The sequence below is a fragment of the Hippoglossus hippoglossus genome, chromosome 17 (genome assembly GCF_009819705.1).
Source record: "Hippoglossus hippoglossus isolate fHipHip1 chromosome 17, fHipHip1.pri, whole genome shotgun sequence".
NCBI classification, from domain to species: domain Eukaryota; kingdom Metazoa; phylum Chordata; class Actinopteri; order Pleuronectiformes; family Pleuronectidae; genus Hippoglossus; species Hippoglossus hippoglossus.
This window is the reverse complement of record NC_047167.1, coordinates 8,487,259-8,559,347: the sequence shown is the minus strand read 5'-3', so window position 1 is coordinate 8,559,347 and position 72,089 is coordinate 8,487,259. Positions and strand designations below refer to the sequence as shown.

Sequence of the window (72,089 nt, the reverse complement as noted above, 5' to 3'; positions counted from 1 at the left end):
GATCCAGGTGTATCCAGATGTGTTTTAATAGACACGTTAGCCAGAGGATAACAATGATTGTTCATTGTCCATTAAAGTTTTCTTTAGTTATGTGAGAAGCAAGGTCACCTCCGCTGTAGTCCTGAGAACGATAGTAATGCAATTTAAGCTGTTCAATAATAAAAACAACAAAAACAAATAACTTGTAAACTTCAACTGCTCATTTACATTTTAGTAATTTACTGTGTAATTTACAAGCGTTTACTAACAACTAGACTGAAACAGGAGGAGCAGTGGCTGTGTGACTTCAACTGCAGTCATCACAAAGGACAGACCCTGCTGGTGGATATACGCAGATACTGTAAAGACTGGTGTTTCTGTAAGGGTTACTCAAGGGTTACATAGAGTGTGATGCATCTCCGTTTCGACATCCGCGTATAATTTAGCAAGAAGTGTTAGTGGAGTATGATTGTCCACCCGCTGTTTCTCGCTGTTGCACTTTACAAACGCGCAAAAAGTGCATTTCTTCTTTTCCTGTTTTCAATTTTTTCCCCCCTTACGTTTCATAATTGCAGTTCTCCCTGGTGACTCACATTAGTCAGGGGTGATTAGTCGAGCCTCGTGTCAGTGTGCTCTGACATTAAGGCTGAAGTAAAATAAAATAAAGCATACAAGAACAGGACAACTCAACCAACAGAAGGCCACCTGGAATATTTTGTGGACTCTGAGCTCGTTCTGCCTCGGTTTGTACCCGCAGCTGACAGCATGGCAGGAAAGGTGAGGAGTGTTGAGCTCACAGGGACCACGGAACTGTCAGATTGGGTTATGGCTGCTCCTCTACATGAACTTGGAACATCCGGGCGAACATCACGGCCAGCCTACACAGGGCAATAAAAAAAAAATGAGAACATGGCTGTTTAGCTGCAGATCTGCCTCTAATCACCGAAGTCAGGCTGTATTTGACAGTGTCTCCAGATGGCAGTAGGTAGGGGGACGCGGCCACATGACCACATCTTTCTCTGCGGCCCTCACTGCGAGGAAGACGACGGTATGCTCGCTGTCTGTGGTGACAGATTGCGGAATAAAAAGCCTGTCTAAGTAAAGCACAAATGTCTGTAATGAGCTCCATCTTGCATTTGGGATACAAAGAATGTTCTGCTCCTTTTCTGGCTGTGCGATGTTATTTTTCAAGTTTCCCCAATCCCTGCAGGGAACGCCTCGTGTCTGGCAGATTCCTCTTAATATATGTGGTGCATATTCATACCATATAGCATATCAATGAGGTGTAAACCCTGCGCATGCAAGGGGTCTTGAAGGATACTGCCGCTTTCAATCTCCTTGTGTCCTGATATATAATTCCACATGTCTATTCTGCTCTTGAACGGCTAAATTTGATGCACTGCTGATTATTTCCCTGTAATATGAAGAGTTTCTCCAGCACGATCATTATAACAGTGAACTCAGCCATAGAGGCACCTGACTGTGGATGTAGAAAATGAAGCAGGCAGAAGAAATTGCAGGGTCAAAGCGAAGGAGGTAATAGACAGAAAAGGAAAGTACAGGTACAGCGGCAACTGAGCCAAGCCAGTGTTTAAAGGACAGTCTGCAGGAAGCAAGTCCCGGAGGGCTCCAGTGCTCTGCACGCATCGAAAGTGTTTCTTCTTTTATATTAAGATTCGCTTCTGAATGATACTCAGTGTGACTGTTGTTTTATTTTTCTATCACCAAAAACCCACAAGGCTACATGACCCACTGGGTTTATTGCATTCAATCTGCAAGAAAAGCATCTCCTGTTGTAGAAAATAACTACAATCGGTCACGTAATGGCACGCTGTTATGCATTTACATATATTTTTTTATTGGAAAACCAGAGTGCAAAAAAAGATTTTGACCAATTATATCAGACAAGTCAATCATAAAAAGGGGGCACATAAAAAATCTTATTGAAAACAGCGCTGCATGTAATCCATGTGATTACAATAGACAGAAACAACTGAGGAACAGTGATGAGACATCTCCTCTTAATGGAGACGGAGCCATCTGGTGAGACTCGGTCTGGAAAGAGCGCCAAGCAATCAGGACCTTGTTCTCAGCTGCCCCGGCGCACTCCACGTCGAGAATGTACGCGGACGCAGATCAATCCACCAGCCTGGAGGTGAGCATTACACGAGACGCGGGGTGACAAGGCGGAAACTGACATAGAAAGCAGATGCCAATGCGCACGCCAAGACGCGCAGCAGGAGAACATCAATTGTGTCGCCTTGGCTTTCATCAAAGTTTGTCAGGAAGAGAAAATGTGTCTGTGCTTCCTCGCGGCCCCCAGAGATTTATTTGTAAATGTCACACTTGTCAAATCCTCAGCAACTGTGTCTCCAGTGGATGAAACGGAACAGAGAAATCCAGTGGAGGCAAAATTACGAGCTAACCTGCTGATATTGATTTATTTATTTATATATTTATATTTCGGTTTATGGTCAGGCAGGAAATAACATTCAGAACATGCATGCACACACACACACACACACACACACACACACACACACAGTGATGTCTTCATGACTTTAGAGGATGTCACATTTAATCTAAACCTAAAACTAAAACTAAACGTAACATAAATCTAACCCTTACTCTAAAATGTTACCTCACCTTAAAACATATCTTCACATTAAAATGGAAAAGTCCCCATAATGTGACTGTGTCCTCACAACATGAGCAACACCTGCCACACACACACACACACACACCTGCCACACACACACACACACACACACACACACACACACACACACACACACACACACACACACACACACACACACACACACACACACACACACACTCACACACACACAGATGTTCCAAGAACAACCTTTATGCTACACATCAGCAGACAGGCAGTATTCACTTCTCAGCCACATCTTGTCTTGTCTCTCATTAAAAATCTTTGCCTGGGTGACACCATTCTGTCTTTAACCAACTGTGACCGTGTCGTCTGTCCCAGGAATCTGTGAAAAATCTGTGACGGCCCATTGTTTTTTTTTCTTTCTCTTTTCTTAGCCGTGTTCTCACTATCAAGCAAAAATAGTTTTCAAACTATTTGCCAGAACTCCAGAAAACAATGACATCATTCGAAATATTAAACCTGTTTTATCAGACAAAATAACAAATTGCAACTGGGAATTAGACCTAAATCATAATGAGATATCCTGTTTGCCTGATTTATTTTCTGGCCGTCAAAGTTGACAAACAGGAGCTTAAGAGCAAAACATACAACGAATCTTCCACCAAAGCAGGAAAGCGAGCACCCTCAGAGAAAACTGAGCAAACCAGCGACGACAGTGAAAACAACAATTAAAATGTTCCACTTCATTTCAATGCCTAAGAACATTGTAAGAAATCTGTTGTTTTGGTTTCAGAATATAAACGATGACAAAAGATTTAGAATATTATTCCATCCATCCATCCATTCATGGCTGGAGTCTATGCAAGTTGACATTGGGGCGAGAGGTGGGGTGCACCCTGAACATGTCGCCAGCGTGTCACAGGGTCGACACACACAGAGACAAACAACCACACACACCCACATCCACTGCAAAAGTCAATTTAGAGCCTCGATCAACCCCAAACTGCATGTGTTGGAGCTCTGGGAGGAAGCCAGAGAAAAGCCATGCAGACCCGGGGAGAACATGAAAACCCCACACTCGAACCATCCTTCCCTTTGAGGCGACAGTGGTAACCCCCTTGAATTGAAATTGTTTGATTTCACTGCTTAAATCGAAGCACACCAGACACAGGGCAAACATCAGATTTGAACTCTCTACTACTCAGTATTTTCTTAGTGTTTAGGAAGTAAACAGAAAAATGTATACGGTGACAGTATAAAGACCAATGTGATGTTCAAATTAGAGACGACTGTATCTGCTGATAGTCTGTTTTGATCAACCCTGCCTCTGCATTTCATGTTTATTAATTTATTTATGGAACTGTTATATCCAATTATTGTGTTTTGGAAAATGCAACTGCTGGCTGGATTATGTTTCGAGGCAACGTTTTTTTTTTGTATAAATAAATTAGTGGAATCGAGCAGGGGCTGTCTATTTCCACGTTTCCCAGTCTTAAAGCCAAGCTGCGAGTTGAATGTTTACGGGACTGACAGGAACACTGAAGTTGTGTGTTGTTTTACTTGTTGGAAACTATTCAGCACCTAATGTGCACCTTTTCTTCAGTAATAAAAGTGTAATAATAAAACTGAAAAAAATAACAAGAATTACCAGCCTGTGGTTGTATGACTCCTCCAACCAGTGCAGTTTCAGTCAGCACACATTTAGTCTCAGACTCATATGAGGTGACTGTGATCTTTGACCACTGAAATCTAATCAGTTCATCTTTGAGACTTGAGAAAAACATGATTTGTGAGCGGCACAAAGACCCTGAACTATGACCACCCACCCAAGTGAACATTTGTATCACATTTGTATCACACATTAAAATGATTCCCTTGATGCCGTCTTCAGATCACACTTTCACGAGAGGTCACAGGGACTTTGACCTTTGACCTCCAAATTCTAAACATGTCCTCTTAAAGTCCAAGTGAATGTTTATGCCAATTTTTAAAGAACACCCCGGAGGTGAACCTCAGATATCGGGAGCACAGGGCAAAAACGTGTTTTGAAAGGTCACCGTGACCTTTGACCACCAGATCAATCAAATCAGTTCTCCCATGAATCCAAGTAAATTGTTGCACCAAATTTGAAGAAATACCCTTAAGATCTTGTTTGTGTTATCATGTTCAAAACAATAGGACAGATGGACCAAATAAACACTGGCTGACATGGTATAACAAACTAGAGCAAACATTGAATGTAAAATGCATAAAATGAAAACTTCTGACCTTGTATAAAATCTTTATATACACTTGTAAAATCTTTAAATGAAATATTTTGGTTCCACGAGAGTGACAGGGAGCATCCAGACTGATTCAGGATGTGAACGCCTCAGACTTCCTTCCTGACACTTTTAACAGGCCCCTAACTTGTCTGCAGTGGAACAGGCAAACTCAGCGTGTGGGTCATTAATCAAACAGTTCATTGTAGCTGTGACACCATCATGAAATTTTTGCATAATTACTGCCACAGAGGTTCAAGCAGGTGTAAATCACCTTTGCTTGTTAATTGTGCAGTGACAGAGGGTGACCCAGGGTCTTTGCTCGCTTTCTGCCCCACCCCTCCAACACTGATAACGTCTCCACTGCTGCCAGGTTTAACTCTCATTATGTGCTGTTTGTGTCTGTGGGAAAATGTTTTCAATATTTACTAAAAGAAAAATGGGGCAGTGAATTATTGACTCAATGGCCTTATTTTCTGCAAAGAACACACTTTTATTACGTGCACACACTTCAAACCACCAAACCCATTCACAGTACATGTGTGGCGTTCAGGTTCAGTAATCCTGAGGGGGATAAAAGTGTGGGAATTGTGGGCGAAAACAAGTAAACAGGATACAAATGAAGTGTGTGGTCAGTGTATGCCTTAGTAAGTAACACTCATTCACCAGCTTGTTAAACAGTAGCCAGGGGCCTTAAACACAGCTGAAGGCCTCAATCAAGTGAGCAACATGTTTCTCTCTCACCTCACCGTGTGTGTGTGTGTGTGTGTGTGTGTGTGTGTGTGTGTGTGTGTGTTCCTTCAGACTGAAAACAACCCTCTCTAACATTTTATTGGCATTATTACAAAAGGGCCCAAACTTAGTCCCGTCAGCATTCACCACATCCTGACAACTCCTCCATTACACCACCCTCCAACTCTCTTTGTCACACACACACACACACACACACACACACACACACGCACGCACGCACGCACGCACGCACGCACACACACACACACACACACACACACACACACACACACACGCACACATTCTTGTACTTCTATCTTAGTCAGGACACTCATTGGCATAAAGCATTCGCCAGCCCCTTACCCTAACCTTAAAGGGATAGTTGATAGACCGAAATATGAAAATTCACTCATTATTATCTTAACACTATTCCGGTGGAGGGGTGGGTGAAGTGTTTGAGTCCACAAAACACATCTGGAGTTTCAGGAGTAAACTTTGTTGCAGCAGAATCCAATACAATTGAAAGTCAATGGTGAGTCCTTCTTCAGGCGTAATAAAACAACAGAAAAAACCTAACATGTCTCCATACTGCTCCTGTGGTGTGTCCGCAAGCCCCGACATTCATAATCGACTCGAAACGGCGTCATTTACACCGTGTTTTAAGCCAAAGAGTCCACAGGAAGTGGCTAAGCTGGCGGCCATGGCTACACAATGGTGTGTCCGAGGATCCGTGAATGCACCTCATTGGAAGATATCAGCGGACTTATAAGCTTAAAACTCATCCTGAGCAGTGGTGTGATGACGCAGGGCGATGAAGTCTCCTGCTCTGTACATACTCAAAACTTTTCCAGCCGTCAGTAAAATGTTCAGAAGATTTCTGATTGAGTCCATGGGGAGAAAATGTCTGGAGAATTCAAAGCAAGCAAGTGGACGTGTCGGTGACAGACGCAAAAGTGAAGACAAAACAAAGTCTCAGGATGAAAAAAAGAGGTGCCATAGAAGATGGCGACAAAGATTTCAACCTAGAAAGACAATGAGATTTGAGAGCTTTCAGCGATAAGGGCCGACACTACTTCTCCTTGAGCTGCAAACAACGCGCGCCACTCGTCGTCTGAATGTTCTGGACGTTTTTCATGTTGTCGTGAACCCAGATTTCTTCAGCTGGAAAATGTCCATTTCCGCTTTTTCAGACATTTTCTGGACTTCATATCTGAGACTCTTTTCCATATTTCTTATGAAAGTTGTCAGAAAAATTTGGAATAATCAATACAATTATCAGTATCACAGCAATTGACAATTGATCTTTAAATTTAAATATACAAACATGCTGAGCTGCAACTTTGACTCATCCTGACATGCTCATTTTTGGACTTCTTTAATCGTAACACATTAAAACACAATAGTAATCGAATCCACATTGCTGTTCTCACTGCATGAGCTGCTGATTGATATCAGTGTCACACTTGTTCAATTCCCAAGATGAGTGACGACGCTTTCGCCCTTCAACTTCACCGTGTCGTTAGTCATTCGGGAGCGGCTTTACTCGCCGCCGTGTCAACACGAGCACATGCTGTAGCGCTGCGGAGTGTCATTGAGAATACATGGCACCAGACCTTGCTTTTTTAGCCCCAGTCCATCCATCAAAGCTGCTTCAGCGCTGGTCACGTCAGCGGAGCACCTCCCGCGACGACGCCGACTTGCGGTTTTGCTGAAGGCGGCTGACCTTCACCCCGCTTGAACCCGACCACCGACGTGTGATAAATAGTGAAAGTGATGATCCCAACACGCGGACAAATTTCCCCTCGCGGCCCACAAGCTGTGTCAGTTGGATTCCACTTTCCAATCTCTGTACGGTATAAAATACGGCAACATGCGGCATCTGATGAATGAAGGGTTTATGTGGGCAGTGGCCTACTTGAACGTGAAGCCTGAGTGTGTGACTGATGGCTGCATCCATCACTGTAGCATCATTATTCAAAACACATCAAGTAACTATCAGGAAAAGTGGGTCAAAAGTAGCAGAACTTGGTGAGTGGACTCATTTGACATGGGAGGTTTTTTTCGATGGAGCATTTGAAGTTTAGTTTTTGGATCTCCGCCCTGTGACAAATCACAGCAGCAGTGGAGTCAGCGCAGTAGCTACATTAACATTATATGGGCAAAGCCAAGAGCCGGGATGGCAAAGGTGGAATTCACCTCAGGGCCTAGAAAGTTAACACATGATCCTACAGTGGAGGAATACCTGATGAGGACATGTTTATATGTATGAGGGCTGCTGACACTTTATATATCCAAATGAAATGTTGTAGTAGATGGTAATTAAATTCACATGCTGACATGTTAACATGTTGTGTGTGTGTGTGTGTGTGTGTGAGTGTGTGCGTGCGTGCGTGCGTGCGTGCGTGCGTGCGTGCGTGCGTGTATGGGTGTTCATGCATGTTTGACAAGCCCCAACATTGTGAAATCTTTTTATGTCCTACTTTCCTCTTCTTTTTTTCCCCCAGAATATATAGTAATGACCTGAATTATGTTTCCACCTTCTGTGACTAACTTGAAATTATACCCCGGTGGCATGCAGCACCAAAACAACAATACAAACATCTTAGATGTGCAAAGTTAATGACGACATTTATGACTGCACAATAAACCATGTGTTACAGGGAGAAATCACAATGATGCAAGGATTCAGGGAATGCAGTTTCATACCCTGGAATAACCTGGTAACCATAAAATAAAATGCATATTTTTAAACTAAGTTGAATAAATTAGTGAAATATGACTGTGCAGCCTGAAGACCTTCGGCCCGAGAATTTACAGCGACAGCGGAGTGAAGGGACATCGTCTGTAGTGACTGCAGATGACATACTTTATGTTAAGAATATGCAAATGTCTTTACACTTTATAAAAAGGTTTATTACCTCCGCTGAGGACATTATGTTATCTTTGCAGGATCTCACAAAAATACTGAACTGATTTCCATAAAATTTTATGACTATGTTAGAAATGACCCAAAAAAGAAGCCATCAAATTTGGAGTGGATCTGGATGAACGAACCAGATCCAAAATTTGTTTTTTCACTTTCTTCAACGTGTTGTGACAGGAGAATTTAGCCTAGGTGATGTTAGGCGATCTCAGAGTACCTTTTTATCCATCCATCAATCATCGATACCAATTATCCTTCAACGGTTGCGAGGGAACCTGGAGCCAATCCCAGCTCACACTGGGTGAGAGTACACCCACAGTGGACAGGTCGTCAGTTTATCACAGGGCCAACATACAGAGACAAACAATCATTCACACTCACATTTACAGTTAATTTAAAGTCTCCAATTAACCAAACCCCAATCTGCATGTCTTTGGACTGTGGGAGGAAGCTAGACTAGCTGGAGAAAACTGATGCAAACACGGGGAGAACATGCAAAACCCCACACAGAAACACAGAAGGGGGATTTGAGCCAAGAACCTTTTTGCTGTGAGGCAACAGGGCCAACCACTGGACACCTATTGTGTTCGTAAATTAAAGTCGTTAAATACAGTAAAACTGGAAAGGGATCAGGATGCATAGATATATATTTTCAAAAATCCAAACATGGTTCTGTTCCAATTCTCCAATGTGAGGATTTGATGCTTTTCTGATTCAAGACACAGTTTCAATAAAGGATTACACCAGTGAAAACCCTAATACATGAATTCATAACAGAAAAAATAATAATGACAATCGCTTGACTTGCCGATCTCCGCTTGATCCGAACAGCCCCATCCGTCATGCTGCCTCCTGCATTCAGGGGTGAAAAGATGATACTGTGGTTAGAAATAAGAACTTTGGAGCCGCACATTTCTGTGATATTACACTATTGATAAATTATACATTTCCTGAAACCAAGGAGGATTATTACGCTAGGATTATATCAGCTTTTGAATGTTGTGTCTGTGATGCTCCTTGTTGCCACCGTGCCAAAGTAAAATCTATTGCTGTGTGTCAGTGAGATTTTTAAGAGCTCAAGTGAACTGTATAAGTTTGGTTGAATAAAAGCAAAATCGTGCTTTAAAATAAAAACCACATATATTTCAGAAAAACCTTAATAAACCCAAGCCTTCATGTCCCTGTTGCTGAAAGTAGGCAAATTTAAAAAACGATTTAATATCAAATGTTCTTATAGAAAGCAATAAGAAGGAGACGGAAGCCAGAAAGCAGTGAAAGGAAAAAACATCTAATAAGCAAGGAGCAGAGAAGATGGAGGGAGAGGAGGGAACATTTCGTTATTCAATTAGTTTTTATTCAGAAATATTTTATATTCACTTGTATTAAGAAGCAGAACGAGTAAGCGGGGCAGAGGGGAAGGGAACAGGGTGGGTGTGTGCGTGTGTGTGTGTGTGTGTGTAGGCGTACGTGTGTGTGAGCGTTATTCTTTGATTTGACAGCAGCTTCTACAAAGGTCTCCAAATGGGCAATGGAATTTATTGGGTCAGTTCAAGCCTCTGTTGTGTGGATTTTAAGGAGGATCAGAGATGTAAGACGTGTGAAAGAGTCCAAATCTCTGTACACATCATTTGCTTTGGTTCAGAGAAGAGGCTGCATCCTCTTTATGTGAAACACTCTCCCACAGCTCTGTCAAATAAACTCAAGTATCCTTTCATCAACTCACAAATGCGTTCATCTGAGCTGATCTCACACTGCTCTGGAGAAGTTAAGAGCTGATATTGTTATAATAGCATTTTGATACGTTTGAACCCAGTGTTATGGTGGTTTGATGAAGTTTGTAAGTGTAGTGTTACCACATAGACCAGCAGACCCTGGATGTTTCCACCATTTATTCATTACTTTAAGGTTTTCCACCACCTCATACTTAACTGTATCACTGTTCTCTTTATCAAACTATTTCAAGCATTCACTCTTCCTGTTTTACAATCACACTCATTCACGTATAGTCTCTGGGTGACATGTCTGACCGAATATATGGATTTATATTTTCAATACAACCTTAATTTCTTAATTCCACAATCTCTCCACGTAGCGCCCCGCAGACAATGACACAAGTGCACTCTGTGGTGAACCAAGGGGTCAAGTCAATTTTACCTGTGTAGTCCAATATCAAAAGTCACAACTTAACTACGAGGGGCATATAAATCTCTACAGCATGAGGCCCGCACTCTGTCCTCAGACGCTTGAAAATGAGTACACCTGCTGCACAGATGGGATTTACTGCCTCATAGCAGCAACTTCAAACTATTATAATGTTGAAAATTGAAAACTCTGACACCTCGTCCTTGCTGATGAATCAGTTAAATGCATCCAGATGTTCATCAAAGCTGAAGAAGAAACGTCTTCAGACACACACACACACACACACACACACACACACACACACACACACACACACACACGCTCCTGTGAGCTCTGTGTCTCTCTGAGGAAGGGATATGTAACAGCAGGAATAGGGTTCAGCTACTATTTTAAATACCAATATCTTATTGTTTATATTTAATTACTTCATATATTATCAGAAAAATGTGTCTGGAAGACACAACAGGAATCAGGCGAATCATATGACTCCAAAATAAACTACCTTTATTTCCAGGGTGGACTGTACCTATCATGACAGCTACGATGACAGAAACCATCTTTGAGAAGAATTGGACTTTTTAGTTTGGTCCATGTCCCATCCACTTACATTGAGGAGGCAGGATAATGTCCTTTATGACAGCCAGCCACCAGGGGGTGATTGAGAGGATTTGGCTTCACCTTTGGGGAGCTGTCGTGTCGTCCGTCTTTATTTACAGTCTACGGCTCCAACACAAATAATCATAATGATAAATAAACCATCCATCAGTGGCCTCATGTATCTTCTTTTTGTTTTCTCTCTTATCTTTGCAGCACAGAAAGAAACATTCATATGAATAAAAGACAATATCAAGCACAAAAAAACAATAACAGACAAACACGATTGATGTAAACTATTAATTATGCAATAAACTAGCTCAAGTCAGAACTCTAGCTTTAGTAAAAGCTGTTTGATATCTTGTGCTTTTAGGTTCTTAAAATGTATACAGGCATTTTTTTGTGAGATGCAAAACTCTATGGTCTGATTAAGGGAACAGACAGAGCAACGCTAATGCTTGTGATCGCAATTTATTCTGTGCCCCTGACTAAAAACCACCCGGAGAACTGTTTTTTTACTCTATTTACCACAATCATACTTATAATGCGACACACACACACACAGACACAAAGACTCACAAACAGATTTGACTAGGATACATTAATTGATTGACACACAGAATATACAATCAGCGTTTGATTCAGATGTTTAGTATATTTATGTTTTGAATGAGCCGGACAGAACATGGTACACATCTATGTAATCTATGCTGAAAAAGTGTTGATCCTAATCATTAGTTTAATTATGATGAACCAGAGCTCGACGGTTTGGTAAATTATTATTAACTAGTAATTGTTCGATAAGGGCAGGTCTTCAGAATTTAAAAACAACATACAATACATACAATAGCCTGCTGGCTCTCGAGGACCCTCACCCACCCTCTCTGCTCATGTGTGACCATTCCTGACTTTGATTATATTTGATGGTAGATTTTTGAATTATGTATTTTATCCACTGCCGTTGACTGAATCCGAGGCACTCATCATTATCCACTTAGTACTTATATCTTTCTCTTCTATATATATATATATAAATTTATCATCTTTGTTTATTTCTTTGTGCTGTTTAAAATTGTTTTCGCCATGCTGAAGAATCATGAGATGGAGGAAGACAAAAAGAGACGACAATGTTTTCTCAAAGATCAAGACTTTGTAGACGCACGAGAGGAAGAAAATCGATTGAAAAGACATGAGAGAGTAAATTTTGCATTATCCGTCCTATTTGATACCAAACGCTCAATTTACATTATAAAGATAATACAACTTTTTCTACTCACGTCTTTTAACGTAGCTGCTAACCTTTTCCAAATGAAACTGTGGTGTTTAAGAAGTTTGTTTTTCTCATTTCCATTTCATTTTTCCAGGTGGCCATTGTTGTCAGATATTATCATTGTGTGGCAGTCGATTTATAAATGCAAGCCAGAGATTACGCTCACTATAACACATTATCTATCAAACCAAAACACTATGTTATCCTTTGGGAGATTGTCTGCAGTATAATGTGTAAACTATTGAGAGAAGTAATACATCGCCCCTCTCCTTTATATCTCTCCCTGGGACATAATAATCTATCTCAGTAAACAAGAAGCCTTAAATTATTCTTCAAGGCTTGTTTTATTTATTGGTGTATTGAGCGTTCTCATACATCACACTGCAGCATGCTTTTATGTCAATCAGCAGCAGCCACAGTTTGAACTGAACACAAAATTGACATGAAAAACAGGAAGCTTTGGTGCTACAGCAAATATATTTATATTACGTATCAAAAAACTGACTGCAACCGATCTCCATTAAATTCTGTGAAAGGATGAGACATGACCACGAAGAAGAACCCAATAGATGTCGGAGCAGACCCAGATGAATGGGTGGATCAAGGTTTTCTTTAACATGTAACATCATTTCAGTTTTGAATTTGTGCTCCACAATTTCACATTTTTGCTTCACTTCCATTGTGTTAATAGAATTGTGTTCTGCCACAGCAGGCAGAAGCTTTCAGCGAGCGGGACGAAAACATCCCCAAAAGTCCGTATTATAATTCACCCCTTATCACCACTATGCCGATGGAGGAGTGGGTGAAGTGTTTGAGTCCACAAAACACTTTAGGAGCCTCAGCCAAAGTGACTTCTTCAGATGTAATAAAACAACAGAAAAAAAACGTAACATGCCTCCACACTGTTCGTGGGGTGTCATCCAAGAGTCCACAAGCCTGGACATTCATATTCGACTCGACACAGCGTCATTTACACCATGTTTTAAGTCTGAAAGTCCACTACCGGAAGTGGCGATGCTAGTGGATGTAGCCACACGAGCGCGCACCCCGCACATGCCCCTGGGTAAAAGTGTGTAGGGTGTTCCGAGTGCCTGAGGGGACGTAACGCACCTCAAAGGAGGCTATCAGAGGACATTTAGGCTAAAGACAAGGTGTAAATGAAGCCATTTCTAATCTAATATGAATGTCGCGGCCTGCGTACACCACAGGAGCAGTATGGAGGCATGTTGTGTTTCTTTTTGCTGTTGGTTTTTTTACGTCTGAAGAAGGGGTAGCGTTCACTCTAATTGTATTGGATTTGGCTGCAACTCGATTTACCCTTGAGAAGTCCCCCACCCCTCCATCAGCATAGTGGTAAGTAGATAATGAGTGGATTTTCATTTTGTAGGTGAACTATCCCTTTAAGTACTTGACTACCTGAGGAACTTATAGCGTATCATCCAACATCTAAATATTTTACTCCAGAGCTGGTGGAGACCAAAAAAATGCAAAAAAAAGGAGAATGAATTTTAGGCTAACATCAGGTAGAGGAAAACACTATAATCCTGAATGCTAATGTGGCTTCATACTGGCTGGATGAACATGTGACTGTTCGGTGCTGCAGGTTTGAAAGTGAGAGCTGGCTCTAGATCCAAGCTGATGCAGAGCAGCACAAAAATACCAGTGGAATAAAAGGAGCACTGACACGTGTTGTTGTGCAGCAGCAGTCTATTTTCAGTCTGTGAACAGTGACCTTGCACCTTGACAGCTTGACGCCATCGAAGACTCAAACTTGTTAACTGGGGTGTCAGTGACTTTGTGACCTACAGGTAATCACGACAAGAGCCTGTGTCAGAAGAGAAAAATACATTTTCTGGTGACGCTCAAACTGCGACAACCCCTCTGACCATATCAGTGACCTAATCATTCCAGAATAAATTTATAATTTATTAACCAGACATGTTAAACCAAGAAAACTCAAACAAATCGCATTATAATGAAATTTCTTTGCAGCTGTAGCAAGGGGGAAATACTTTTTTTTTAATATGATATGGAAATACCCAAAACTGCAAATATTATAGAAGGAAGTTACATTAAGTCTATTTTCAATTATTAAAGATAATATCCCCTTGTACCCAAAGGCTATGAATTTAAGAAGCTATTTCAAAAAGAAAAGAGATGAAGGCAACGAGGCACAGACGAGGCTACGGGAGGTGGAGGAGTTGTCTCTTGTTGCTGAAGCAGCCGATGAAGCAGGACATTAGAGAGTCACTGCCTCATCTACAAGCTCAGGTCGGTGAAGAAGATGGATCTCAGCTGGTCAGTGTAGCTCAGTGGTTCTCAAGAGATGTTATCACATGAAACACCATTTAAGAAAAGCAGTGCAACCAAACCACACCTTTATTTGGGATTATACCTTTGTAAATCAGCATAGATAAGACCAATACCAAGGAACGCAAGGTGTGCAATGGGAGAGGAGGTCGAACCATGTTGATGGATACAACAGAGAGAGCAACAAGAGAACAGCAGAGGAGAGGATGAGGTTCGATGATGAGAAAGATGTTGTTGGAGCACAGGATACTACAGTGGCTGAGATGTCTCACACAACTGAATTCGCAGAAAACACAAATACAAAAGCCACAACATAGTCACACAATCACAACGGGAGTGAGCGACAACCCGATGACATTAAAACATGCAGTTATCCAACATAATGATAACATGAAGCCGGCTGTGCAGTGATGTTACAATTAACACTGGGTGGTTACATCTAACTTTAGTCAATTGGATGAAATGTAAGTTGTACCGGTGAATGAGACACAGCGATATTAAGGTTGATTTATGGAAAGTCATTATTTACCGCACAAGTTTCTTTTATTCATCGACCAAACAAAACAATTTAAATGCAAACACAAAAAATCTCAAATCTCGATTGAAAAGGAGCAGAAAGAAGAATATTATTATATTATCTGCACCTCTTTCACCAGACACTAATTAACAAAGCAAACAATTCAATAAATATCCCACTGTGTTTTTGTAGTTTGTCAGTGAACGTTAGAATCGGGCTTGAATCAATGGGTGTGTTTCCATTGTGAGGCTTGTGCAGCTGTATTGTCACTTTTGCATTTGCGTCTCCTGTGTTTGTGTGAGACGTCTCGACCACCGCAGCACACGCTTATTGTCGATAGGATTCACAGAATGCGAGAGTCTGTTTGCAGAACACAGTGAACCAAGACAAGACGTAAAAAGAAAAATAATGATTTATTTACAGAAGTAGCGAAAACAGAGCAAAGTGACCAACAGACCAACTAGCAAAGTGTGGGGACAAGTGTTCAAGGCGGGGCCAGTGTCAAGGGAAGCGACAAGAGTGAACAGACCACAGTGTTTGTCCGGTAGAAATCCAGGGGCTAGTGTGTAACAGACAGCACAGGGTGAGCAGCTGATCCTTGAGCGAGGGGAGACACAAGTGGGGAGGCAGAGAAATACAAAATCAAGAGCATACAAACATCTGGAAAGGAGTTGGCCACAATGAAAATACCACAAAGGGAAGTGGACGTTCTGCAGAGAAGTGGTGGTCGGGCTGGTCCTTACATAGAGCAGGTGAGTGTGTTTGGATGAGGATCAGGTGCACGGAGGAGCAGGAACCAGGGGTCAACCAGGGAAAACGCACACAATCTTACCAACAACCAGAATGAGACAAAAAAGACAAACAGTTCACAATCCTGACAGATCACGCTGCAGTAAGTCATGAATAGCAAGAAGGGCCCATCTGTTCCTGCATTGAATTTTAGCCTGTAGCTGTCATTTAATGGCGGCGCTGTGTTGTGTGACAGCTCATATGGAATAATGAACACTGATATCTGCTTAAATCCTATTTGCTGTTGTATAAGCTGATAGTATTAAAATGATTAAATCTATGTATAAAACGATGCTTAAAAGAAAGCTTGGGTGCTTGAATCAATAGCTCTCCTGGACGAGTCCCCCCCCCTGCAGCAGCCGCATGTTTGGATCTGATGTGGCCCTTTCCCTCCATGACTTCCCCCGCTCTCTTTCCCCCTTTAAGACATAAATTCGGTCCTATCAATAAACTCCAGAGAAATATCTTTATAAATAAGATGTTATGATCTACTCATAGCATCGAAAAGGAAAGATAGATGAGTTGGATTTTGTTTGGTACATCCTCCACGTGACTTTCCTTTTTTTTCCGAGCAGGATAGGTGAGATCAGAGGAGGATAGGAGAGATCAGAGGAGGACAGGAGAGATCAGAGGAGAGCAGGTTGAGAGAGCAGACGAGACGAGGAGTGTGGCAGACGGATGTAACGCCAAAAGAGCGAGGGAGCTACTGAAGAGGCGAAGAAGAGTGTCGGACGGACGAGAGCGAGGAGAAACCGTTTGTCATCCTTCAGATTTGTCACAATTCAAACAGAGTCACAGCAGAAGCAGAGGCTGTGAGATCAGGGCTGGTCAACATCCGGAATGGAACAAAGCATTGTAAACATCAACAATCAGGCATGTGACTGCTTCAGCGCTGTGAAGGCTCATATTGTTCTGAGGCTCTTTTACTCCTGCTGCTAAAAACAAATATAACAGTGAAGGTGAATGAGGAGTCAGATTACGCTCAGTTTGTTTATTTTGGATCTAATGCTTTGCAAGACCACCTGTCTCACATCTCTAATATTCACTTTACTCATTTGTTTATATACAAGTTCTTATGAATTATGAATGGTAACAATTGTTCGCACTTCAAAATGAAACAATGCATTGAGAGTTACGGCTACAAAGTGGAAGATTGTAAATAATATAAATAAAGAACTAGAATGGCACTAAGTAGAGTGCATACCTCCGCCAAGGCCCAACAGTCCCGTTAGGAAACCACATTTAAATTCATTAATCAAGATTATTTTGGGATCTGCTCCAAATTGCACCCACTCATAAATATCAGTCCTCTAAACATGACTTTGTTTCTCTAAGATCCATGAATTACTTTCTGAGAAATGCAAATGGGGAAAAATGCCCTATCTCACAATGTTAAAGAAAGTGAAAGGAAGTCTGGATCCCCCCCCGGATGCAGATCCACACCAAAATGTAAAGGGTTCTTTCTTGACCCATAAGGCATCTTTCCACCAAGTTTTTGTAATTCTTGTTGTTGTATAAATGTGCATAGGAATGTATGTATGGAGATGCTATACATAGGTGGTGCATGTAAAACCATTAAACGTTATTATATGAGAGCAGTAGTGTCTGTTATCTGAGATGTGTTCATTCCAGAATATGGATATGTGCCTTATTGCACATCTGGGCAATAAAGTCATCATGAGATCTCAGTGTTGAACATATGGCGCAATAACCTATAGCGCTGCCAAGGAGCTGGAGCTATAAAATCACAACACATTAATTAATGGTGAGACTTTGACATCGATCACATTAAAACTGAGCCTCTCCCTTCCCACAGAACACAAGTCACATGAAGCGCTGACTCCTGCAGTCATTATAATTGTACGGTAGCTGCATTTATGATCTGTTTGTACATTAATGCAAATTGCAAAACTCAGGCGTAATTGTGTGCTTTAACATTCTTTATCTTAATAGTCACTTCTGGACAAAATGCACTTTGTAACCTCGGCGCCGGATGAAAGTGCGTGCTCAACACAAATGCGGTAAAGTTAGTTTCATTTCTCAGAAACGACACCGAGAATATTTCTGACATTGATCTGAGCCGAGGATTGTGCTTTGTTTTTTTTGTTCTTTGTTATAGTTGAGCTCCTTTGTCTCGTCTCTCGCTGCACATGGTTTATAATCACCGCCATCAGGCTTTTCTGTTGTTGCATCGCGGCTTTTGTTGCCAGCAGTGAGCCGGAGCAGAGATGGGATTTTCTTTTTGGTTTAAATGAATTATTTGCAGCTATTTGTGCCTTATCCCTGCAGGCGATTGTTTCATAATGAATTGCAAAGGACAGTCTAGGTGTCTATTCGCTCAACAAATAAACATTAGTAGGAGACACGAAAACAGAGACAAGTTGTTTTTAAAAGTAAAACGGGCTTTTCGGCCTTCGGGCGACCGAGCTATGAACACAATTTTAACAAAGGGTCTTCATGTCTACCACTGTGTTCACCTTTCAGAAGTCTTAATTAATGTGTGAGTAACATTTGTTGCTGTTTAATTTGTAAAAATGCGGCTGAGGCTCAAATATATTCCCTTTGAAAGGGTTCAAGAGGTTTTGAGAAGATGGAGGCTATTTGTGTGAGCTTTAAAATAGTATACGTGTTTTCCTCAAGGCTTTCTTTGTCAATCAGAATTCTTACAAATGGGATTGTTTGTATACGGGATAGCAAACGGATCAGCACCCAACAGGACCAGTGACAAGATCGTCTGATTCAACTCTTTGTGATAATCACCTGCTGGGGACAGTTGGAAATGTCAAGGAACTGACCTGAGTGCAGCAGCATCTGCTTCAAGTGATGGCGACTGATGGAAGGGTTTGTCTGCCTGCCGCACTTATGACACTGGAACACTGATGCTGGCTGCACACGATGTAAATGTCAAACCGAAAGTGTGTGACACTGCGATTCGAACATGACTTTAAGAGACTACAGGAAACAAAGCACGTTTGCATGCAGATCCAGGTCATTCACTGTGACACCTCCAGCAGCTGAGAAGGTCAGAGGCTGAGTCACGGATGCCTGTGGCTTGTCATTCGTCTTCTGGAGGGAGGGAGGGAGAGATTACATCTACATTGACAGTATGATAAATAAAATATCATCACACACATGCACACACAGAGAGATTATTATAGTTAGTTATTGGTGCACATTTAAATGTACTTAAGTACTTGCCACCACTGTTAAAGTACTACAACATGGGTCTGGGTATTTTCCAGAGAAATACAGGATATTTTCTTCTACTCGGACAATGGGTGGCGTCTGGGTAGAGAATGCAGAAAGAAGGACATGACCATGACATGACGTTGTCTTTCCAAGTTGACATTTTCCTCAGCGTCTTTTACATGCGTGGCTCCTCTTTTTCATCCTGAGACGGTTGTGTTGTTTTTATTCTTTTCAGTTTCACATCCGTGTTAGAAAAGGCATCAGCACGCCCCCTGAATATTTAGGACATTTTACTGGGGAAACGTTCTGGAAAATGTCTCTCGCAACTCTCTCGGAGATTTACGTTCTTATCACCGCCCAGTCTGTCACAGCTGTCAAAGCTGCTGTTTCCACATATGTTTCGGTCAGTGGTCTAAATAATTAATGAGATGAGATCTCACAAGATATGAAGCTCAAATGAGCCCACTCCTCTGCTGAATAAATTCTTTTTTACTTTCTTATTGCTTTACACCCCATTTGATATCGATACTGTGAGTCTTCTATGCCGATAGGAAATGTTTCTGATGTTTTTCTTTTTAATCTGCAGACAAAAATGTGAGCGTGAGCTTATGTATGTGTGTGTGCGCAGGGATTGTAATTGTGTGTGTGTGTGGGTATACACAAAACATTTCTTTAATTTAGCTTAGTGAAGCATGGGGACTCACGCCTTGCGCCGGTGCTCATTTCAGACTCCCATTTGTATTGAATGTTTGGAATGCAGATGAGCTTCGCTGCTGGTATTTTAGAACTGGCTGTTTGGCTATGTCCTAATGAGGTATCAGTAAAATGGGTTTCTATTATACCAGATCTGGCGCTTAGAGGCAAGACACAGAGAGACAGGGAAGATAACTATAATGAGCTCAGACTGGAGTTTCCCAATTTAGATATGCAGATAAAAATCTTGTCATTAGTTGTGATAACCTGAAAACTCGTGCATTAAGTGGACGCATGTTGCAGTTGTTCTGCGTTTAAACTGCTGCCTCATAGAACTCACATGTAAAACTCTGTGCTGAGCCGAGCTGCAGACGGTAACATCCCTCTGAACTAATATTTGTTCTGACGCTCCGGCAGGAATTTCACTCTGACTTAAGGCTCTGTAAGTGAGACGGCATCCATCTACTCCTCGTGATACTCACACACACTTACAGTACACATACACCCACACACATCCACGCTCCTCTCAGGTATCCTTTCTCCAGAGCTCCTGGGGATCCTGTTGCGAGGGATCGATGATGGCGTCCTCACCTCTTGACCTGCGCAACGAGCATCTGCCACCTCTCCTCCAGCCTCCGACAAGCCGAGAGGCAAAAAAAAAAGAAGAAAAAGGGAACACACATTGCACAGGAGTACATCTTGAAGAAAAAAACGTTGTTAGAAAAACACAAGGGGAGAAAAAAAACGAGAAAATTGCGCAGGTGATATTTAAAACCCCGGAGACTCATAAAAGCATCCCACTTTAAAACAACAAAAAGACGCCGAAAACAACACTTTGATTCCTTTCTATTCATGTCCTTAAAGTTTGGTCATGTGAGTGATTAAAGCTGTAAAAATGTGAATCCTTTTCATCAGGGAGTTACTGTAAACAGGCTGTTGTGTGTTATTGTAATGATCAGCCTGCTTTTATGTGAAAGCTGCTCTAAAAACATTCAGTGCTTTGTGGCAATTTCATTGAGATTCCAGTGTTTAACTTAAGTCGAGACGTATCACTAATGCACCCACGGCTTCTCATTCCATTTGCACAAGTGCCACATCGGCAGTCTCACACCTGCGGCATCACTGCCTCCGCACCTCTGATCTGTATGCTGGTCACTCTTATTCACGCATTAGCAGTAATAACTGACAACTTGCAGTCAAAGAGACCTTTGCAGAGGCCGACATCACGCTTTGACGCTTTAATATCAAGGCGTAAATAAATTTCATGTCCGTGTGACTGCACTCTTTAGGAAGCATAAAGATGTTGTGGTATTTGCCCCTGGGAAATTTGTGTTCTCAGGTCAGTTATCAACAATACAGAGGCAGAAAAATATCTTTCTCCTTCCTGATAAAAAGTGACAATTGCCACTGAACACCATTTGATGCTGAAACCCACTCATCACCGTGCGACACACTTCACACAGGTATCTAAACTCTCGATTCTTTTGTGTGTTGATGTGGATCGACCTTGTCCTTCGGTGAACCTGTCCACTGCACAGAGGAAACAGCTCAGCTCATGTAGATCCAGACTCGGGTGCTTAGATTCTAATGACTCATTATCCCAGACAGAGCGTGCTGCTCAGATGCCTCAGGGCCACATCGGCCTGGGTCTCACACAAAGCCACTCTGTCAACGGCAAAATACACTAAACACTAATTTCATTTCACACAAACAATTTAGGGTGGGTGGGGGCATGATCTGCTGCCGGGATCATGTTGTTATGGGTTGGTTATTGTCCTAAACCTAACAAATACCAAGATAAACAGCTGAGTCCATAGTTCTGGGGTTGACACCAATGATCAAATAGTATGGCACGTACCACAGAGGTGTAAATGTCATTCCATATCTGAACAGAATCTGTTTGAATCGATCATATTTTACTGGGTAGGAATACTGTTACTCAGGATGTGAACTCTGTGTCCTAAGTTCATTTGTTTCTCAGTGTTTCAGTTCGTTTGAAGATATGGTTTGATACTGTGGTTGGAGTTATTCATATTTACAGCAACCTACAACAGAAAACATTGATTTGTTTTCTCTCTCAGAGCTGCATATCAAAAGTGGAGTAATCCCGGGATTTGCGAAAATAAATCGTCAATTTTATATAAGAGTCATTACACCATGTAAAATTGTATAATTTGACAAAGTAGGAGTGGAGCTGGGAATAACTACCGATGTATGTGAACCTTGTATCAGTAGGTGAAGTTAAGTGTGACTTCTCTTTGGGTCGACTCTTGCCTTGAACCTCTATCCAAAGAAAAAAACTAATTTTAAATTTAAACCCCCTAATCCAAAATCCTAATCCTCAACTATCATCTGAGCCGGTTCAAGCGAGGACTGGCCGAAATGACCTCACTTCCTAAAAATCCAAATCCAAGGCTCAAAATGACAGTCACAAAAAAAACTAGTCCGTTAACTCTCTCTCTCTCTCTCTCTCTCTCTCTCTCTCTCTCTCTCTCTCTCTCTCTCTCTCTCTCTCTCTCTCTCTCCCTCTCCCTCCCTCCCAGATTGGACACACTTCATCCACTGGACATAATCTCACACCCGCTGTCACCAACCTCCTAAAACCTCAGTACATGAAGACACGGGTGCTGTGTGTGCTGTGTGTGGAGCACGACAAACAATCAGTAGTGGTGGAAGAGGTTAATGAGGAAGACCGGGCGCCAGTGACAGTGAGGGGAACATTTCCATATAATGACTAGTGTGCTGCAGACAAGTGGAGCATTGAGTGAAAAGACAACATTGCATCTGTGAATAGATGCCTGCAGATTTTTAACTAAGCCCTGAAAGGGGAAGCAGGAGTGTTTACAGCAGAATTGCTTCCTCCTTTAACAAGTTTCCGACAGGTTGCGAGAGGCTGGGGCACAGATTAACTGATAAGTAGACAGATAGCTATACACAGCGTAGGGGAATGGGAGAAGAGGAGCACATGAAAAGGGCAAACACTTAGAATTCAAGTAAGAGGCTTAGTGTTAGTCAAAAGACTCTTTTTAGTGTCCTTTGGTTCTTTATGAAAGCTGACAGGGCAGATTATCCTGACATCAAGAGGGTCAGAGTGAATGTCATGTCAGTCTGTGAGCACAAAACCCCACAATTCCTCACATCAGTATTGAGGTTCACTGTGGCGTAGCTCACTGCCGAATATTAAATGTTACATGACGTCTTGATCCTGGTGAAAATGTGTCCTACTTTTTGTTCTGAGACGAGCTGTGCGTCGTACAATAGAGAGGCTTAGTTGGAGGGAAACAGAAACATGACTGAGGGTCTACAGCCACGGTAGAGGGACTGAGAGGATGTTCACACACACACATGCAGCAGTACATGGAGCTAAAAACTAACGTCAGCATGATAACACATCCATTGTGACCATATTACCATGCTAAGGATTAGCAGGTACTGTTCGATATCTATAATAAAAGGCCAGTTTAGGAGAATGGCACAAATCCTCATATCTACAATGGTTGGAAAATCCAATGAACGTAATCGATACAAATGCAAAATAGAATGACACTCAGCACATATCTCAGCCAAGGACCGACAGTCTCCTTAATTTCAATCACATAGATATCAGTTTGGTAAGTATGTCTTTTTTCTAATCAAGATCCATGAATTATTCCCTGGGAAACAAACGCATCAACCTATTGCATTGTTAAAGAAGAAAGTGACAAAAACATTCCTGGATCCACCCCTGATGTAGATCTACACCAAAATGTAATGACTTCTTCCCTGACCCTTACGTCATCCCTCCGCCAGGTTTCATGGTAATCCATATTGGTAGTTTTTGCAGAATCCTCCTCGGCGGATCAGGAGGTAAATATCTCAGTGTGTGCATCTCATACTCACTTACAAACTTGTATTTTAATCACCAGGAACTGACATTTGCATGGCTACTCTGTGTTACTGTCCCTTTAAATAGCAGGACTACAACAGTAGACCACATATAAAACAACATCTGCTATTCAACAAATGAGGAGTACTAACAGAAAAATGCTTAACAAGTGTTCCATTGAACAACTGACTGCATGTTATCTCGACATGAATTTAATTAGCCACAGTGCACTGAGTGCTCTACCTGGTCGCCCTATTAGCCTAAATTAATTATAAATAAAGATAAAAGCTTGTAGTTGCAGTGTAATTAAATCATTATGATACCAAAAATATTGAGATGTGTTCACACTCAAAGCCTCAAGTGTTAAACACAAAGTTGACGGAGTGTCCTAACACAGAAGAGTTACTGTTCACAGATGATATGCCATGTTGGATTTTTGAGCCGTGACGTGCAAGATGCTGTTTGCAAAGCTGATCAACTCTTTGATCATCTGTCTTGACAAAACAGTGCAGCCACAAGACATCTTTGAGATGGTGTCACTTAGTTTGACGCCAATACACAGTGAATGTTCAGTAAAGTGTTAGTAAGACACAGGTAAGTTGTGAATGAATATCGAAACCAAAATTAATGTCTAAGCAAAAGTTCTTTCACTTTAAGATGAGAAAAGATCAACCTCATAATGGTGCAAGCAGAAACATCTGGGAATTGACAAATTCATTAGGCGTCATCCTCTGGGGATTGTTAATAACTGTAAAAAAAATTTGCCAATCCATCCAATAGTTGATGAATATTTGTACTAAATGTCAGTCCAATGAATCCTTAAGTTGATAAGACATTTTCTGGAATCAAAAAATGTCCACCTCATTGGTGCTTTAGGAAGACGCTTCAGGGGACCATGAATGTTTGAACTAAATTTGATTTCAGCAGATCATTTCCCAGCCTGAACCAAACAGGTGGACAGACATCTGTAGAATGGTGAAGTTGATGGGTAAAACATACATCGAGCAGTCCGTCCCCACTGTTTAACTACTTCAAAAATGAAAAACAAAGCATCATAGCATATTTACCAAAGTTACGAAATCATTATAGGAGAAAAAAGGATACATCTGTCTCTGACCTTGCAGCTAGAATACATCGTTATATATTCTACTGGTATAATGAGCCTCTGTTTTTTTCCGGCACAGGATTTTTTGGCAACTGAATTTCCCATCTCAAGCAAATTAGTAACACAGCCTAATCTAATGAAAGCTGAAGGTCATGCTTTGTTTCAGAGAAACTGCCACCTCTACAGTTTGAAAAAGTTCCGAGGTGCTCTGGAGAGCCAGCAAATTGTTTTATTTGGAAGCAACAGTGCAACAGGTTTCCGGGTGTGTACACAGCCTTTCCCACAGAGAGGAAGAATAAAGGCTATTATCAGGTGTTTGGATTAGATGTGATGTGATGTATTCAAATGGCAACACCCTGACAAAACGCTCATGATGTTTTCTTCACACGTGTCTATGCGCCACTGGCCGAGGAATAATTACATATTCACCAAAGCTCTGCAAAGCGTTTCCCGTGCTAAGGCTCGCAAAAACTACACCGTGAGCAATTATGATACAAGTCTTGTCAGATCGAACATTCATTCCATTCATTTCATATAATAATGATGACTTTGTTTTTTTCCCATATGACCAAGGTGACTTGAACGGCCCATCAAATAGTCCGACGTCTCCTTGTGTATGTGAGCAGCCGTCTGTCTGACTGAACCACCAGGGGAGATAAGCTTTGTTTCTGAGGCCAACTGTGTCGATCAATGGAGCGGCCCAGCATGAGCAGAGCAACTTCATTAGTTGTTTCACAGCTGCAGTTGAGAAATAAGTTGTCCTTTCAATAGAATTTTAAAACAATTTTGAGTGAAAAAGAAGGGGAAAAAAAACTCCACAATGGAGCTGGCTGGCGTCACACCAGTGTTTTTGCATGTTTAGCTTCATTACAAGTCCCCCATTCCTCAGAGTGTGAGAGTTTCCTTCCTGCTCAGCCACTTGATTATTTTTCACTTTGATGGAAAAGTCAAGTTGCAGAGACTTGAAACTTGCTGGAGATCGATAACCCATCACAGAGAACAGCAGACAGTGTGTGCTTTTGTTTTTGTCAAGGTTAAGTCGTAATGCAATACACATTTTTGAATCCAGCTTACACTTGCGTCACTGAATTATAAAAAGCGCTGATCATGTTTACTGTGATAGATTACTTATCTCAAGTAAGGTCAAGTCTTCATACAATGCAATATAGTTACCCAAAAAGAACACAGGACAATGGACCAAATTTACAATAAGAAATGTGCTGTGTGAAGTACATAATCCAATAATAGATAAAACAATCAGTACATAGTAACTAAGATGTATTCTTATATACATGTAATTACATGTATACATGAGAAAACTTTAGATGAAATTTCTCCTACTACTATACAGTAAAGGTTACCCATTCAGAAAACACTACACAATAATAAAAACACACAGCAGTCAACTTCATAAAATCACCTTGTGATATGTGGTTAAAAAAGGACACAAAAATTGAAGCAGCTATAATATTTATTATATATATATATATATATAAATCACATGACCACTTGTAGGTGAAAGCTGTTGGGTGAAGTGATAAACTCACAAATAACTAGGACCTGCGTATGTAATTGTAGCTTCAGGGCATCTTTCACCTTCTGTTTTGGTTTCCCACCTTGCACCTTTATTAACAATGTAAATGAATTACATAATTGTAGCAACAAAAATATTAATAAATCACTATAATGCATTTAGCAAACTGTTAAGTTAAATATTCCTTGAGAGTAATAATATTTATGATAGAAAATCGGAGAGAAAGGTTTTCATGTATAATGCACATTTGTCTGCTAAATCTGGCAAAAGCCTTTAGGGTGAATGTGTCTGCAGTGAGAGATGACATGGCGACATACTTTATGTCCCTGATCATGAAAGAGGACTTATTATGCAACATAGCTTCTATTATGCACATTTTTTAATTTTCTTTTGTCTCGACTGATACAGAGAAAAATGAGAGATTGAAAGCAGAATTTGTGAAATTATCAACTAGTGCTCTCCTTCAATGTGTTGGTTTCCAATATGAGTGATCTCTGCGTGAGAGGAATTCATGAATGGTTATTTTTTTTCTTTGTGATTCAAGATGTTCAAGAATGTTGTATTTCTTTTTACAAAAAGGAAACAATAAAACAATGAACCTTTATTCGAGTCTAAGTTCATTGTTACTGCTCGACTGCTAATGGGAAAGGAGTTTGAATCGATCTGGTGCCTTTTCAAAGCATTACAAGAATATAATAAAACACGATGGGTCACAAGGATCGGGCTGTTTTGTGTTTAGTGTGTTCTTTTAACTTTTTCTAAGCTCTTTCACCATGAAACATCTTTTTATTACCTAATGTGGCTGAGGGGTAGAGCGGTCGTCCTCCAAACTGAAGGTCGGCAGTTCGATCCCCAGTCTTCCCCATCTGCATGCCAAAGTGTCCTTGGGCAAGATGCTGAACCCCGAATTGCCCCTCATAGAACAACAAAGTGCTGCTAATAGATGCACTGTATGAATGTGTGTGTGAATGGGTGAATGTAAAACTGTACTGTAAAGAGCTTTGAGTGGTCATCAAGACTAGAAAAGCGCTATATAAATACAAAACCATATACTAAAGGGAAAGACAAGGGTAAACGGCGTTATATGATGTTTTTCATTCATCTTTAAATACAGTCAAATTATCAATCAACTTCCCAGTAATGATCACATTAAAAAATGTATTAAAAAGAGCTAAAAGCCCTCCTGTGAACACAAAGGTGAACTCTTTGAACTCTGCTGACTGCATGGAAATGGAGATCTTATTGAGAGACCTTAATTTACATAAATTAAATGTAAGAAATATTGTTTCTTTGTGTTCCCTGCCCAACCTCATGCTCTTACAGTATTTAATTCTTTATTACAGGGGTCAGTAAATGTAACTTGGCCAAAAGTTAATTTAAACTTTCAGCTTTTTCTGTCATTTCAAGCTTCGGCATTAGAAAAAGGCGACCGCTGCATTCATTATTTAAAAGTTAAACCAACGTTCAAAAACAGAGACCTTAAAAAGATAGTAAAGATAACTTAATTTTCTCACCAAGTGATAAAAAGAATTGTTTTACAATTGTATTGTAAATATAAAGCTACAGCCAGCAGATCTTTAGGTTATCTTAATTCAGCTTAATCAAACGGGAAGCATGGCTCAATCCAAAGGTTTGAACAGAGCCAGGTCGGCTGTTTCCCCGTTTCCAGTCTCCGTGCTATGCTAAGCTAACAGCCTGCTAGCCGGAGCTTCATGTTTACTGTACAGACCATAAAGATGGACGACTCGTCTCCTCTTCCTCCCACTATCCAGAAATGAAGCCAAAATATCCTGGTAACAAATGCTACTTCGACATACATCTGTGTAAAAACAACTCCAGTGTGATAAGAATGACCTAAAATGACAGAAAACGTCTTTGAGAAAAAAAAATTTGACATGTACTTTGACCTTTTAGTTGTTACATGTCCCATCCATTGACAAAGAGGAGGCGGGTTTATGACCAATACTGCCGCCAGCAGTCAATCAAGACGCTCTGGCTTCACTTTTGGGGAGCAGTCATGTCGCGCATCGTTATTTAATGTGTGTGGTAAAAAGATTGGAATCAGTTTTCTCACCCACTTCTTGCAAAAGAGAGAAAATAGAATATGTGCACTGGAAAATGCGAAAGTATTTCTTCATAACATTGTAAATTAAAGCTCTCACAACAGAAAAAAGGATACCTGCAAGGACATGCACCAGGCTCAAGTTACCAGAGCAACAGCCTGATTGTTTTCTGTGTCTGAGCTGCTGCAGTGGAAAATATTATAATAATTTAAATTGTTATCATTGTGTCAACATATACTGTCTGCGTAGCCCATAACAAATATGGGTTGGTCCAGCAGGGGGAAAGGAAAGGCCTGTGACCCTGGTCGTGCGACAATGTAACATCCGTACTTGATATTGTTGACATTGTGTGAGGGCTTCAGGTGACTCTTTTGAAGTTAATTTACGACAATCAATATAACAAATGGGATTTCCGACTGATTCCCCACACAAGCTTCTGGATAATGAACACCTTTTCACGTTTTGTATCACATCACACAATATTGCCTTTTGTTATACTGACATTATATAAGGACATATTACAGGAACCAATTTTTTTGCTGGCTCGCTAGCTGGCTAACATATAGGCCGAATATTAAAGAATCCAACGTTGACTCCTCAACAGAGAGAGAAGAGCTGCGGGAGGTTAAGTGCTTTTCCATAGAGAGCTAAACCTAACAGCTCCAGTTCACAGAGCACTGGACAGCCTGGTGATCAAGTATCACACTCCTAACAGCTCCTGTGAAATATGGGGTGATAAGGCCAGAAAATATGTGCAAGAAAACCTATGACTTGTTTTTATTCTGGTATATATTTTACATGCAAAACTAGATACAGCCCACTCCCGTGGACTTCCTGGGCCTCACCATTTGAATCATTGCGTTAAGACACTGTCAGTATCACGTCCATGAAGATTAAACAGGCTACACTGAAGTATTCACTTGTCTTTGAATGAGAGAAGTAAGTTAATGGTTCAGTCCGACGGTCAGACTTGATATGGTTGGAACAGCTGAACCGACAAAGCATATACAAGGTACTCGCTCTTCTATAGCACTTCTAACCTGTCCCACTAATTTTGAACAGTAATTGCTACGGGCAATGCTACACTTAATTCAGATTATAGTAATTCAATTTAAGATGAGGCGCAACCACGAGGCTCCAGACCAAAGAGAGAGGGAGAGCATGCTGAGGATTAGGACACACATCACACAGGTTCATAGCAGGGTGGTAATGACTGATGCCTGCTTCAGTGCAATAATAACATTATGATCTGCATGTTCTGAAATTGTTGCCTCGTGTGAAGCATTTTTGGACCTGGGTTTATAAAAGTGCTCTTTGAATAAAGATCATTATTATTATCTAAAAAAATAATGTAACCAACATGCTAAATAATAAAAGGGGAAAAGGTAATAATACAAGATCATAATTTATTCAATTGCTAAATGGTATTCAGTGAAATATGTAAATAAACATGTCGTCTTTGAAGTGAATTCATTTACATATGCAGGTCACAGTATCTTTGGTTGTTTTTAACTATGTTACAGAGGAAATATATAATGAAATATAACATTAAAGGTTTATGAAAAGTGCCAACACTTAATTAGAGTCCTCATAGGAAATAGATTGAACTGCAGCTCTCAATAATTACCCAGGAAGGCCGTGCAGTGCGTTAATTCACATCTATGTGTAATGTCATTCAGCGGCACCAATCGTCTTAGAGTGCATTCATCAGCATCTCTATCACGAGGCTCTTTAACGGAGAGAAAAGCTGTTTCATTTCCTGAGTGCCGCTGCCGGTGTTTGGTTACCTTCTCCCCGCACAGATGTTTGTGTCCTGTTGTGTGACAGGCTTTCAGTATTCTAGGTCAGCTCTCCCATGCTCCAGTGTGACTCAAGAATGAAAGGGCATGTACAGGGAAAGAGCAAAAATAGCAGCTGGGCCACAGAAGCCAAAGCTTTGACAAAGCCTCGGACATGTGTGTTCCCTGACCTGAATAATCAAAAGAGCAGCAGAGCTCTCAAACAGGTAGACCTCCGGACGTGTTCGAAAATAGCACTATTTTTCTTTCATATCCATCGACACTTTTCATTTTTTATTTGACTTGCTTACAGTAAGAGGGACAACTTAGCTGATGCACCAACAGAGCAAAGGGAGGCCGATCAAACCTAACTCATTCATCAGCTAGACATTTTGCTCATTTTTATTTCATCGTATCGGACTGTCACAGACATTCACACACAGTCGCAGGTGTAAAAAACTTGCAGCTGTGGTGCTTTCTATCGAGCTGAATTGCAGATCTTTTATTTTGAAAAAATGGGAGCTTGTGTCTTGTGTCAATTTCTTAATAGACCTCTGAAATAGTCGATATGTAATGTATGAAAAATAACAGTAGTTAAATAAATTTAAAGATATATATCAGCCACACATGTGAGCATTTATAAAGCAAATTAGATTTCATTGCAGGAAAAACATAAAATCTCCACTGCAGATAAACCAGGTAGGATGAATATGTTTATAAAATGAAAAGCTCTGCACACAATGTCCAGCACACAGACAATAAAAAGTGACAGTATATTGTAGAACTGTTTGAGGAGGACTCGCTAATGACAAGGAATAATTCTGAACACAGGCCAAGAGAACAGAACATTCCCAACAGGCACTGCACTCATTTCAATAAATCTCTGCACTGAGATCATGTTATGTGCTGAAAAGATTGCTAACTTGCCTCAGCCCGCTTAAACTTGTACGAAAGTGCGGTCGCTGTTTCGTTTCCAAGGATCTTTTCTGCAATGCCTTTCCAATTACACACACTGGAGAGGTTTCGGTCCAATTGCTGTCTTCACTCCAGGGTTAAATGGAATTAGCAAAGCCGGGACCTCGTCGTTTTTCTGTTCCATTTTGTCTCGCTCTTTCACGCTCACCACGGGCCAAGTTACATCGCATTTCCATTTTGAAGAGACTTTCAAAGAACAATGTGAAGGCAGCGTGTCATGGCCATGATCTGTTTAACACTCTGCTCATCAGCCACAATTCACTTGTTCACAACAAAAGGTGCAGGGGAAGCAATTACTCAGTAACACGTTCGTCTGAAGCCACAGCCGAACAGTGCAGAACTCTTTGGGAGATGCCAGAGCTCTTGAATAAAAAATTTGCTATTTTTATGTCATTTCAACAGCGATGGTGCCAAGCTTCACAGCCACACACACACACACACACAGCCCTGCTTTATGCCAAAGCCTTCATGTCAAGTTCGGTGATGTTGACCCTTTTCCCCCCGCCTCACCTCCAAATGCGCGAGAGAATCGCAGCGTCATTCTTGACTTGTGATTACTTTGGCACATCGCATGTTACCAGGATAGAAGTATTTGTGTTCAGGCACATTAACACCAGCGCCACGTCAAGCCCCTTCACATCATCTCCTGGACAATTCTGAGAGTTTTATCCGCCCTCTCCTCCACTGCAGGATCCAGCAGGTTGATTCGGCAGATGGTCGGGGGTGCAAATTATCAAAATCGTCTGGTTTCGTCCTGAAGCTCAGCAGGCAGCCGAGGAGGGAAGAGGGAGGGGGAGAGAATGAGTCAAACAAGAGATGACAGAGAATTTAAATGGAGAGGCAAAGAAGAGAGGCTGAAAGGAAGAGAAAGAAAAAGAGCCTGCTGGTTGGGGTGGTGGAAGGGAAGTTGGGGATGTCAGATGGAGAAACTAGGATAGAGAGCGTGAGAGGAAGCCAAAGGAATGTGGAAGGAAGGGAGAGAAACGAGGGGCTGGAACTTTTCAATTACAGCGCACAGACAACAAAGACCCAGATTTCAAGAGACTATAACAGTCTGCAGCCCGGAGGGAAAAGCTCATTTAGCCTCCTTCATTTCTTCTATCCTTTCTCCGCGCAAATTACAAGTTGGAATATTTAATGTGTTCCTTTTGTTGCACAAGCAAACACAGGCTTCCCATCATTACAGATGTCCCGAATGACACGATCAGATACCTGGGGAAGCAAATCCTCCTGTTGGAAGAATACCAGAAACACTGGCTCAATTGTTTTGAATGTGAAAGTGTTTTTCAGCGGATCGAGACAGTCCACAGCACTAATGGTGACTACAGCTATTCAGGCTTTGAAGATGTGACCTCCCCTTATTGAATTGACTCTATTAATTTGTGCTTGAAGAGGAAAAAAACATCCCCTGGCTTCCTGAGGGGCGCTTGCCAAATATCGTTAAAGCAAAAAAAGGGAATCAGAAGAAGCAGACTATTGATTCAACTCCATCATGGATAACAGACACTCTCCTCACACACCATTTAACACAGGGAGGCGTTTGTCAATCAGGGTTTCAAGCATAATGAAAAGATACCTTGAAGGAGCGGGACAAAAGACTCTCCCAACAATATATAAAGTGTTATAGCTCCGACTTTACGCAACGTTTTTCTTGAGAATTCAACTTATCACCTGCACCGAGGAGGTTATGTTTCCACCCCCTGTCCATTTGCTTTGTTTGTGAGCAAGACATTTCGCAGAAACTACTGGATGCATTACCACGAAAATCTGGTGGAAAGATATGGCATCAGGGAAGAACCCATTACATTTTTGGTGCGGATGCAGATATCAACTTTTTCATTGATTTGTTTCTTTCTAAGCAAAATTGAACAAAAACAACAGAACACATTTCCACGAAACTTGGTGGAAGGAGGCAGTAGGGGTCAGGGACGCACCCGTAAAGTTTGGGTACGGATCACTTTGTTTAGCATTGCGAGAGTGTTAAGTGTTTTTCAACAGTTCTGAGAGAAATTCATTTATCTTGGTGTTAAAGAATCCTGCATGTTTAGAGGACATATCTATGAGTGCCGATGAGATGTCTATGAGTGGGTGCAATTTGATGCAACTTGATTTCAACGAAAGGGGACTGTTGGGCCTTGGCAGAGGTCTGTGCTATGGTGGGTTATTCTTGCAGTTGTCCCTGAAGAGCAGAAACAAGTTTAATTAGCGATTTGCTGCTGTACCTGTCGACCCCCGTCTCCAAACACACACACACACACACACACACACACACACACACACACACACACACACACACACACACACACACACACACACACACACACTGATCTATGTCCCTGCCATCTTCTCCACCATAATTTGAAGGATCGTGGCAGCCAACGTTCCTCTATAACATCATCCAGCTTTCATACGTCTGAAAGATTTGTCGACTGTGCGTCAAGTGGTTGTGATGTTGCTTCAAAAAAGGAGGGTGAGTGTGTGTGTGTGGGGGGGGGGGGGGGGGGGGGGGTGAATCAAATCAGCATCTGTTCCTACACCTGCTCCTCGCCCATCACAGAGTTCACACTAAAATGTCGAGCGTTCAAAGTTTATCATTACCTTAAGTTACAGCTCCAACATTACTTTTGCAAGCATCCTTTTTTTAAGTGCAAAAACCTAACTGTTATTCTTTTGCATGTGCAAATGGCTTCGAGATGGCAAACTAAGTGCGCTGCCGAACTTGAATCACATCACCCAAGAAACCTGTTCTCAGATAATGGCCTGTAATTATTCACACTGGTAAATCCAGCAATGTGAATGTCATCATAGGAGGGGTCGATGTGGGCCATTTAGCAGTGCAAGCTGCAGAGCTTTAAAGCTGCTGCTGCACAAGACGATAAAAAAGAGGAGGAAACACTGGGGAGATACACGGAGAGATAATTAGACTATTATCAAGCCCCTTTTAACACTTTCAATGTGCCACTTTCACAGAGAGAGGGGTATGCAGGGATAATGAGGATGAATCGTGTGTAGGTAATGGTTAATGATCAACATCCCTGATGCACAGTGCTAAAATCTTGCGCTCCGGCTGCATGTGGGGTATACATCACTCCTCCTCATCATCATGCACTTGCTCGCCCTCTTGCTTTCCCACTTGGAAAAAAAAACCAGGGGGGAGAAAAGCTCTCTGTGTTGCAGCGGGCGCTCATTCATCCACCAGCTCAGCGGAGAGGAGAGGAGAGGGGGGAGCACGACAGCTCACATGCAACATTTATCCTTATTGTTATTTTAAGCAGCCACTTTAAGGAGCGCGCGCAAAGGGGATTCCACACATGGGGATGGGGGGATCAACCTTGCGCGTCCAACCTCTGGAAATACCATTGAGCGCACGGACACAGTCAGTGTGAACTCCTCTTTGTCCGCGCCTCCTCAGCCGCTGCAACTTACTTCTCCACGCCGCCGGGGGGGGGGGAGCGCATGGATGCGCGGACGCAGGAGCAAGGATTGTCTCCCGGAACAAAGTTGAGCAAGGGGCGGACGTGAAGTTGGAGCAGCGCTCGGGAGAAAGGGATCATCACGAGTTCATGAATTCGGTCGGATCGCGGAACGGGAGAGGTTTTATTCGCAGGGCGCGCAACATCCGAAGAGTTCGCGCATCCTTGAGAGCGCACCGCTCGGTCCTCACAGCCAAATCGGGTAAGTGTCTCCTTGGTATAGAAATCACCACATCATGCAATCAGTCTGTTTATAAATGGTTTCATTTCAAAAGAACTATCCCCACTGCACCTTCCAAAATCTGCGCCACGCGTTGTACTTTTACATCTTTCTTGGCACATTGTCTCCCTGGCGCAGGTGTCCTCCTCCCAGTCCGGAGAGAATGAGGTGTCGCTGGGTGAAGCATGAGCTGTCAGAGGATCAGTCATAAGCGGCTGTCTCTGCTATGGGAGGGGGCGGCTCTCAGCCTGTGGCTCTGCTGCTGCTGGACCTCCGGGGCCGCCGCCAACGCCGCCGCCGCCCCTGGAGCCGGGGCCGCAGCCCGAGTCGCCGCCGCCGCCGGACAAAGCGACGGCGCGTCACGCTCCCTGGGCTGGCTGCTGTCCGATAAAGGGCCTTTCCACCAGTCCCTGGAGTTCACGGAGGCTGCGGAGAGGTACCAGCAGGGCTTCAGCACCAGATACAAGATCTACAGGTGAGATGGATGTTAGAGGTGCGTGTGATGTGTTTTTTTGCCATCATTATCCCGTAGGCCTGTGTTTAGTATGCTTCTCCGGAGTTGCAGGTGTCATCCAAACATTCCACTGGATCATTTCACTGATGAGCACTTTGAGCCAGAGAGGAACTAATCAGTCAAAGCAGCTGCTGTAGTGTTTGGGTTGAAAAAACGTGCCCTCACAGGTTTAGCACCTGCACAGAACCCGTCACAAGCTGATGAGCAAATCTGAAATAACCATTGTAGCAAAGCCCGACTGGGCCCTCCGCCACTGTCTTCACTGATCTGTCACCAGAACTGCATTTCCTCCTTTTCCTTTCTCTTCCTTTCCTCATTTGATAAGAGTGTTACTGCTGGTGTCTCACTGTGACCCCTGCAGCTGGAGTTCATCCCATGAATGTGTGTGGACAGTTGACATCCTTTCACTGATGTTCTGCAGTGTCCCTGAGCTGCACTTATCTGTCGCTGTCTTTGTCTAAACATCCGTCGCGAGGCTTGCAATGCAATTTCCCTGCTTTCTTGCAACTGCGAGGCGCACAGCACGGCGCTCTGTGCAGTCGTACATGTGATACACATGCGACACGTGGGATTTTGTCAGAAGTCAATGTGTGGTGTTTGTTTGTTGCTGCTCCTGCAGTCCTGCGAGGTTTATCAATGCCCCAGGCCTGGGATTATGTTTCTTTCTCTGCTGGACATTGCCAAGAGTTTACCAAAGTGAAAAAAAGACTTCATGCTCGGCATCTATAAATCAGTTGGTCCATTATCTCCTCTGAGGGATCTCTTAGGCTGCGGTGTTTATCTCCTACTGACACCTGCATCATTTTTTTTCCTATGGACCTGCTGCATAAATGTCTCTACAGTCCCCTCTGACTTCAAGCTTCTTCTTTTCCAAAAACCTGTTCAATAATTAGTAAAAATCACCGGATGTGACAAAGAGCTTGGACGGTCGGAGGCAGCTGCCATCTGTATTGGCTGACGTCTCATCTCTCGAGGGCGTCTTACCCTCCAGCAGTCGATCTTGCAACCTGTAAACTGCCTGCTCACATTTCTATCCCGAAGGCTGTTTTCAAGAAATATTGATCAAGAGTTTTTAAGGATGAATTTTTAGTTACTCCATCTGTCTTGTATAGATAACCAGGAAAATAATAAGCTGTAGACACACTGAAGGCATTTATACCTAGCAATATGTCATAAATATATTCTACAGTCCTCCGAGTGTCAGACGCTCCATATTTTTCTCTGTGCTCTTAAATAGCCCGGGGGCCTACATTGCTATTCTACCCCTCTGACCTCTGTAATAGCTATAACACCACCACCGACACCACACAGCTATCAGTCATGCAACAGTGTGTGATTAAACCGTTCATTCGCTCTTCATAGCTGCTGATTTTACTTTTCTTCCGCCTCCAAGAGTTATTTGGATCAATATTGATTGCTTACAGACAGTACACACAGTAAACCTCCATGTTTACGATACCCGCGTATACGTTCCTCCATTTGCCATCAGTGGCGGAATAGCTGTGAGCTAAACCCCCTAGGCTGGATCGACAGTGCCCATCTGTCCACCAGGGGACGGACACTCAGCCTGTCCCCTCGTTATGATGATTGGCTGTAATGACACACTCCACACTGTTCCGGTTCCCCAATTATTTCTCTGTCGATCGTTTTTTCTCATGGCAGTGATTTGATTGTCTCCCAGAAGTCGAGGGAAGTACACAGAGCAGCAGGCAGCCCTGTGGGAGAGGTAGATATTAGCTGATGCTATGGAGAGAGGGAGGAACAGGGCGAGCTACTTTTGTGAGTATCTCGAGTTGAACAAGCTTGTGTCCAAAGGGCACGAGATAACAAATAATGGCAGCTGGTGATTTGGGACTTTATTTTGGCTTAGCGCCTTCCTGTAGTTGTGGGAGTCACAGCGTTGCATCACAATATGCTCTGGTTCAAAGAATTTAAAGCTGTGATAAAGTTGTATAAACAGTCGGCATAAAGTCTGAATCTCAGTAAGGGGTCCAGGGAGCTTCTGTGATTTCCAAAGGTCACATGGAAAGATAACTTGAAACAGTAGGAATTATAATTTGGTTGAAAATACATGTCCACATATTTGTCTTTAGGTGTGAAATCATTGAAAGACCATGCTTGACTCATACGGGGGAGGAAGTACTCATACTTTGAGGGAACCTACTGACCCCCTTCAAGTCATTACGGATAGTAAAAGCCAAGAAAATATATTTTACACAATATGGGCGCTTTAAAAAAAAAAAAACTGTTTCAATTTTGGGAAATGCACTAATTGGCTGTCTTTCGTTAGATATTATTGTTGAAACTGAGAGAAACATTAATATTTCTGTTTACATGTTACAGAGCGTAGTCTGATTTAATGTCAACATTACGGCTGCTACGTCTTATGTAGCTGTTGGTAACTACAATATCTCAATGTTGCAAAATGCAGTGAAAAGTCCAGTAGGACTTTATATAGAGATTAAGACGTATACATTTCCTACATGATGTCAGTAAAGTCAAAATACTCCACATGCCTTCATATAATTATTGCTTATGAAGACTACGACCTCATTCCGGTTAAGTTAATCAGAAATTGCTGTCTACATGGCAGTGTCTTATTGAGACCGTTCATGTAAATGTGTCCAATGTTAACAAAGTCCACCAATGAGCACCTCTCAAGCTCACACACTAATGAATGAATGAATGGATGGATGAAGTGAATGCTTGGCTTACCAGCTGCTAACTGTATCTTCTTATTTAACTGACACAAGAGCAATATCACCCTATTCATGTAACTTTCTGCAAAATAGCAAACTTCCCAACAGAAACTATTTGCTTTGCTGCGTGTCTTCCCACATTCTCTCTACTTGTCTCTTTCCTACTGTTCTGTCAATTCATGCAAAATATCTTATAAACTCATCCAGAAACTTTTCTTTGTTTTTCTTTCCAACAAACTTGATTGAAAACTACACAACACTAATAGTGATACTAATTTTCCAACATGATGCCGTAATGCAGTTACAAAGCCTCTCTATTCTGGCAGGGGAAACAAATGAAATGGTGGAAAACTGCTTTCCTGCCGGAAAAATACTGGATCCAGCATGAATCAAATTTTTATCAGGCTGCAATGAAACCATCCAATTCCCAGAGGAGGATATCAGGGACATGACCTCAGTTTTTAAGTTAAGGTGACGGGACTACAAACACACAGAGAGAGAGATCAAGCCGTAACATCTACAATAAAATATTATTGCTATGTTATTCAAAATATCCACATTTATAGAACTATACATTATGTTAATCCTGTTAAACCCAGAGTTGTGAGGGTTTTTAAAGGCAAAAAAAGGTTGGGCACCAATTATCCCATAAAATATACTTAATGCTCTGTAATTCCCAAGAGGAGCCCACATTCAAATCTACATAATAATACATAAATAACCAACCGCAACCTGATGTGTGACTTAAAGCCCACACTAATCATGTACTCCCTGGGTATTTCAAAGAAGAGGGTTCTCATACTGTATATATATATAAATGTATGATGCATATTATTAGAGATCGTCAGGGGATTCAACTTCACAGCTACATCATTTATTAACAGTGTATGATCACTTGTGTGTGTGTGCGTGTGTGTATGTGTGTGTGGTCAGTGTGTGCCTCACAGTAAGTAAAACACATTCACCTACTCCTGTGTTTCCACCACAGCTTGTTAAATAGCAGCCAGGGGCCTTATACACAGGCCTCAATTGAGCAAAATGTTTCTCTCCCTCACTTTGTGTGTGCTTTTGTCTTTGTGTGTGTGATTGTGTGTGTGTGTGTGTGTGTGTGTTGCCAGGGAGTTTGGTCGATGGAAGGTCAACAGCCTGGCAGTGGAGAGGCGGGACAGTTTTGGTGGCAGCAGAGGTTTGGCTCTGCCCCTCGACCCTGACTTCATGCACACCATCCGCCAGCTGGGGAGGCGGCCAACCCTCCAGGCCATTACAGAGAGTCTAATCAAGAAGTATGGTACCCACCTCCTCCTCTCTGCCACTCTGGGAGGTACAGTGGATTACTCCGAGCTTCAAAGCGAAGCTGATTCACACAGCTTTGAATGTGATTTTTCTTTCCAGCATGTGGTTCACCCATTTTACCGTCTGTTGCTTTCTGAACAACAAAGCATGTAATAATTTTTTCTGGATCAGTGTGTTTGGCTCGTGAAAATCACTCTGGTTAAGTGGACAAAAAATTAATTGGAAAAGGCGACAAAAGACTGATTTAATGTTTTGCTTGGCTGTCAAAAAAAGCAAATTTCCTTACAAACGTCGCTGGTGTTGTACAACACTATCATTCATACACAACTGGCTCATCTTTTGTGTCTTTAATAAACCACTAAAGCAAAGTTTACTGTATGAGAAGAACAGAAAGCATGGGTTTGCTTTTTCATTGAAAACAGTTATCAACTACGTACAATCCAGCATTATTCTGATGTATAGAATGCTTTTTATCTCACTCCCACAACTGGACAAAGAGTAAACATACAGCCTGGTTCTCGGCACCACAGAACTAAGGACCAGAAACTTCTTTTATGTTGCACCATTTTCTAAAATCTCTCAGGCAGAGATCCATCATAGAAAATAAGAAATACAACCATTTTCTCAGAGCAGCAGACACAACAAAACAAAAGAAAGAAAGTTTTAATAAAGCTGGAGCAACTCTTGATCTCTTGTTGGTACAAGATGTTCAAACTTTGAGTGCGGTAGCTGATGTCTGAGTCAGAGTGGATGTCCCTGTTCTGATTATATACAACCTCTCTGTAAGGACGTGATCCCTCCTGAAAGTCAGAACCAAGGCTCATGTATTTGTTACATTGTTTTCATTTGAGTTAGTGTCAGTTTCACATTCAGGGAGCAGACTAAAGACCTTTATATGGCATATGTCCTGTCGTCATCATCTACGTGGGCGTCGGCTGCCAATACCTGACATTGATTGGTTTTGTGGACGGGCATGTGTTTGAATAGTGTCAAATAATGGTGTGAATGCTGTCCTGACTTCCTGCAATTGGTTCAAAAGTCTGAAAAAAGAAAGAACCAAACTATGATTCGGTTTGATCCAGACTAGACCACCGCTTCAGACTAAACAAGGTCGGTATGAAACACCCTGAGGGCACTTTCACACCTACCTTGTTAAGTCTGGACGTACGGACTTGTCTGTTTAGTGCGATCGAAAAATAATAGGTGTCAAAGGTGCCTCAGACAATTTCAAGCCCACAGAAAACTATTTTCTGGATAGCTTGGTCTCAGAACATTGAAACAAAACATTAAACAATAGCAGACGAAAAAGAAGATGCTTTCAGAATTGCTTGTTTCGTCTTTACCTCCAAATGTACCTTTTTTTTACCCCCTTTATTCAAAATGTGAGCAAATACAAAGGCCAAATATACAACATGAAGAGTAACCAATGGATATCAAGTTTTCAAGGTTTTTTTTACTTCAACTGAATACTTAATTTGAAGCGGCTTAAAAAACTTGATGACTGTGCTGATGTGCTTTATTTGGCTGCTTTTATATTAGTCATTTAATATTTGTAATTGTTAGAAAGTGCACAACTACTAGTCTACTTTGTTTTAATGTTTTGCAATTGTAATCCAGATGATGAAAGTAATTAAGGGAACTTGATCAATGATCTTGAACAAGCTCCTGAGCAGTTTAACAGACGCAGAGACCTTGTCTGTGCCTTTTCCTCCGATCATGCGAACCATCAGTTCCTCCACAGCACTTAATCACTACTGTGCTTTTATATCTGATCTGAGAAGATACTAATGAAAGGTGATTAGTGCTGCTCTGTCAGAACTAATACAGCTCTCATTCCCTCTGCCCGACCGTCACCAGGGGAGGAGTCTTTGACGATATTCGTGGACAAAAGGAAGCTCAGCCAGGAGTCCTCGCCCTCGGCGGCCGAGGCCAGTAGTAGCAGCAACAGGAACTCCAGCACTACGGGGAAGGTGACCCTGGAAGCCCTTCACCAACTGGCTGCTTCCTACTTCACCGACAGAGAGAGCACCCTGCGGAGGCTGCACCACCTCCAGATCGCATCCACCGCCATCCGGGTACGTGGACGTTAATGCGGCAGCAGTCTGATGGGAGATTAACTCACTGTCTGAAAGCATTAGAGATGTTCCCCTGCAGTGTTGTGGTTTGTTAACCCTCGACATTTACACATGGGAATGGTAGGATACTAAGCATTCACATGGCCTGGTTTGGTTGTGGGTTTAGCTGAGGTCGCTGAACATTGATGAACGACTTGTTCAGTGGTCAGGGACAGGACATAATTTCAGTCTTGATCAGTAAATAAATGCACATATAAATCACTCACATTACCACGGTACATCACTGGGCTAACCTTACCCAGAGCTGATGTTTTTAGTGTTTATATTATTTTATTATTCATTTTATATTTTTATATTATATCTCAGTTAACACATTATTGGTGATGCTTATGACTAGGGGGAGAAATTGCAGGGTAACTTGTGATACGATACAATGCACGCCATATGGCAACAATAACATCACAATACTGCTATTCTGCAATAATTAATAAATTGTAAGACAATCATATGATACATTATGATATCTGTCAAACTGAACAGAATACAAAATCCCCTTAAAGAGGCAAAGTGCAGGATTTGTGGATTTAGTCACTGCAATTTGGTTTCGGTTTTACAGAGTTTGACACAAACTAAGATGACACAATGTTTATAAGCTTAAAGTTGTATCTTAGTGCCTCTTTACTCTTTAACAAACCCACTGTAACTTGTCAATGTCCACATGTGCCATCATTCCAATGTTATATATATAACTAATTAACTAAATATGGATATTTGGCGGCAGCTTATCGATAATTTTATGTCATGATGATACATTCCCGTATTGATATTTTGTCCCACCCTTACTTACTCATTTTAAGTTTATAATAACAAGCCTTAATAACTTTGACAATATGCAAATATGTGTAACTAGTTTTAACTATGTACTGAAATGAGTGGTGGAAGAAGTATTGACATAATTTCCAATACAGATGTTGAATAGCAAAACAAAACTCTTTTGCAGAATGACCTTTGTCAGTGTTATCCGATCTATAGTATTATCGCAGTACATTCATTTTGCAGTCAGTTGTGGTGATTGGAACTTTATACGCTATAAAAACACATCATTTATTAAAAAAGAGATCACCTAGTTAAGATTCCATATTAAATCTTAGAAATCTTTCAAATAACTTGTAAATGTAGCTGTAAAATAAAAAAAATCGATATTGTTAATCCTTTGAGAGCCAATCCAAGCTGACTGGGTGAGAGGATAGATCAGCAGCGTATTGCAGAAAAAAGTATTCACGCCCACATTCACACCTACGGCCAATTTACAGTCTCCAATTAACAAAATGTCCCATATTTCTCTCTGAGATGTAGCAGAATTAAAGTACATGTGGTATAATAAGAAAATACTTAAAAGTTCAAAATAATCTAAATTATTCTTTCCACTTCCAGTCAAGCAAACTTTTAATTCATGACACTCTGGTAGCTCGACTTGAAGATAACATGAACGAACAGATGGAGCTCAGGGAATTTATTTCCATAAGTTATTTCGCCAGGTAGGATTAGGAACAAATGCTTGTTTACAGAATTGGCCCGACACCAAGAAATTCACCTGTTGTAGCTGCAGGGGAAAAACAACACTGTCAAATGTGTCCCTGCTGTTTTTCTCTCCTCAACATACATCACAGAAAAACTGGCAAGTACGGGCTCGTTTGATTTGAATCAGAACCTGTTAGATAAATTATTTGATATCAAGTCGCTCAAACACGTCCTTGCTAACCACCCACTAACGGCTTCTGCAGCAGAAAAACAATATTAGAACATAAGGGGTTTCAAAGAATTTCATCTTTAAAGAGCAGAGGAGAGAAAGAAGGAGGCCGGAGCAGCAGTCCTGCATCCTGCATAGTCTGAAGCACCAATCATCCATTTTATCATCTGAAGTGGCTCTTAGAGTGTAAGCATTAATCAGCCCAAGGGGCAAATGTGGATTCTAAAGTCAGTAGCCGCTGATGAAGACAAGTTCCCCCCAAACTGAAAATGTGTTCCTCTGGTTATGCATCAGCCTGATGGATTAAATATATGAATTCCATTAATTTCCAGTCCACGCCGACTTCAAATGACTCCAACATTTGCCACTTTGCAGCGTGCATAGTGTTCAGGCCGAGTAACTATCAAAGCCAGAGACAGAGGTGGGAGAGGGAATGTCGGTGGGGGGTGAACACTGCATTTTATGTTGGATGTAAAGCAGCACCTGCCATACGCAGTCAGTCATTAAAATCACATGCGGTGCTGGGGATTGGGGGAGAAACCGGACGGACCCGGAGCATACATTTATGCAAATACTCAAGCAAGTTAATATTTCCAGCTTTGACGTGCAGATTCATTGCATTCAGAAATCACATGAGCATAGAAGTGAATCAGTCTAAAGTTCCCTGGCTGGACCGAAGTTGATTTGTTCTGTCAAATCAGAGCCAATTATTCTGTCCGAGGGGGAAACAAGCTTCTAATTAAGGAATTTTTCAATATTACTCCGCAGTGACCTCACAGCATTCATAAATCATTTGAAGCATAAAAACACCTTTGTTGAGCCTTCATTTAGTTTAGAGTTAAAATTAAGCTTGACAAATAAATTATTTACAAAAAAGGCATAAACACCGGACAATGGATTTACACTCGACTGTTTTGTCTCCACGTCCTCGCAGGTGACAGAAACCAGGACTGGGCCGCTCGGATGCAGCAACTATGACAATTTGGACACTGTCAGCTCTGTGCTGGTTCACAGTCCAGAAAACAAGATTCATCTACAAGGTATGAAAAATAGGCTCCTTAAATCCTGGGGACGGCAACTTACTGAGTTTAATGCGTTTGTTATAAAAAAAACACTTTCTAAACTCAAAAACAACTTGGAGAGCACGCCGAGGCTGATGGGCCACTTTATCACCATATTGCATATGGAGATCAGATATATAAAGTGTACACAGAAATGATCTGCAGAACATGTGCAGGCAAAATACCCCTTCTGTGATACTGCTGAAAGGATTATTTATTACTGTACAGTAGCTGAATACAGATCACCCCCCCTTGAAATATTTATTTTGATCCACAAAATCCAGATTATTAATTGTATCTGCACCAAATATTACCATATTATCATAGATATTAGCATTCTACACACACTTGGCATTTTTTTTCATGAAGATTTCTGCATTATTTCTTGAGAAATTCGACACTGTCTTATTCAGACTATTTTCTTAATATCAGAATATTGGTGTCCATGGAAACATGTCTATTGAGGGCGACCCACAATGATTTGATATAAGATGATATGAGAGTGGTATTTAAACGTACTCATCTAACATGATTCCTTTAATGTAATCTTCTGGGATTTTTTTTCTTATTGTTACAAATTGTCATACAAAGACCAATAGTAACAATATTACTCTTCACATCTGAAAACTTTGCTGCCTGGCGTTTTGTCTTTCAGACCAATTCTTTACTCTTGAGAAACTTAAATCTTTGGAAATGGGTCAGAAACCTATAGTTTCAATTCAACAAAGCAAAGTCATTTTCTAAAACTGTTGCCCACTGTGGTTTTTACTCGAGCATTGACCTGATGCTGTGTTTCCCGGTCCACAGGGCTGCAGGTCATCCTACCCGGCTATTTGCAGAGCCGCTTCATTCAGGCGGCTCTCAGCTACATCGGCTGTAAATCCGAGGGTCGGTTTGTTTGCCAGAACAGTGACTGCTGGTGTGAGTGCAGCGTGGACTTCCCTCGGTGTAACTGCCCTCACTCTGACCTGGACACACTGCAGAACAACCTGCTGCGCATCAGAGACTCCTGGAGGCTGACCTACCGGGAGTTTGAGGAATCTGGTGAGTGAGGCTTTTTGATTTACTGTGATGGTCTGAAATGAAACTTTTAACGGTGCGTTCAAAAACACACGGAACACTGGCTTTTTAGATCTCCCTCAAAATCATCTGTATTCCAGGATGCAGGTGATATTCACATATTTGTATGAACTAACTTTCTAAACCTGCGCACCATCTTAGATCAGATGATAATCTTCAACTTGCTCCCAGAGCCCAATTGGTGACTAAAGATCAATCATGCTACATTAATTATATATGATAAATATCTTTATTTTATTTTATATATACCCTTACTGAAAAAAGACATTGAAAGGTTAAAATTGCACGATTAAAATCTAGTTTTGGAGCCTTGCATTATGTTTGGATTGGCAAAAAATAAAAAAAATCTTTACTAATGTTATTTTGTATTTGAGAATTCCGTCTTAAAAACTGCAGCATTGTTTTTATAGAGTTTCTCCAAAACATTTTCAAATTACTTTTCTCCCAGTGGCCTGATATTTATCCCATATGTTACCGCTTTTAAATGCCTTCTTTAAACATACTTAAATTCAAAGCTTTAATTTCTGCATTAATTTATTGTTGACAACTATACAAGTATATGTTATTATTATTATTATTATTTTTATCATTATTATCATTATTATCAATATTATCATTATTATTGTAATTTTTATTATCATTTCTACTAGTTGTAGGAGTGGTAGTATATTTAACAACAAATATTAACTTATATGTGGATGAACTACATGACCTGTTTTTGTTCTAAATTAATTCTTGGCCGTCAGACAGAGGCAGCTGCCAGACTCTGAATCAAGAGACCTGTCAGTCATTGTGTCAAATCAAATGATGTTCCTCTCAAGGTGCTCAGGGCTGCAGTATGTGACAGTACACCGATCTTTTATAGACATCCATCTGTTCTCATCCACCAAAGTTATGCGAGGACTCGTAAAAAAAAGTGTATTTAATGTCACAGTTCAACATTTGAGGAAATATGCTCATTTCCCTTCCTGCTAAGAGTTGCACCACTTGTGTGTGTCTGCACGGTGAATGTCAAACATGTGATTTCTCATTTGTTTGAAGAGGAAGTGTAAAAATAGTCCAGCACATAAGCCACAACCCCTCGACAGATGCAGTTTCCTTTTTACGATGCACAGATGAGTGGTATAAATCGTCTCACCCAACACGTCAAAATGCAGCTATTACTTTACATTAAGTCAATAAAATAAAGTTATATGAATATTTAAAGCTCTCAGATGAAAAGGGCAACGTTTGCATGAACTCTATTCAAGCAAAAGAAGTTAACAAACATCTGAAAATAATAAATAAATAATGTGTTATACCACACTGTAATATGCTTGTTCTGAGCATCCATTGTAATCACAATGTGTAGTGTATACAGTAATTGCAGTGAGTTTGAGGTAGGGCTGTAATTACCATAAACATACTATATACTATACCATGGCAGAGTTGCCATAACTGGCAATTACCCTAGTCTCCACTTACCATAAATGAAGCCAAAATATCCCGGATACGATCAGAAGTTTCTCCATTTGAATTTGCCCTGGAACTTTTCTGAAAGACATTTTTGTTTGACACAAGTGATTACTGTTCCTATAGCAACCTTCTTACTTTCACATTGCTGGAGGCAAGAATAGCAATTTAGCTTTCAGTGTCACTCACATGTAATTACAGACTAGTTGCTTTTTCACGACGTACAGTGCCGTATGCTGACAACAGGTGGTGATTAACATACTGTACATCTTTTTTTACGGAAACAAAATATGAACGACGTCTGTTCCCTGACACGATGATGAGATCAGCAATCTGCCCTGCGAAGGAAATCTAAATAACAACATGTTTTCAGGCAGGTTGCAGCTGTCTTCTCTTGAGCGGTTTTGCTTTTCCGGGACAAACAATGAAAAGTCGATGCATTTCTTTTTATTTTATTTTGGATATTGTTACCCAGCGGCTCATAACCGCAAGCAGGGTTTACTTATTCATTTTCTGTTTGTTTGTTTTTTTCCTTCCAGAGGAGTTCCAAAGCTTTGTTGGGAAACTGCCAACCCATTACGCTGTAAACACATCTGCCGTGGAACACTTGTGGAGGACAGACGCCAGCCTGCTCCAGCGCTACAGGCAGCTGGAGACCAGGAGCAACCAGCTTTTCACCAAAGCTCGCCGCACCGCTAACAAGCTCTTCAGCCTCAGCAAGAGGTGCCGAAAGCAGCCCAAAATAGTCCCGCAGAGGCCGAGGTAAGATCCGTGACGAGAACAAGGGGGTGGAATATTTATACCGCAGCCTGTTAACCCAAGGTGCTCCCCAAAAGTTATAATTATGAAAATGATTTATGCGGCAGGCACTGGGCGAAAGCAGCGGTGTGAGACGGTACTTATTAGAAGGCTCTTGAGGAAAAGTAGTTGGAAAAGTGCTGACGGGAGCGAACCTGCCTCTCTGTTCCCAAGACAAACAGGATCACGTTTGGCCAAACAGACACGTTTCACCGTCCTGAAACTGCACTGCAATCAATCCAGCGTCCCAAAAAAAATCATATCCAGGAGTTTCAGCTGCAGCGGACATGACAGTAATACTCTCGGCCTCTATCTATTCTTTTTTTTTTTTTTTTACTGTTATAGCCGCTGTTTCAGCAGCACTCCCACCTGGACGCGTTATTCCTGCAGCGTATCAGAGAGCGCCGTGGTCATAACTCCAGTCCGATTTATGCCTCTCTCATGAACACTCTATGTTGATAGCTATTTCTGGCAGGGAAATTAACTAAATGACACAATCCATCAGTGAGCTAGTCAGGCTGCAGACGCTGCCTCCTCGGTCTACATCGCCATTACACTTCTTTATCGCACCCTCTCTGCCTGTAGAAAATGAATTCAGTGGTGGTGTACAGTTTCTCGGCAAGTCGATTTATAATTTGGGGTGTGAAATATAATATCTGTGTTTTGTTTTAATGATTTGCTTATTTATTTTCCATATTCACATTTTAATTATGTTTCACCGTGCTGCATCTGTAAAATTAAAATGAAAAGTTTAGTCAGATAGCATGTTTAAATGTAACGTGGCCCTGACGTCTCACTCAAGCGCATTAACGGAAAACACAAATTCAAAAGCCACAACAGGGAAACAGAACCACAAAGGAAGTGAGTGATATTGACCATGAAGCTGTAGAAGAGGCTGTATGAAAATAAAAGAATATGAAAACAATATATGAAACGGAATTTAGATACAAGATACAAAAGCAATAAAACATAAAAAATCATAAATATTTGAGAGTTAAAATAGTACCCAATAGGAGTTGAAATCAACGTCTCAAACTCTTTATCAATGATTTTCATGTTTCTAGGGTGGGAGCGGTTCTGATAGAAGAAGTAAAGTGTTCCGTAGATTAGGTGCAGCCACTGCAAAGGCCTGGTCACCTCTGTTCTTTTAAGCGATGGCTCTCAGGACGTCCAGAAGCATCGGGTTGGTCGACCTCAGTGCCAACCCATTTAAAAAACAAGCCATTAAATCGTTAAATCAATCCTGAATTTGTCAGGGAGAGAAAGACATTAAGACGACGTGTAGGTGTGAGTGAGTGTGTGTCATAGCTTCCCATCTGCACCACAGAAGGGGGGGGGGGGGGGTTCAATAGATTACAATATTCATTTTGATCTGATTTCGCTGCTGTAATTCCACCTGAGTCGGAGTTTGTCTCTGATTGTTTTTGCTGCAAATCAATCCAAAACAGTTTTTAGTGACAGACAGAATTAATCTTGTTTGGCTAAAACATTTCCATCACGGCACAATCACAGAAATATGATACAGCAGTCTGCTCTAACACAGCGGTTGTGTCTCCTTTAGGCCTCTGCACTTCTGGTTGCGCTACGCCCTCTCCATTTTGTACTGCAGCGAGAACAACCAGGTCGGAGTTTACAGTGACGAAAGCCGCAGCTGCTCCTGCCCCTACAACCATCCTCCTTGTCAGGGCCTCATCCCTTGCTCTGTGGGCGACGGTGTCCGCTGTGCCTCCTGTTCCACGGATAACCGGACGCGATGCTCCAGCTGCAACCCCAGCTTTACAATGACCCAGGGAGCCTGTCGGCCTGCCGTGCCCGACCCGACGGACCCCTACCTCGGCATGGAGAGCGACCGTGACCTGCAGGATCTAGAGCTGCGCTACCTGCTGCAGCGGCGCGACCCGCGCATCTCTCTGCATGCTGTATTTGTGAGCAATGACCTGCGCATAAACACATGGTTCGACCCGTCCTGGAGGAAGAGAATGCTGCTCACCCTCAAGAGCAACCGTGTAAAGTCAAACCGTGTTCATATTCTGCTTGGAGTGTCCCTCCAGTTTTGCCTCACTAGGAACAGCACTCTGGAGCCGGCACTGTCCCTGTTTGTGAATCCATTCGGGGGCAGCCATTCGGAGAGTTGGACGATGCCGATTGGTCAGCATGGATACCCAGACTGGGAGCGGATCAAGCTGGATATCCCTTTGGACTGCTATAATTGGACATTGACTCTCGGAAACAGATGGAAGAGCTTTTTTGAGACGGTTCATTTCTACCTGAGGAGCCGTATGAGGGACTCTGTGGGAGTGACAGGAGGCAACAAAAACACAACGGCGTACTACGAGCCTCAGGAGGAGACGGAGCCGTCCAGCAACATCGGCTACATGAAAGTGAACAGCATGCAGCTGTTCGGATTCAGCGTGCACTTTGACCCGGAGGCGATCCAGGACCTGATTCTGCAGATAGACTACCCATACACTCAGGGATCGCAGGACTCGGCCCTGCTGCAGCTGGTGGAGCTGCGCTACAGGGTTAACCGGCTCTCGCCTCCGGGGTCACCGCACGTGGATCTGTTCGCCTGTCTCCTCCGCCACAGGCTCAAATTGTCCAGCGCAGATGTGGCCAGGATACTCACTGCCCTGCAAACTTTCAGTGCCAGACAACCAAACTACGTAGAGTACGAGGCAAATAAACTGTGTAGTTAATAGCCACTATTTGATGTTTTGTACCATTTCCTTGCCACAGACAGGCCTGTATCCTTTGTCAGCTGGATCCATATGTGTCAAGTGTGTGGTATGTTGTTCAAAGGCGTTGTTGTACATATACAATGTGCAATTAAATTTGATGTTTTCATAAATTCAGTGTAGTTTTATGGATTAAAACTACATTAAATATCCATTGCTATACAAGCAATAATCAAGTTTAAGTCTGGGAGAAAACATCCTCAGTTATTATTGATAAAAGAGTTTAACACAGTTTGGTTATAATAAGAAAATGATTGAGAAAATGGATTGTCTGGGCCTTAAATATTGCTACATGCTACATTTTAATCATACAATCCAAACACTAAAGTCTGACATGCATGAAAATATCCCCCTAGCCTTCCTAGCTCATCTCACACTTTCCCCGTCGATCGCACTGGAGATTCTCAGTGGTGTGTGCTGTGTTGTTTTAGCCCATCTGGAGCCTCAGAACACAAGGTCTCCATTCTCCGATGAGGGAACAGCCTTGGCAGAGATTACTAAGTATATAGTGAGAGAGAAGGGAGGGTCGGGAGCAGCCTTCCTCTGTTCCTTTGCCGTCCCCATCCGCCATTCACAGTTACTGTGATAGATGAGCTGGGGAACCGCAGAGACATGCCCAGCATCACACAACAGTAAGCGAGGTACCGGGGACAAGGATAGTACTCTTGCCCAACGCCAGAGCGAGTTGGACCCTCACAAGAGTGACTCTGACTAAAAAGGGAAATCAGCTTTAATCCCCGGCGGCCTGTCAACAGTTGAGCCGCAGGGTAGCGGCATGGCACGGCTTTGATTAGACTAGCATCTAAAGAGGCGGTAGCAAAGGCGTAGCTTCATCAAGATTCATCAGACATGTTTCTCGTGAGATTAAAGCCAGACACAATTTGCTCTGATGCTTTCGTTCAGAACGAATGTGAAGAGGTTGTTGATGCAGTTTTGATTGTGGGATGAGGTGCTGAGCGTACAGCTACCACCACCCTACTGTCACTCAAACGACTGTACGGTGCATCATGGTGCAGTGTTACACTAAAAATCACTTTAATGAGTTTTCGTGGCACATCAGCAAATTTTGAAGTTGAGCTGAAGGCATTGATTTCAATACAAATGTTGGCATCACACATTGAATTATAATACTGACTAATTTTAAGGCAGCGCTGTTGTCTCCAGGCTGTAAAATGTCTTTTACTGAGCTATCAGACATCACAGGAGCACAGCATTGCCCCGTTTAATCATATTATGCAATCAACCTCTATATTATATTTACATCCTTTTTCTTTTTTCATCTAGTCTCGTTTTACTAGTAATTTACTTTAAAGCAGTTTATGTTGCAGCAGTAACATTTGATATGCCACAATCTACCAGTTTGCACCGTGTGTTTTAATTGACTGCAGGAAGAACACGGTGTGTGAGAAAGGTAGTGAATCTGGACCGTGTCCCGGTAAAGGGTTAATTCCTGTGGTTTAAACTGTGAGCATCTGGTGGGATTTAAAAAATCTTTTTAACAAGCAAATATTTTGCATCTGGGTGTGAAAATGCAGCTCGTGTTGTTGGAAGCAGTCCAGCGTACCTCAGGGGTAAGTGGTGGAGAGACGGAAAGAAAGAGTTTGCTGTTGTGAGCAGCTCTGGTTCGTTGGCAGGTTTTTGATTGGGGAAATTCACCTTCTTCTTCTTCTTCTTCTTCTTCAGCCCAATTTAAAATTAAAACAAAATATAATTTTTGATTCAGAGGGCATCGTCCTCAGCTGCATTTCCGTCAGAGGTCAACGGACTCAATATATTACACATCTAAATGAACAACATTAGGGAAACTGCACAAACGCAACTGAACAACCTTTTAAGAACTTCACTAAAATATGTTGAAAGAAACAAGAAATCACAAGATCTATTAAATATGCTTATTTGCTTTCAAGAGTTGATAATAAAATCGATACAACGTTTGTCTGTGTATGCTAAACACAAAGATGGTCCAGTAGATGGTTAGCTTAGTTAATGTAATGTGTACATTTTTACAGTGTTTCTTTGGTGGCTATAAACTAACACATTATAATAAATAATATTAAATAATTAGTTTTACACAGATTTTGATACCACTGGACAGAGCAGGCTTGCTGCATGTTTCCACATGTTTTCTGCAAACTAGCTGCGGGTCGTTGCTCAATATGTAACCATGGGTATCCTTTTATAATTTTCTTCTTTTGTTTTGAAACGGGGTCCCTGGTCTGGGATAATGTGCAGAGCCACAAAGTTCACAGCTTTGGAAATGCAACATACAATAGCATGTATTACTGTTACCCAGGGAATGAGTTGAAGGTTTGAGTGCAATGTGAATCCGAGAGTGACCAGTGACAAGTAGGGGGGGATCAGAGGCTAAGCACATTTGTTTCTGATGGTATTGCTGTTCAAACCACAGTCACAAGTGTGAGTGGTCTTTCTTATAGACTCAAAGGAAAGTCTTTATAGTTGGAGCAGCAAGAACGTAATGGATCTACATCTCTATGGCTTCTTTCTTAGGATGGGAGAGGTTTCTACCAACTGGTAGGTCAGGAAGCTCCAGGAGGTAGGTCTATTGCACAATCATGTGAAGGACTCCAACAGATCATCATACTGAGAGGGAACTATGGACAAGTCAAGGGATTCAGAAACAGACGAGAAGGGAGTGACATCTGCAGGACAGATTCCAGGCATAAAGATTGACCTAATGAAATCGTACTCACTATCTGGGGAATGTTATCTCAACCAATGTTGACCAAGAACTGGAGGAGCCTGAATTGGATGAGATGAGGTTGAATTGGATTTGTTTACAAAGGATACCAGAGAGAAAGAGAAGCAGAGGTTGTGTACAGTGTGTGACAAGGGCCAGGCGTCTTCCATCTAATGCATTGACATCTAGGGGGATATCAAGCGGCTTGACAGAAATGGCATGGTGGGACGCAAGGTTTTCATCCAAGATATGCTAATCTGCTCTTGAGTCGACTGCAGTCAACCGGCAAAGACTGTTCAACACAGGGTGTCTTGATAAATGAATTCTGGGTCGAGGGATGGAAGAGGAGTCTCCCTGCCTCCTCTTTTAGCCAAAGACGGCATGTGACAAGGAAATGACCAGTCTGAACAGTGGCATAGGCACTCGTCCACTTTCATCCAATGGGGGCATTCAGCTGGAGAAAGACAGGTCCGACCTAGCTGCATGGGATCATCTCCTGGTAAGAGGCAGAGCTGGGAGCTGCATAGGTTAGTGAGGGGGGGACCAGGGCTTGATCTGGTGAGAGGAGGTGAAGTAGGAGTGCAGGTAGTGGACAGCTAGCCCTCTCCCTACAGTCCTTAAAGAGGTGATTATCCAACTTGTTTTTACAAGATTCCTTCTTCATCATGATTTTTCTTTTTTTTATCAAGTTCAGAGCCAAACACACAGAGTGGATAAGAGGCAGGATGCCGGGATAAAGAAAAAGTACACCTCAAAACATTATTATTATTATTATTATTATTAGTAGCAGAAGTAGTATTGGAGGTCAGGAAGGAGTGTGAATGTGTGTCAAGCAGCTTCGTATCCACACACACACTCAGTGACACATATATGTACTAGACACACACACAGGGCAGATGCTGAGTGATAAGCGGAAGCTTTGGCTTGGAAGTGTTGCGAGCCTCGGAGGAAACATGAGTTAGACTAATGTGTGTGTCTGTTTAACAAGCATGCTGGTGATGGGAGGCAGGGGCTCATTGAAGGGGAAGAGTTTATGGAGAGGACGACCCCACGGGAGGCATCAGGAATAATAGCTGACGATATGTCATAACAGCCCAGACAGCTTGATTTACAAGACAAGAGGGAGCCTCCGCTCGGATACCAACTGTAGAGCAGCAGAGCACTCGAAGGACCAGGAAACCGGTTTTTGATCAATGCGTTTCAATTTAGTCTTGTGTTTCACATTTAAAATGTCGAATCATGAAAGTATATGGACTTTGTTGGCTTTACATTTCCACAAGTGTATTTGTTTGTTTGCTGCGTTGCCTAACTGGACGTCCACATAAAAAACCCTCTTGCCTAAAGGAGACCTGGGTGGGTGGCTGGAGAATTCTTTAACTCTAAATGATGTCTCATGAGAGCCTTTGAAACCCTGTTCAATAAGCATGGGGAGCATTCATTTGGAAAAATCAAGAGTGTGGCTATGTTCTGTTGTAGACATCAAGTGATGTGATACCAATCCAGCAATGTAATACGACACCTGGAAACCAAATGAGATCTGACACCAGTTTGAATACGCTGTCACGGCATGTGAAGATATTTAACAGCCTCTCTAACCCGAATCGTACGATTGCCCCGCTTTGTCTTCGAGGTTGACTGATGGCTTTTTAATGCAATACCGACATTTTTAGACGAAAGTCAGAGTGTCAGTAATTCATCTCTAAAATGTGCCTATTTTCATGTCAGAAGTAGCAAATATTAAGTCTTTCCATCGGGATTTCACTTTTGACAGGCTGGAAAATCCTCTCAATCAGGATTGAACTGCAGACCATCTTTTGACACTAATAATAGCACAAAATAACCGAAACCGACTGAATGACAAAATCCTGTCAGGGACTCAGGGTGACGACCCCGACATTCAGTGGAACTTTGAGATACATCAAATATTTGACCGGGGACTAACTCGAGAGAAATCATGACTGACGTTACCAAAATAAACGTAAAGGCTGGAAAATAACACATCATTTCAGTTTTTAGAGAATTTCAGTTTTGGCCAGAGAGGAGTCGTAATCACATAAGCAGTAAAAAAAACTAACCAACAGTGACTGCTATTGAATATAAGTGTTCAGCATATACATCTGCAAACAAATAGATCGGTTTGTTTTGCTACTCCAGAGGATTGTCCATCGTGCGATAAAGCAAAATGAAGTTACTGATAAGATGATTCAGAATAATTCAGACCTGGCTATTGCTCTCCGCTATCAGCCATAATCAACAGCATCATCTTATTTCATTTTGAGAGCTGTGTGCTGCACAATAAAATGCTGAGGGTCGCTTCAAGATTAACAACAAGATAGCCTTTTGGATTTACATAAAGTCTTGCTATAATGAGTACTGCTGGCAAAGCCCCCACCCCCTCTCTCCACACACAACTACACACGCAATACACAACGCAATACAACCATAAGGTTGCAAATTCTCCACTCCCTCATTATTGCCTCAGCGGCAGTGACGCAGTATAAGGATCAAGGTGTTTTATGGAGATGAAAGAGGAGATGCAAAGGATTTACAATGCCTCCCAGATCACTGATAATTCACAGCGTAAACAAAACTTTGCCTGGGGTTCACACCACCAGGGAGGTGGGATTTAGTCTCCTTATTCGGCATCATCCTCTTTAAACTGGCAGCATTAGAGAGGCAGACAGCAGCAATCCTGATGAGACCCACCAGAGCTCCAAACTGCCACATCTGAACAAAATACCCTCGCCTCGGCTTTCCAGGTACACGGGAGCTCATGCACGGGGAACCTCGTGGACCCTGCACTCATTATCCCACTGTGGATGGAAACTGATGCTTCCTCAAAGTGGCTCCAGAGCTGAACATACTGTATAATAGTCCATTAATCAGTGGCTCGGGAATACTTGTCAGCTTGGAGTTTGATGATCTTTGAAGTGCAATCATACTTAGTGATAATCGCCCGGGCCACTCTGCATTGTATCCAAAGCCCCTACGGCCATGTAAGTGTGCCATACCATTGCTCTTTTGTTTTTCTGTGTGAATGGCACACATTAAAAAGGCCAGCAGATGTGCAATGTGCAGTAAGCTGTGGGAGAGTATTTCACCATCTCATTAACAGAAGCCTCTATCTTGCCATCTCTCTGCTGAAGTTTCCCCCTTCAAATGTTTACCCCCCAAAACTTCCCACAAACATTACACGAGCTGCTTTAATTATAAATGGACACACTCCCTGTTTCTTAAGGGATCGCATAATTGCATGAAACTCCAACTAATGCAGCCTCAACGTTCGTGAAATGGGTTGTGTCCTAACGCCGAGGTGGTCGACACAGTAACTGTTGAAGCCGGCACCAGCCATGGCACGTATTTGTCCCGAATGGTGATTTCAACTGACAGACTCATATATTCGACGTTATTAATATTTCAAATCATAAACAAACAATTAGTTCTGTTCATTTATTCAGCAGTGTTGGGTGACACCTCTGAGCCTGGCAGCACTTCCAGCACTCCCCGATCACATTAATCAAACTGGGGCTGACGCACACACAAAAAAAAAAAAAAAAAAAAAGGCATCTGGAGACCGTTTTGCGATTAGGAGAGAATAAGTTCTCTGATAAAAGCACTCGGTATCAGCACTTTCGGCCTGTGGGGACTGTTGGAAAGCAGAAGCTGCCATAATCGGACAAACAGCAATCTCACAGCCAGGAGTCCTGCAGCCTATTATTGAGGGAAACCTGGCACATCCAAAGGACAGCTTAAAAAAACCTAAGCTGGATGAAGTAGCCTGATTATGTCTGGAAATCAAGAGCCATCTCTCTGAATACTCATTCACTTGCAGAATAAATAAGAGGATCAATAGACCCAGCAATTGTTCCGATTAGATTTTTATGTCTGCCGTTGCTGTAATGCCTGTCGTTGTAATTCCAGTCCCAGTCCCAGTCCCAGGGTTCTTGGAGCACAGGGAGGTCACGTTCCTGATGACTCAGCCGGTGACTAAACCCACCTCAAGTGAAAATTAACTACCTACCTAAATGTCCTCTGAAAGTTGTTGTGTCTTCCCTCACGAAGCTGTCTCTTCAATTAAGGACAAATTCTGCACAGCAAAGCCAGGTTGTCTGCACGGCGGCTGCAGCCAAAGATTCAGCTTAACTGGGTCACGGCAAATCCAGTCAGATGGTCGGGGCACATCGCGTCTTTTGCTTGTGGACCAAGTAAGGCCACTGAGCTTTAGTGCAGCTGCACACGCTGACTCACGAATACACACGCACGCACACACAAAGTGACAAACCAGGTTCTGATCACCTGAAGGGCAGAGAGATGAGATCATTGGCTTTTTTTTTTTTTTTTTATAAATATCTTTCTGTTGTTTCTAAAATAAAGAAACAAAAAAAAACAAGGCGAAAGCCACGTACGGCCACGATGAACTTCTGGTTATTTGGGACGTTCACCATCTTAACGTGTGTTCAGACTTAATGCAGTGTGAATTATAGATGTGGCACCATTACATACAAAATCACCGGGAAGATGTTAATGGCATGAATAGACACAGGGCGTTAATTAGTGCAAAGGTGCATTAGCACAAGTTGAAGATGCTTCAGCTTGAGTGAAAAACGATTACTCCTCCTGGGGATTTGAGAGACAGGACAGAGACGGAAGGAAAATAACAGGAGCCGGAGTTTCTGGTGAATGCAGATGCACACCGACATAATACCACAAACACATGGTCCGTGCACACTGTTGTTTGCCGAATCCAACCCGAATCCAAAAGGCATTCCTTTTAATGTTTCCAAAACTCACCTCGAGCCCGATTTTCTCCCAAATTACACGCACATGCATTGTAAAAAAATTTTAGAGGCTCAAGTCAGGCATCCACATTTTAACTCAAAGTACAGTTTATATTTATATTCTGAATTATCAGCATAAAAATGGACAAATAAGACATTTTACTTGATGAGGGCGCTAGATGAGAAGTCAAGGGATGAGCAAAGTCATCACAATAAAGCCTGAGGGAGGCACGAATACGGAATCAAATTTCATCAGAAGTAGAAATTTCAACCCCAGTGTTGTTTCGCAGGAGAATGTCTCAAAACTGTACTAAATTATACTGTATATAGATGATGAGATATTTCACTTGATAGGCAAACATCTTGACCTGCTGGTGGCACTGAATGAAAGGTCTGGGTATCAACAACCATAGTCAGTGGGATTCATCCTCTGGGCACCATGAATGTTTGTCAGAAAATGATTTGTAGGTATTGAGATATTTCACTTGATAGGTATACATGTTGACCTGCTGGTGGCGCTAGATGAAAAGTCAAGGGATCACTAACCACAGTCAATGGGATTCATGCTCTGGGAACTATAAATGTCTGTACAATTCCCCCCCCATTAGTTGTTGAGATGTTTTAGTCTGGGACCAAAGTCACAGATCTACCATCAGACGAACAATTCCATCCCTGAAGTCATGCCGCTAGCACGGCCAATACACAAACAACTGAGTTGATGCGTCTTGACTTCAGCTCCAGCAGCAGACAGACCCAAAGAAATCACAGATACGAAACTCCCTTTCCCTCAAATGTATTCGGCTTTGAACTAAACTGCAGCTCCTCACATTGTTTTCTGTCACTCAGACGAGCGACTCTTCAAACACTCCTGTGCCCTTGTTATGCTGCGCCGCTAGACTGCCATTCAGGGCTTTCACCCTTAATTTCCGCACACATTCATCAGGCCTGATAACAAGGCTAATTTCGGGGTAAATAATTGTCACCTGCCCGTGTTCCTGGCAGCGGGTGCGTGCCACGTCTTTAATGACTCCTCACTCCGCTCCCAAACACTGCAGGACCTGAAAAGCAATAACGAAGGAGGGAAAAGTGAGTATTCTTTGAAAGTGAAATGTGCGTTTCTTCCCTGCAGGTGAATGCGCCTTCGCTCCGAGCATGCACATTTTTCACATGATGATGAAAGAGCAGTTCAAATCTGCCTGAAGATGAAAGAGATGTCTGCACTCCTCTCCGGATTCATTATTCTCAATTCAGGTGTCTTTTTACACACTCGTCTCCTCCACCACACCTCGCACCTCTCCACCCTCGTGCTCGCTACTCAACAAACCCCCACCACCACTCAGATGTCAGACCCCTCTCTCCGTGGCTCAATGAAGTCATCTTCACCCAGACACGTCCACTAATAGGATCGCATTGATGCTCAGAGGACTTTGATGGGGAAATTGAGACAAATCGTCTGAGTTTCCCAGAGGCTGCTGCATTGTGTCGTCCTGCACTAAACGATTTCGTAGCAAATCTCACTCTCAACATGCAGGGATTTAACAAACGAAGGGATGCTTTGGTAAAAAAATGCATTTCCACACTCACACGTCCTAATAAACCGAAGGTCACATGTGTTTGAGTGCAGACATTTTTTGGTTTATTTCACACCTGCAGGTTTATTTGAAGCCACTGTCAGACATTTCATTGTGTTTTTATTTTTCATGCTGGGTAAATTGGGGCGAGGTTTTACGGGTCAGGCTGCATGTTGTGCTATTTTCCTTTGTTTTGTCTCCTCGTGTTTTGTTTACTTACATTGATTTCCATCATTATATTTCCTGACTGACTCCTCGTCAGATCTACGTCGGCACATCTCTGCAGATTTCTTCTCACAGGCGACTTTTATGATGAAGGGCGAGACTGTATGAATAAATCTGACTCCGAGCAAACATACTAACCAGTTGAATGTCTGGCGTTCAGCTCCTATACTTTGTAATTGTATTGAATGTACAATGTAGACTTGAAAAGAAGTAAGGCGAGACTGCAGAGAAGATGGAATATCTTTGAAAATAATAAAGTGAAAGTATGAAGTATTCACTTCACTGTGTCTGTAGCACATGCGTTTGCCATTGTGACAGAATGACAGTGAAGAGAGATAACAAGGCTCAGGAATGAGTGTGTCTCTTATGGTCGCACCTGACGATGTTACTCCGTTAGTCATCCTGATGGAATGACAGAGTTGATAACCTCGTCTCCTCTCTATCCATCAATGGCCATCCTCCTTATGATGCCCACTCATCTCCTGAAGGAAGAGAAGAATAGAGAAGAAAAGACAAGAGAAGACAATAAAAGACAAGACAAGACAAGAAAAGAGAACAGAAGAGAAGAGAAGAGAAGAGAAGAGAAGAGAAGAGAAGAGAAGAGAAGAGATGTACTGGGTCTATTTCACGGATCATAAAGCATCAAAGACATGCAGGGTGACAACGACAGTTCTGACTGGAGACGTCATCCTCGTAAATGCTCCCGAAGATGATGGAGTGAATGAGGAACGAAATCCTAAATTCTGTGGCCTGGGTGTCCCACTTGAAGGTTTGGATGGGATAAAGGAGTAGTGTGTTTTAAGTGGTGATGGACTAAGTGAATGTTGAGAATAAATGTCTCATGCATTTGCAGCATTTCTCACACATTTCTTGGGGGTGACTGCTGTACAGTGCCCTGATAATGAAAAAGAATTTCCATTTCATTTGTTGGGCACCATCCCAGTCTCATAGAATATCTCAACTACAGAAAATGATTTGTGGGCCACAAAATGTGGGAAAATATGAAAAAGATATGACTGTAAAATGATTGTTACATTACACATAACTAAAGACCAACACAATGACCCTCAAGCTGCATCCTTTTATGTCCACTGAAGCAATACATCAAGATTTATGAAGTTTTTCTAAAAACCAAACAGCCCATTTACGCACTCAGCACAATTAGAAATGATCTGGTCATGTTTCTGGTCACCTGATGAATGTAACTCTAATATTAATAATAATAATAATAATAATATAGTAATCTTTTATAGCTCTGTTTTGTTCTCCACCAACTAGTGCTTTAGCAGCTTCATGCTTCAGTATGTTCACCACTTGGCCACTAATGTGGTCTGAGAGTTGTGAGGTTAAATCAAAATTTTAAGTTGTGGGTCATACGATCAAAACAATGAGCTGAAAGACTAGATTAAAACTAGAACTCCTTGTTGAGTAATGTGAAAGAATTCTCTGTGGGTCTGTCACTAGTCTTTGCACTGTCCATTAATTTTTACCATAAAATATTGATTAGAGCAGATTTAACCCAAATCCTTTAATCTAAACCCTAATAACAACCAAATAGTTATCAAGTGAATTTTGTAAAAATCACAACCACCTGAACCTAAACAGAGGAACAAAATCATTTGTTTTTGTGTGAGCATGTTAAATAAACGTCCCTCTGGACCTCCAGCAGAGCTCCGAGACTCCCTGGAAGTTATATCAACTTCTTTAATCAGGACAAATAAGTGCGTCTCGCCTTTAAAATAAAAGTTATTTTTGTTTATTTCAAAAACTGTCTTGTGGTGTTTTATAAGATGTTTTGTGTTGATTTATGTTAGATCCTATGTTGGTATAGGGCCTCAAGTTTGGGCTGATGATGCATTATGCACTAACCATGAAGAAATTTACTTTCTCAATTAACTCATTTATTTAATTCTGAGATAGTACATATTTACTTTTGTGGATAGAAAAGGGCGATCCATCTATATTAGATTGATTACTGCTTGTACATGTTTCTAACAGCTTTTGAATCCCTCTGTTTAATAGTTGTTAGCATTGTGCTTCTTAAGATGGCATTGTCTCTCTGTTATTCACTAAACCAGTTTGATGCACACTGAAATTCTTAACAATCACATCATTATATGGTTTAACATGAAATCCATCCACCATTCATGGTCCCCAGAGGATGAAGCCCCTTTAACTCCTCCCCTTTCATTTAAACCAAATTTTTTATTGAAAATATAGTGCAGATATCAATGGTAACCACAGAATTAAATATATGGATCTGTAAAAGTACATTTAGTGACTATAAAACATCCTTCTGTGTGAAGAAAGTTTCCAAAGATGGACATTTATGCTCTGTATATCTTTATGGAACTGCACATCCTTCACAGATGAATTATTGAGACTCAATGCTGTAGAAGAATGAAATGAATGTTACGAATGCATGCTATTATAATGAATGGCAATGAGTGGCTTCCATGATTGACCTGTGTATCAGCTTTCCTCATCATATCAGGTAACAGCTCTTATCTGTGTGTGATTGTCGTGAGAGGCCCCCTTCAGTATAACCCTGGTCTCTTTAGACATGTTATCCTCTATTAGTGAGATGTTATTCTCAATTAAACATGATAAGAGCTGGCTGTGTTTTCATTTCCGTCCCGATAAGCTTTAATATATATCTCTGGCCTATGAGTTCTCTGAGAGCCAACATGCAGTGGGTGGAGGGGGATTACGATTAGCTTTAAGCTCTGCTTCGTTCTCGCTGCCCTTGTCCGTCCTCAGTGGTCTGTCCTTAGCGGGCGAGACGCCCCAGTGAGCTGAGGGGAACATGCATTTATATCAGCAGTGTGGTCGTTACAGCCCTCCCAGAGTTTTCATCTGACTCCAGCTTAAAGAAAAAACTGACACTTTAAGCTGTGCCGCAATTAAGCGGCTCACTTTCTGGTCGGCCCTCCACGAGGACCGTTACCATATGCTAATTTGGCAACGGAGGACTTGGCAATGACTTAAGGGGGTGAACTATATGTAAGTTTTATTACCGCTATGGCAGATGGTTAATGACCCTTAACGATGATAAAATATTTGATAATGATCAAACTCTGAGAACTCCTGCTGCAAAATGGGTGCGAGGAGACAAATAATTGAGCAGCCTTCTGTCTGTGCGGAGCTCGGAAACATTTTAGATACATCACGGAGACAAAATCACGGCGGCTACGAAGGCGCTCGGGTCACGTGTTCTGCCGAGGCCTGAAACTATAGTGCTCCAGACTGACAGGATGAGAATATTTTAACACAGAGCAGCTAACATGTTTCTTGAATATTCAATGTTTCTAATTAAAATGCTCCATTATGCATGCTGCAAATATACAAAGCTCCCGGAACAAGAGTGTGGTCGTGAATATTGTACCTGCTCCGACATCTCTGTGGCTGCTTGCTCGCATTTCTCTCATGAGAGCAGCGAAAGATAAAAGCCTCTTTAGTTGGATTGTTGGATTTCTTAACAAACAGATACATCTTTCATGAAAACACTGCGATCTATAAAGCGTCTGTCGTCTAAGTGCTGCACTCTCAGCATAAATTCATTAATTATTGCTGCGTAAAAATGACGATTATTAGTGAAAGTCTTAGTGTCGCCTGCTGAGAAATGTCAGCTAATGGTGTAAGAGCGCCGCCTTCCAAATGGCTCCCTCTGACTGAGAAGACAAATCAAGTCGTTTGGAAGGTAGATACAAACCTTCGATGGCTTTCATCTCCATTTCGGAAATTACAGTGATACTCCGCAGCATTTAAACCTGTTCCCTGTTGTTATATTGTGGCTGATCAGTGTATAAAGGTTCACGAGGGCTAAACAAATAACTAACAAGATCTTCTTTTTGCAATATAGCCTGTAAATTTAAAGTATGGCCACAGAAGTTTTGGAAAATACACCTCCTGTCTCTTTACATTTCTCACCAGCTGCAGAATCACAATCATCGGTAATGGGTGTGCCAAGATAATGTGATACCAAAAGATTTATAACAATCAAACGGTGGATCGGCCGCGGAGATTGAGCCATTTCACAGACCAGGGGACAGACATCACTATTGCCTTAACTACAGCCCCCATTTCCACTTCTCATTGCCGGAGAGAATACTGATTCAAGCTATCATCTTCAGACAGGTGCTCTTATGGCCATCATCCATTCCCATTAGGTCTCAATCACACTCAGTGATCCCAGAAGACAAAATCGGTCCAGAAGAAGGCAACCTTATAGCAAAGATGTATTAAACTTTCTGCACTGAGATGTATTCATAGCAGAGAATTGCCCATTCTGCTGTAGTGTTCACCTTGGCTTTTTGTTCAAGTGCATTCAGAGGGAAGAGGGAAGCGGCGCAGGCACAGTTGAGAATGATTGGATTTGTTTAAAGCTAAATGCTGGCATACATGATAAAATATGCTTACACATGCACAGCTGCACCCAGTGGATAACACATGAAAGCGTTATAAACATTTTCCTGTGTTGTCTGCTGTAGAAATACACAAGATAATGTGGTCCTTTGGGGGGGGGGGGGGGGGGGGGGGGGGATGCAAGACAAACGCAATACAAAGCATCCAGGGGCTTCTGCAGGGTGGGAGAATTGATCGGAAAGAAACAAAAACAGCATTCCCGTGCTTGTTTCTATTCATCTCTCATATCTGCAGGAATGGGTTTGTGTATTAAAATTAAGACACATTGAGTAGCTCGCAGGCATGCACACTCACAAAATCCTATTATATATGACACAAAGCGCTAAGTGTGTCTAAGGCCTGGCATTTAATGGTTCATTTGTGCTCGGTGCCCAATGTCTCTTTACTTTGTGTTGCTCGAAGCAACCTTCTGGTAGGACCGAATGCAATTTGCGTCGGAAGTCTTCACCGTCGGCTCAAACACAGAGTCAGAGCTTTCTTTTCTTTTCTTGTGCAGAGTTCGTGTTTCCCTGCCGTCCTGAACTCAGCCAACAGACTGTTGTCATGTCAAGTGAGAAGTGGAGCTTTAACGACAGGTGCTGCATGACTGACACACACTGATCACAGGCGACACAACACAGATGTGACTGTGCTTCCATCTGCTGGACTAACAGAGAAGTACTGAAGTAAATGCAAGATAGATAGAGAGACAGAGAGAGAGATAGAGAGAGAGAGAGAGAGAGAGAGAGAGAGAGAGAGATAGAGAGAGAGAGAGACAGAGACAGAGAGAGATTGACAGAAAGACAGAATAATCTTTTACAAATGCTTTTACTAACCTCTACGCTCAGGAGTCATGTGAGAAGACATTCTAGAGAGTTCACAGCCCAGTCGTTCTTTGATGCTTCAGACCAACAGATAAGAAGACATTTTTAATTTGTTTTGATGTTTTGATGTGTGAACACATCTACCAGGATGGCATTTAGAGTAATCGCACAAACCTGCGACTGTGGGAGGGGGACAGGTTTCTTTGTGATTAGTACTGAGGCTGTACATCAGGTGCATTTCTGAGGTTTGGTTTGTTCCCACTGTATTAAGGGAGGTCAGTTATCATTTTACCTGTGACTGTGGAAACTGGAGGATACACTATATGTTAGAGGTAGAAGTACAATTTGCTGTCTTCATGATTGAGAAAATGAAATTTTTTTTATATTGTAAACAGCATAATGATCTATTTTGTAAGTTAGAAATTATGTGAAAAGTTTGAATTGGAAGCAATGTACATTTTACCTGCAGAAAGCCTGGGAGAAGAGAGAAAAAACCTCTGCATCGAGTCCATTTATAAATAAATAATAGTCCTGTAAAGTTCATTTAGAATTTCTTTTCATTTTTCTTTCTTCTTTGTATGTCCTTTTTTTTCTATATATTTTGCAATACCAGAATAATAATTGTGGATTTGTAAATAAGGGCTGTTGTACTCCCATGAAGGGGATAGGCCAAATACATTGGCATGACACAGAAATAGGAAAAATATGAATATTTGAAACTTATATTGGAAAGTCTAAATAAATCCACAGTGGTTTCAGGAGGTATGTGGCTAAAGCTCTGGTCCCACAGGGGACGGCAGAGTTCAGAGCTCGCTGCTGAAGCCGGATGTGATTTCGCAAGACACTTATCTTTTAGATAAAAAAAAACTTTTGTCACCCATGTGACAAATGTTGTTGCATGAAGTGATGCATTAGATTTCTCCCAGTGGAGCAAAAATTCCCATACATGATCTCCGAGCGTGGAATGAGGCAACATGGGAAGTTTGATCATCCCTGTCTCATCCATTCCCAAGTTCCCAAAAAGCAACGCCGTCAGCCCCTAAAAGCTTAATTTAGTGCAATTAGAAATTTATCACCGCCACAAAAGTCATTGTATATAAAGAAGAGCTCATTTAAATGTTATTATCCTTATCAGTGGTGTTTTGAGAAATACAAGTTCAAAGTCAGAACCACAGTAACCCCTTAGCTTAATTTTCTCCACCTTTATTTTCTTTGTGTTTAAATCAAAAACAGATCACACAATTTTAGATTCATTTTCTCAATAATTTTCTCACGAGTTTTAGTGATGTAGGTTTACTCTAGAATTGTAAACACTTCCAGAAATCAAAATGAGTTTCTCTCCAACACAAATGACTAAAACTAAACATTTTACATATGACATGAAAATAAGTTAAGGTCATAGGAAAATAACATCAAGTCATATGATCTACAGGATTGGATCAGAGTCATTTGTGTTTTTGTGAAACAGTTTTAAAGGCAACAGATTATTTTCTTGTGGTTTTATACAAACCATCAGTGACTTGAATTCAGACTCACACTGTATATCCCATACAGACCTTACTAAAAACTGGTTTGGCTTATTTATTTATTTTATCTGGTCACAAACTCATCAGGCTTCGTGTCATACTAATTATATATTATATTAATCTAATAACACCGGTCTTTAACTCATCTGAAACTAAATGCATTATTTTTAACATTCATTTACGGCATGAACAGGCCACACATAAGAAAATGCTCCACTGCTGACTTCCTCCAGTAAAATCACTTCACATGGACAATAGGACATGACAAATAGAAATTGTTCAATTAGGTAGAATTTATTTTTCAAAAAGATTTGAGTTGAATTCTGCTGAATGAAATCCTTAAATTACCAGCTATATTATTTTGATTTTTTTCCTTTATTTAACCAGGAAGGTCCCATTGAGATACATCTCAGAGTCCTGGTCAAAATGAGCAGCAATGAAGTAAATACAGTTTTAAAATATGAGGAACATGTATGTAGAGACAAATAACACAAAAACATACTCAAGCAGAGCAAACAGATAAAAAACACAGAACAGAGAGAAACATAAGGGAATTATAGGCTGAAATAAATAAGCACATGTAAAAAGACAGTATTCTATTAAAACATAGGGTGATGATTCTTAAATGATGCAACACTATTGAAACGTGATGGAAAAGGTGCACGTATGGAATCCTCTCACCAATGTGTAGTTTCTGCTTCTGTCTGCATTTGGTAAGGATCCAGGAATTTAGAGGGTACTGATGAAATAAATAAATAAATCTGGATTTAATGATTCAAATGTGGTTTCATAAGTTGTTTTTTTTCCTCCGCTGTATTATAACAAATCGAACTAGAAGCCTGTAATTACCAGCAATGTGCAGCTAAGAAATATGTTTTAATTTAAGGGGACTATTAGCCCTTGGTGGATGCATGCATGTACTGAGTGCAATTATCTGAAACATTTCTCTATTATTTTCATCTGTTTGATCGCCCACACGTGTATTTTGTGTCATTTCCACCTGTGTGTGAGTCAGTAGACAGTCGGTGTCTGCTGAGCGTCTTCAGAAGCCGAGCTCTGGCGGCTGTGTGGGTGGACATTTCACGCTGGCATTCAGCGGCCCTGAGCAGGTTTTAAAGCTTTTCAAGTGGTTGGCGTACAGTATGTGCCAGGGCTTGAATAGAAGATGGCGTACTGAGAGACTGTCATTATGCTCACTTAGTCAGCTACATTTTCCACCACCTCCACTCTTACAATGTGACACATTGTTTTCCTTCAGAGATCTGCAGGGGCTTTTCTGCAAGCTCAGCCATGAAAGGATTTCTTCACGTTACACCTTCCAACTCGCGTGGGTTGTATTTCAGAGCCCATACAAAAAGACTGAGGCAAATCACAAGCATTCATCATTTTAATTGCTGGTTAAGACTATGTTAATGTAGAATCTATGATAATTAAAAGGGCATTAAGTAATCCATGATCTTTGAGTCTTTGTAACCGACCCACACAACACAAGCCTCCTCTGTTCCTGTGGCCTGCATTTTCTCTTTGGCAGTTTCTGATACAGACAAACCTGCAGAGCTCCACCACTGAGCAGAAGTGCACATGTAAACTGAAAGTCTAGTTGGGAAATGCCATTATTGATCAATAATTTGTCCACGGTAAGTAAACAGTTACCGTTAATAAAAGACAATTTCTTTTAGCCAATATCCTTGAAAAATAAATGATAAATTATGTTATTTGTCAAAACAGTTGTTAGTGGTCAAATCTTTATTGAAGTCCAGCATGTTCGCATTATAGTGCAGAGGTCTTACATTTTACATTATTTTTCCTCTTGGCATGTAGCCTACAAAGACTAAAGCTCAGTCAGGAAGACGGTCTTCTTGCCTCCTGAGTCACATGCACATTTCTCGGTATCTGGGTCCAGCAGTTCATTCTCATCGAATCACAGCCTGACAGGGCATCACCACCACCAGTGTTTACACCCCAGAGGAAGTCTCCCCATTACAAACAATTTGTCATGATGCCCTTTATATATAGTAAAGATAGAATGGAAAAAAAAAATTGTCTGTCCCATCAGTGACTCAACATACACAATTCACTTTTAAAAAACACAAACCACATGGTAGACACATGAAAGTTAGAAAAAATATAAAAGATATACATGGAAAACAGGTTCATCGTGCCGTGTCTATATCCGTTTTTCTTCAGGATGGTTATTGTGGATGGAATGAATGATTTCTTGTAGAAGTGAAATGTGTTGGATACACTTTTTTCCTTATGCAATACGATTGTGAGCGCTGCTCCAATGTCTCACTACCTTCCCTAAACAGAGGAGTGGTCCTGACCACTAAGATGAGTTACCAGCTCCAAACCAGGCCAAACTCGTCCAACTTTGGATATTTAAACCTTGTGTTAGCGTGGAATGGTAAAACAGTCTTGATTGTTAAGTGTGTGTATTGATCACAGCGTACACATGTAAACTGAGGCAAAATGATGACTGGTTAACCTCGAGGTTGGACAACACAACAGGTCGGGGGTTAGGATCCCCTTTAAGATTTATTTGGATTAAGAGTAAATACTAGTAATGAAATACAGAGATGTGGTTTCTGACTTTAAATGGGAAATTTATTTCACAGTAGTCATAAACAGCTTCGGACAACACATTAAAAACAAAATGATTTTAAAGTCAGCTTTCTACAAATGCTAGATACAAAAAGTTGGTCACGTGATATACTTCAGAGTTAATCTGAGCCGGACAGGAAGGGGTTACCTGATTGCTACCAGGATACTCGGCCACCACAACACGCACACACACCTTGTCACCTGACGACAACGCAACAGGAAGTGCACACAGTTATCACAACATGCCACATGCAGTGCAAAGGAGAGGGGCGCCCATTAGCACCACCCCGTTAGTCCAGCAGGGGAACTACGAAAAAAGGGAAAACGCAAGTGGATGAGGTCAAATCACATAACAGCAAACACGAAAAGTTAACAAAAACTTCTGACCCATAATCAATCACACTTTGCTTAAGTACAATATGATTTCACTTAGATAAAATTACAGCACAGACAACAGCACAAAATAGGAAAAACAGTGGCTATATGAAAACCCTAAAACAGAGGCTTCACAGTCATTATGTCAAGAAACTTTAGGATATTCAAACCCAAACTGTTGTATAATGTAAACTAATGTTATAAATCACAGGCAACATATACAGTACACACAAACAACTACATACAAACAACTACAGGTAAACTACAAGGTAACTTAAGTCTTCCATGTGTTGATCTTCAGCGCAACAGCCACAAATAAAAAATATATACACATGCGTATAAAACATTAAAACGTAAACACCTATGTATTATCTAGAATTTAGACAAGCCCCTTGTTGTATCCTGCAAACAGTTTCAAACAGATCCAGGCTCCGTGGCCTGCATGGGCAACAGGTTGCTTAAAGTGCCTCTAGCGAAAATAGATAGAAGTGATCAACAAAAGCGGTTGAATAACAAAGTTCACTTGAAAACATACCTTCCAGGAGACTAACGTGTCCCTGCCACTCTGGACAAAATCCACCCAGACTGAGCTGCTGAATGGTGCCTACATATATCAGCTCTAAATGAAACAATAGTCTCCAGGTGAGTGCCTGCAGTAAAAGGGTGGGGCCTCCCTGGAACAGGAAAACTGGCATGGAGGCGTTTCTGGGCCCAAAGCCCACCTATCACACATTCACACTCAGAGGAATTGTATGTCCACTCCCAGCCCTTAATGGTCACCCTCCTGTGTAACTTAGAGGGTTTCAACTTCTGCAGAAAAAAAAATCTATCTTGATGAGAGAGATTCTTCGAGCATTACAGCAAAACAGTGTAGAAAATGATACTTACCGTTGCACTAACCTTGATACGCACGCTTCCCTTATATCTTTGCTTGTGCCTTTGACACATGTGATTACAGTAAAGCCACTGAGGTCATTGAACAGCCACAGATCGGCCAAGCAGACAGTGGAAGTGATGTCTTCAATTAAAATCTATAGGAGGTGAAGGACGGAGCATAAAGGTCCGATTTTATTACCTTGTCTGTCAGCACAGATTAAATTCCTTCAGCAAAAAAAACAACTGCTTAGCTCCGATCACAAACAGTAGGAGGTGTCGTGGACGGAAGGCCTTAAGGAGGTGTATACAGGTACTCTTGTGCAAGATATACATTTACTGGTTGTCAATGGAAACACAGACCTTTATATTCATGCTACTAAACAAAAAATCTGTAGTTGTTTACTTCCCTATTTTTACTTCCGTATGTGGTTTTTGATACCAGCTTGTTGTCATGCAGCTCTGTGTTACATAGAAATAAGAAGGATCGGGCACGTTTTGCACCCTTTGAGCTCTCGCCTCTGCTCCCAGCGATCCTCACAGTTCAGTCTTGTGTTGGAGCTGAACAAACAATCATCCTGCACATTAATTCTCTCTGAACCTCTCATGGACTCCCTGCAGGCCGGAAGCAAGCTGTTCCTGATGCAGTCTGACTGAGACGCTCCAACATGCACAATCTGCCTAACCCATGTCTATTCATTTTCCATGAGAAGTGAGCAAAGCATGCAGAGATCACTTATGCAGCAAAGCTAGTATGTCACATGCAGAAAGAGAGAGGGTGGGGTGGGGAATTCTGGGTCTCAACAGGATTGAGGGCAGAAGCCCCTTGAATACATAGAATTAAAAATAAATCAAGGCTCACTGCACATATGTAATTTATTATTCCATGTTTTTTAATATAAGGAACCACTTTCTACATGGTATGCAGTAAGTCTTAAGAGATTGTGAATGCAGATTTTTTATTATATTAATATTCACTCTGCTTTATCTTTGGTTGTATGTTTGCTACTTCCTCACCTGAAAATGAAACAGTAGCACAACTGTCTGAACAATCCAAACAAAGCTGAGCAATCGACACGTCTCTCCAGTTACGTCACTGGCAAGAGTGAAGCTTGGACTAATTTGCACAATGTTGGCAGAATGGGAATTAAAAATTAAATACAGTTTAAAAGCTATGACATGAAAGTGGCACTAGTGTAATGTTCTGACTACTGCTCAGATATAACAGTAGTCAGGTGGCGCTATAGCGATGGCAATATCACCCTATGTCTGTAAAATCAATGAAATCAGTCTCAGCTATTTCGTGCTTTAAATATATGCATGCTAACATGTTAAACCATAGACTGTAAATAAAGATGGAAGACATAATTGAGCCCCAAAAGTGAAGCCAAAGTGTCTATATCACCACCTGGTGGCTGGCCTGCAGTATCGGCCATTAAACAGTGTTTGTTTTTCTCATAGGCCTCTTTTGGTTTCAATTAGTTATTTGATGCTATGAAAATGGGGTAAAACGTTGTGATTGAGATTGGTTCATGCACATATATCGGCAGAACCTTGGTACCGCGACTCCTTTTGCTCGAAAGATGGCAGAATTTTTATCAACCATATTTTCCCATCATTATATGAATAGTGGCAGGAAGTGGAGACACGTCGTCCATCATACTTTCCATGTGTAAGACCAATGACATCAGCCTCAGCTGTATTTTGTGCTTGGTGCTAAGT

General features: G+C 41.6%; 1 protein-coding gene across 1 annotated transcript; it reads left to right on the top strand.

Moving 5' to 3' along the window:
- Window positions 1-16,768: 16,768 nt before the first annotated feature.
- On the top strand, window positions 16,769-50,596 carry LOC117778672 (BMP/retinoic acid-inducible neural-specific protein 3-like). Its single transcript, XM_034614417.1, has 9 exons — window positions 16,769-16,780; window positions 34,552-35,017; window positions 35,174-35,510; window positions 39,367-39,569; window positions 41,399-41,616; window positions 44,301-44,406; window positions 45,235-45,471; window positions 47,499-47,721; window positions 49,319-50,596. The coding sequence occupies exons 3-9, from the start codon at window positions 35,221-35,223 to the stop codon at window positions 50,451-50,453; spliced, it is 2,412 nt and encodes an 803-aa protein (XP_034470308.1). The 5' UTR covers window positions 16,769-16,780; window positions 34,552-35,017; window positions 35,174-35,220; the 3' UTR covers window positions 50,454-50,596.
- The last annotated feature ends 21,493 nt before the right edge of the window (window positions 50,597-72,089 follow it).

Coding starts and splice junctions, on each gene's coding strand:
- LOC117778672 (XM_034614417.1), top strand. CDS start 35,221: ATGAGCTGTCAGAGGATCAGTCATAAGCGGCTGTCTCTGCTATGGGAG. Junction 39,570..41,398: donor CCTCTCTGCCACTCTGGGAG/GTACAGTGGATT, acceptor GACCGTCACCAG/GGGAGGAGTCTTTGACGATA. Junction 45,472..47,498: donor CCGGGAGTTTGAGGAATCTG/GTGAGTGAGGCT, acceptor TTTTCCTTCCAG/AGGAGTTCCAAAGCTTTGTT.